General features: G+C 35.0%; 4 protein-coding genes across 4 annotated transcripts; 2 read left to right on the forward strand and 2 right to left on the reverse strand.

Moving 5' to 3' along the window:
- Positions 1-7,847: 7,847 nt before the first annotated feature.
- Positions 7,848-12,399, reverse strand: LOC137744061 (probable glutamate carboxypeptidase AMP1). The gene is made up of 10 exons (XM_068483921.1): positions 11,434-12,399; positions 10,290-10,536; positions 9,977-10,125; positions 9,784-9,852; positions 9,605-9,692; positions 9,428-9,511; positions 9,218-9,306; positions 8,774-8,887; positions 8,440-8,574; positions 7,848-8,274 (listed from the first exon to the last, which is right to left on the reverse strand). Exons 1-10 carry the CDS (start codon positions 12,397-12,399, stop codon positions 8,092-8,094), a joined length of 2,124 nt encoding a protein of 707 aa, XP_068340022.1. The 3' UTR covers positions 7,848-8,091.
- Positions 12,400-20,621: 8,222 nt separating this feature from the next.
- On the reverse strand, positions 20,622-23,902 carry LOC137745341 (amino acid transporter ANT1). The gene is made up of 3 exons (XM_068485285.1): positions 23,478-23,902; positions 21,949-22,596; positions 20,622-21,167 (listed from the first exon to the last, which is right to left on the reverse strand). Exons 1-3 carry the CDS (start codon positions 23,688-23,690, stop codon positions 20,760-20,762), a joined length of 1,269 nt encoding a protein of 422 aa, XP_068341386.1. The 5' UTR covers positions 23,691-23,902; the 3' UTR covers positions 20,622-20,759.
- A 3,782-nt stretch (positions 23,903-27,684) lies between these two features.
- LOC137744082 (probable E3 ubiquitin-protein ligase BAH1-like) lies at positions 27,685-30,925 on the forward strand. Its single transcript, XM_068483944.1, has 6 exons — positions 27,685-28,041; positions 28,936-29,180; positions 29,290-29,538; positions 29,620-29,757; positions 30,360-30,418; positions 30,499-30,925. The coding sequence occupies exons 1-6, from the start codon at positions 27,834-27,836 to the stop codon at positions 30,599-30,601; spliced, it is 1,002 nt and encodes a 333-aa protein (XP_068340045.1). The 5' UTR covers positions 27,685-27,833; the 3' UTR covers positions 30,602-30,925.
- Positions 30,926-41,781: 10,856 nt separating this feature from the next.
- LOC137745812 (D-lactate dehydrogenase [cytochrome], mitochondrial-like) lies at positions 41,782-50,191 on the forward strand. The gene is made up of 18 exons (XM_068485824.1): positions 41,782-42,124; positions 42,220-42,295; positions 42,431-42,531; positions 42,726-42,774; positions 43,100-43,192; positions 43,604-43,718; positions 44,913-44,973; positions 45,982-46,018; positions 46,093-46,154; positions 46,259-46,355; positions 46,549-46,623; positions 46,701-46,809; positions 47,630-47,739; positions 48,171-48,233; positions 48,573-48,652; positions 48,794-48,924; positions 49,211-49,254; positions 49,785-50,191. Exons 1-18 carry the CDS (start codon positions 41,868-41,870, stop codon positions 49,902-49,904), a joined length of 1,680 nt encoding a protein of 559 aa, XP_068341925.1. The 5' UTR covers positions 41,782-41,867; the 3' UTR covers positions 49,905-50,191.
- The last annotated feature ends 3,224 nt before the right edge of the window (positions 50,192-53,415 follow it).

The following is a 53,415-nucleotide window of genomic DNA, read 5'->3' on the forward strand; positions in this document are numbered from 1 at the left end:
GATATCACACTTATTTATTTTGTATGAACAACATATATTATTGTCCTTGTAGACCTTGTCAACCACAACCACCAGGTAATTATTATCCCAAACACCCAACTATAAATAACATAAAGAGAAGATTAACATATATATCCAAAAGAATTAGCAGGACTTTGAAGAAGCAGGAGTTTTATCTTGGTTATCTTGAATATCCTTCATTTATTCGTAAATATAATAATACTGAAGTGCAACACAAAGTTTTAGCAGCAAAAAGAGCAACAAATCAAACTTTAGAGACCCTGAGAGAAGAAATTAGTGAACCTCAAAAAAGAAAAATAACCTTAGACCTAAATAGTTTAGGTTGTTATTTTCCATTGAGAAAGCATAATCATATTTTGCATAGTGAAGAAAATCCACAAGCCAATAGTATTGTAGATCTTATTATTAGTCAAGCAAAAAATATAAAATTAGAAAATAATAAGCATAATCATTTGTTAAACCAATTGTTAGAGCATTTTCAGAAAAATTCCATAAAAACAATTAGACAAAATTTAGATTATATTACATCTCAGTTAGAAGACAATAATAAAAATATTCAAAGGTTTCATAGCAAAAGAGAGATAAAAGAGCTTGTTAACGTCATAGATAGTAAGCCTAAGCAAGTAGAACTTAAATCACTAGAAATAGTTGAGCAATTAAAATTAAAAGTTAAAAAAATTCAATTAGTGCAAAAAGAGTTGAGTAAACAAGTACATACGTTACATAATGAAATAGATAAATTATTAGTTTAATGACCGATTCTAGAACTAGCAGAAAATATATCCAAGCTTTGAAAGAAATTAGTTAGATAAAGAACCAGTTGGTTTAACAGATTTTTCAACACAAATAGCCAGTAGTAATATTCTCATTAGGCAAAATAATTTAATTATTCAATTAGTTTTAAGTTTGGCTAAAAAAAATAGACCAAGTTGAAGAACAAATAGCATAAATAAACCAAGTTTTACATAACGCATCTTCATCACTTCCACCATCTTTGCTAGATAAATTAGAAAATTTAACTTTAAGTGAAAATAATAATATTAGAAGACCTAAGCTAAATCCTTTTGATAATAGAAAATTGAACTCTTTAGGAAAAAGGAAAAAAAGCAGTTAGAGCTGAAGATATTTATCCAAATGAAGAAGAAGCACAAGAATTTATTCGAATAGGTTTTGAGAAAACACAGAAAATAAATATAATTTGTATTAATTAGGTTTATTTGAAAATAGAAGCAGAATTGTAAGTAACATCAGTCAACATGAAGTTAGCTGTATTAATAAAGAAGTTACACTTAATTTAATTAGTAAAGAAACAGTTACTCATATGAGAAAATCACATTTTAGTCAAATTCATATAGGAACAATATTAATTGGAATAGCAGGATTAACCAGAGCACAAGTAGGCACAAAAGCATTAGTATACGTATATGATATTAGATGGGATAATCACCAACAAGCAGCAATAGCAACAGTTGAAGTAGATTTAAGTTCAAACTTAGCAATCATAGGTTGTATTCCAAATTATGTTATGACAATTAATAAATTTAGTAAATATACTAAAGTAAGCATAAGAACAAAAAATTATAATATGAAAGGAGAATATAAAAATTTATGTATTACCTTAATGTATATTGGTAAAGTGTCTAATAAATATAATCATAAGTTTAATATAGAATTTCAAAATTTAGTTCAAACATTTGGTAGTAAACATTTAAATATGATAGAAGCAAAACCCGTAGATAATAGCTTTTTAGAAAGAACTCAGTGGACATTACCTAATTTACAAGTAGCAAGCAATAGACAACCATATAAAGTACAAATATATGAAACTAGTACAGGTCAAGCAACAATTAGGTTTAGTAATTACAAGCAACTAGAAAAAATAGAAGAGGATGAAAGTGAAATAAAAAATGAGAGTATACATATGGCTTTTGATAATTTATATATTAATTTAGTTTAGCAAAATTTTGATCATTTAAATGAAGAACAATATATAGAAAAATATAATACATATATTTTAGGACTACACAGAATTTCAGATGAAGAGATAAAAAATTTAATCATAGAAATAGGAGTAGAACATATTTTAGGATCAAAAGAATATATTAATTTATTAGAATTAAAAGTAGAATGTAATCCAGCAGAAGAAAGTAGTACATCAAGAGCAGAAAATTCAGGACACGCAAAAATAGAACTAACCAACAATTTTTGAGACCAACAAATGAACAATATAATGAAAAACCAAAAGTAGATTACATAGAAGAAAGTATGATAAAACCACCTAGAAAAAATAGGATTCCATATTTGAGAGGGTTAGAACAAATTAATATAGATGGTAATATATTAAATTTAGATAATATAGATCCACATGATTGGGAAAGAACGATTGAGAGATGGGAAAATGGTTGTGTACATGCAGCATTAATGTTAGATTTTAGTAATTCACAAAATATGTTAGATTACTTTGAGCATACTTTGGATGGTTTAGTTTTTTATTATTTCCAGTCATGGAAAGTCCAAAATCCAGAATAGTATCAGGCAGCTAAAACACATTTTAATATAGATGGTTTTGTTACTTTGATTAAACAAGAATTTTTAGATCATAATAGGTTAGATGGCAGAAGTGAACAAGAACAAATAAGGGCAATTAGAAATTTAGAATAATTACAAATTTGTGATTTACAGTATGTAGCTGAGTATACAACAGATTTCTTTAAATATTTAGGAAGAACATGTAGAATTAGTGATATTAATTTATTAGATAATTATATGACAAAAATAAAAGGACCAATAGGAGAAAATATTTGGAATGAATGGTAAAAGCATGCAAAGAAAAATGATATTGCAATAGGAACTAGAATTCAACATGTATGTGATATACTTAGACAAAAGTGTAGCCAAATAAAAGTTAAGAGACAAAATTAGAAAACAATTTTACATGAGTTGTAAAAATATAGACTTACTACAACAGTATAGTTATCATAAGAAGAATAAACATAAGAAAATATACAAAAAGAAATAGAAGTCATACAAACTGTACAAACAGTATAAGAATTTCAGCAGAAGACCTTCAAGAACATATAGGAAAAGAAAATATATTCCAAAACAATTTAGGAAAACAAGTGGCAGACCTTGGATTAGAAAATATAAAGCATCAAAAGATAAGAGTAGTTGTAAATGTTATTCATGTGGAAAAGTTGGACATATTAGACATAAATGTCCAAAATTAGGTAAACATCCGAGAGAAAGAGTACATTTAATGGAGTTGTTTAAGTTAGAAGAAGATAAAGATATACAATCAATATATAGCTTAGATGATTTAAGTGATAATGAAAGTATTTATAGTATAGAAAGTATAAATATGATAGATTCAGACTCGAAGATTCAAGTAGCACAAATAGTGATTTAGAAGAGTATATATGTGCATTCATAGAAGAGCAACATGAAGAAGAATATAAATACATTAATTTAGGTTGGCCAAAAAAATTTCATAAGTGTAGTAAGTTAGTTGCAAGTAAGTATTATAATACATATTCAATATTGTCCGAAAAGTGTTATAATAATAAGTTATTAGAAATTAATTTAGCAGAATCACAAGAAAATACTGAAATATTAGGTAATATTGTTTATAGTATAGAAAAGCCAAAAAATAGTTCTTTAATTAGAACATAAGATACAAACAACAGCTATGATAGATACAGTGCGTACAAAGAGTGTCATAAGAGAAGAGTTAGTACCAAAAAAATATACACACAAATTAGTAAAACCTATGAGAATAACACAATTTGATGAGTGACCAGTTTACTTAACACATAACATTAATAATGAGTCTATTAAAGTAGAAAAACAACAATTTAATTTACCATTAACATTTGTTTCACCAATAGGATCATATTCATTCATTTTAGGTTTAAATTTTTTGAAAAGTTTACCAAGGTTTTTTATTTATGAATCCTAGCATAACATTTTTCAAAAGAGGTATTACAATAACTAACCAAAGTAATGTTGTAGAAGCATACAAAAGCATAAGTATAGAAGAGTCGAGTGGCCAAGATAATTATTATTTAGAAAACTCAAAAAAAAAAATGATAAGCATAATAACATAAAAGAGTTTGATGAAGAAATATTTGAACATGAATATCCAATTATAGAAGAAGGAAATCGTATAGAAATATTACAGTTAAACAAACCAAAGAGTTTAGAAGAATTGTTACAATTAGTAGAACAAACTAGAATTATAGGAGAAGACCCACAGTTACATTGGAATAAAAATAAAATATTAGCAAAATTAGATATAATTAATCCATATTTAATCATTAAGACAGCTGATATACCTTGTAGTTTAATAGATAAACAAAAATTTGGACAGCAAATAAAATAGCTGTTAAATTTAAAAGTAATTAGACCCTCTAAGTCTAGACATAGATCAGCAGCATTTATAGTGAGAAAACATTCAGAACTAAAGAGAAATAAGGCTAGAATAGTTTATAATTACAAGAAATTAAATGATAACATATATGAAGATAGTTATAGGTTACAAAATAAAGATGAGCTTATAAATAAAATTCAAGAGAGTAAATATTTTAGTAAATTTGATTGTAAATCATGATTTTGGAAAATACGATTAGCAAAAGAATCAATTGAGTTGACAGCTTTTACTTGTCTAGAAGGACATTTTGAGTGGCTTGTTATGCCATTCGAACTTAAAAATGCTCCGTCGATCTTTCAAAGAAAGAAGGATCAAATTTTCAAGAAATATGATAATTATTGTAGTGTTTATGTAGATGATATTTTAGTACATAGTAAAAATAGAAATGAACATATAAAGCACTTAGAGATAGTTTTACAAGAATTTATCAATAATGGAATTGTGATTAGCAAAAATAAAATAGCATCCCCTCTCAGAGAAAACCATTAGAAAAGCAAGATATAGAATTTTTAGGAATGTATATTAAGTCAGGTACAATACAGTTACAAGAACATATAGCTAAAAAGGTCTTAGAATTTTAAGATAAGTTAGAAGATAAGAAACAGTTACAAGCATTTTTAGGATTGTTAAATTATGCAAGAAATTTTATCCCTGATTTAGGAAGAAAAATAGCAGTATTACATAGCAAAACTAGCAAAACATGACAAAAGTATTTTAATAGTGAAGATATTAAATTAGTTCAAAATATAAAGGAAGAAATTACTCAACTTAAGCCATTAACATTACCATTAGATGATAGTTACAAAATAGTTAAAACATATGTTTCATCATTAAAATGGGCAGGCATACTATACCAGAAAAAACATAAGGAGTTCCAAAGTCTGACGAACAAGTTTGTAGATATTCATCAAGAAAATTTGTACAGTCAAGATTACCATAAACAGATTTAGAAATTTTAGAAATAATTAACTCACTTGAAGCATTCTCTTTATTTTTACATAATGAAATATCTACGATTAGAACAGATTGTCAAAATATAGTTTCTCATTATAACAAGATACATGCTAATATACAAGCAGCCCGAAGATGGATTAATTTTGTTGATTCAATTACAGGAAATGATTTTAAACCAATTTTTGAACATATAAAAGGTAATGACAATACATTAGGTGATATCTTATCAAGATTAATTTGTTGAACATGAATGAAATATCGTGGACCATCATCCTTAAATGGCACAAGACCACAAGGCAGAAAAGCACACTTCAATAGCATAATGATTTACCATGGAACTCCACCATTCAATGGATTCCAAAATAGTATAAGCAAACTAGCATCACCACCAGTACCAACTTTCAACTTTAATGGCAATATTGTTGAAGGAATCAGAAATCCAACTATGAAGTATAGGTTAAGAGTACTAGGGCTTTCTGATAGGCAGCAAGTTCTCCAAGATAATTTTTGGAATATCCAAATCAAACAGCCAAACATGAGGTTAGGTCATGAAAAACTAATTAGAGCCTTAGAATAAGAGTTTGATAGTTTTAATTTTAGTATCCATCAAAGCCATCATCATATTCATTCTCTTGAGCACAAAAAAACAAAAAAAAAAAAAAAAAAAAAAAAAAAAAAAAAGAACCAAGAACTTCAATCTCTTAAAATGCAGCAGAAGGCAAGTGACACCCTAAAAAGAGAATTGAAAATAGGTTTGGAAACTGATCAGCATAAGAATAAAGAAAAAGAGGTTATTGAACCCATAGAATAAGAGGCTAATGAGCCCATAGAAGATATTAAGATTGAGCTCTTAGAAAACGACATTGAAATGGAGTAGCATTAAAATAATGAGCAGCATCATCATCTGAGTGACAAAGAAAAACAAAAAAGATATGAAAGCTTTCTTAGGAATATATTTTTAGACTTAATAATAGATAATATCCTATTAGAAAAAATTTCAAAAGCAAAATTAAGAATAATGTCACCAGATATGCAAAATGAGATCCTAAGCGGATCATCAAAGTCCATGAAAGAGTTACAATTACAATTACAATGTGCTTTGTATCAGTCCATCTTTGATCCAAAACCAAGGATGGATATTATTACAAATATGTATCTGACATGTCTTTGTGATAGTACAGAGAATTGTATTTGTAAACCAGAGGTTAGCATAGTTGTGGCCATGATTAACATGAGTGATTATAGACCATGGCATTTTAGTTATGAGCATCAAGAAAAACATAATGTAGTAGAAGTTACCTCAGCCTTACTATTAGAGTTTAGCTATCTTGATAAAATATTCATCAACCACGTCTCCCAACTAAAATTATTTCCTGAAAAGCTTTTAAAAGTAGCAGAAAATTATCTAGAAAGATGGAAAGAAATTTGCATAAGTTTTATTAGTAGTCCTCCAGATTGGTATGTACATATGCATAAGGAGAAAGCTAGACATATAGCCATGATCAATGAAGAGTCCTTTAGACTATCCCCTATCTCTTCACATAGGTGGACTCTTTCATACAAAAATATTCTAAAATTTCGAGGGATCCAAATGCTAGCCTTAGATGAGTTTGAAGATTTTAGGTATGATATGGTATTAGTAGCAGAAGAAGAAGAAATGTATATTTATATTAAGACAAGAATCAATCATTAGCCCTATTGGAAGCCTCAAAATTTCAAAGAAGAAACAGCATAAATGTATTACAAAGTGAAAGAAAATAGAGAAAGAGATGCAGAGTTAGTAGAAGACAATGAACAATACTGGAACAATTTAACAGAAGAAGAGCTGCATAACATTGACAACATGATGGAAGTATGAAGAGCTGGCAGCAAATTAGCATAAGTTGAATAGCATCGTGTATTTTCAGACAGAAATGTCAATATCATTGTGAACTCCACTACAATAATAAAAATGGCATAAGAGTAAATAAAGAAAAGAGCTTGATCCATTAAGAACTTTTCATACACAAAATATCCTTTTGATTAAGAATGAATAATATCAGGCCATTTTCGTTAAAACTCCCTTTTATTTATAATTCTATTACTTGTCTCCGTTGTTGATTTGTATGTCCAAATTATATAAGAATTGTTAAGTGGTTTCTGAGTCAGCCACCATCAAATTTTGCAGAAAACACTTCATCACTTGTCTAAAAAGCTAAATATACATTTTAGAAGTTTTTTTGAAAGTTGATTTGTATGTCCAGATATAAGAATTGTTTTTCAGTTTCAGTTTGATCTTAGGTCCCATTTTTTTTGGTTTTCGATTTTTTGAACCCAACCCTAACCTGAAGTGCATTTTAGAAGCACTAATTATGTGTTTTTTTGCAGAAAACACTTCATCACTCATCTAAAACGCTAAATATAGTTTTTGATAAGGAAGGTACATCAAAATCTTCCCTCGGTGAAAGTTGTGAGTTTAAAGGGAATAACTAAGTTACTATTTATAAAAACTGTGAGTTTATATTACAAGGCAAAAAAGTTGCATAATCTTCTACTCAATGCTCATAAATACACGCCAGCACCAGAATGTTTCCGAGGTTTCTTCTTTTTCTTCACACTCCCTGCCTCCCAAAGGCGCCTAAACTGCGGGCCAGATGCAGCAGAGTGACGGCCTGGGAGCAGATCCCCCACCGGCTCTGTGTACATGAATATCAGAAAACGTCTCCTCTCAGGGAATTTGCAGCCCTCTGTATGGCTCTGGCAACTCTCCAGATCTCATGCTGAATTTTGGCCTGCCCTTCTCTCCTGCTTATTCTCTTTGCTCGAAACATTGCATCGCCTACTCCGGGAAAGAAGGATAGTTTGCTTCCATGCTCACCAGGAGGCCCATACACCTACAAGAAGACGGGAAATGATCATGCAATGCGTTTGTATGAACACTTCGTCTCTTTTTCTTTGTTTCCACTCCCTCTCTCTCTCTTTTTGTTTGAACTACCATAATAAATATCTAATAATTTTCAATCAGCTTTAGGAAATAAAGGAAAAGGAAAATTACTAACAAGATGCTTGAACCACTGTCTTCCTTGAAGTCCACCTGAATCCAGGAAGCCTCTTTCTGCAAGCATCAGCCGATCATTCAGTGCCCGTTTCTTCAAAATTACAAGCTCACTTGTATTTTCTTGCTCCCTCAGCTTCTGCACTCCATAAAATAAGAAGGATAAATTTCACAGAATTTCCCAGAACGTTTATGCTTCTTCCGCTTCAGAACAAGGAGAGAAAATAAATCAATGCAGTGCTGTATGCATGATCAAAATTGACATGTTGACCCTTGACATTATTTAACTAATAGACGGCAACAAAGAGTGTTAATATGTCTATTTTTGAAGATTTTACCTGTGCTTCATCTTCAGCTTCTTTGGCGGCATAGGCAAACTCCTGAATAGCTGTTGTGAGGGGATGTAGAGATACACCCCCGTCCAACAAGTTGCTCAAAACATCTTTATAATGCTGCCCAAAATTAGTAAAGGTGTAGGTTTAGCATTTAGTTTAAAAAGGACCAACCATATGCACGAAAAAGCCAAGACTACCCCTTTTTTTACCCACAAGTATAGTATTCTTGACAAATTCATTAACTGATGACGGCGAATGCCTTTAAATAATTTTCGTATTACATCATTTCATTCTATCTATTATAAAAATTAAATGCTTGCATTCCGTTTGTCTCTCAATTTTAATTGATTATACTAAAACAAAAGCCATAAGTAAAAATGGTAACTGTCAGTATTTCACCAAAAATAATTTAAGAAGTTAATAACAAAATTCGGAGAAGATTCACACCTTTAACTGATCCGCATAAGAGAGGAAATTGAAAGGTATAATTGAATCGTCAGCCAGGTGGAGGGCTACAAGTCCCCATATTCCAGCAACTGAGATAACCACAGGAGAAGTTACATCGAAGTTTTAACAGTAAGGCAACAGTCTTCAAATCTATTAACGAAACTAGGCAACAAATAGTTTTGTAGATAAGTCTGTAAAAAGTATGCGTACCAGCCACATGTCTTTGAAACAAAGGATCTCCAAAGTTTGTCATCCACTCATAGGCGTCAAATGCAGTGTGATAAACAGGAAAATCTGAACAAGAATGAATATTCATCACACTACCGCATTATTAATATAAAACTCAATTTTTCTATCCGACTTACTAAAAGGAAATAAGAGGTGTACCAATTCCATAGTACATATCCGTGGAAGGAATCCCTGCATGTTGCAAAAATGGGGCAAAATCAGAATCCACAGCACTGAGTCTTTGGATCTGCAAATCCATTACAGAACATGTGACCAAAACTGTCATAGTAGGATACCACATGAAAGTATGGAGCAAGAATGGGAAAATCATCACATACATCAATACTTCTATTTTCTGTCATCCATTTCTCATATACAGTGGCACCGACAGAGTCGGGATCTTTAACCTGAAGTCAGATTAAATAGCAGTCAATGTTAGACAATACCAGGCGCCAACAGTGACTCATATTGAAATAAACTGACCTTAACTTTTTTAGAAGTGCGGTTAATGTTTATGATTAATTTATTTACCATCTTTGTAACCTCAAGGATGAGATTGTCCAGCTGAGGAGTTGCTCGAACAAAAAACCCTGGTCCTTGAACCGCACAATCTACATTGAGGTAGGCAACAGTTTTGGAACCCAGATTAGCAATGTTCTGTTCAACCCACTCAGTAGATCCTACCTGAGAGCACCGAACATAATGAATTTTACCTTGAGAGATCAATAAATTCAAGTATTCTGATTAATCAACCTAACTATTATGTAATAAAAGTCACTTAACCATCTGATGCAAAACGACTGACTGCCCAGACTCTTTTTTAGTAATGAAAATGGAGAATCACCTACCATTCCAAACTCTTCTGCGTCCCAACTACAGAGAATAATTGTCCTCCTAGGATTCCAACCCGAACGCAACAAAAGAGAATATCTACGAGCAATGTCAAGTAATGCTGCAGTTCCACTATTGGGGTCAACGGCCCCAAACGTCCACGCATCTCTATGGTTGCCAAGCAGCACATAGCGGTCGGGCTCTTCTGAACCTCTTATGACAGCAAAAACATTGTGAATCTTCACCACCTTTTTCTCCCCCTAAAATTAAGACACAGAAAGTATAAGTTATATACAAGGAGAGAGGGAGCAAGTAAGGATATTATCCCAGGCAGGCGTAAATATAATTCCTCTTGTTTTTTCAGAAAATCTAATAGGTAAGTGAACAAAATATTCAAATCAAAAGATGAGTATTTAAAAGATTGTGGAGGGGTATTTCTATAAACAAGACACCGATGGTAGACGAAGCAACACAAAGCGACAGAACAATAGATTTCTAACAGAGAGACTAAAAGAAAAGCTCTCGGAAACAATACAAGAGACATACGTACTCATAAAACAGGAGAATGGAATTCAACAATAAATATGAAAATTATGGCGCTCCAAATTGGCACTATTGTATAGTTATGGAAATGTCACCAATCTCATATACAAAAATCAATTGGCATTTCTTACTCAACATTCCTTCTCTTTAAAGCTAATGCCCGAAAAACTCGTATTGGCTTCATTTCCTGAAAATATATGCAAGTAATGGAAACCCACAACTGGTATTTGTCCCAGTAAATATCTGATTCTCAGCTAACGGTTGCAAATTGAGATATATACCAACCAAACCAAGCAAATATTTCCAAATTCGATTAAAATTTCACCCCAAGTCAGCAACTCTCCTAAAATTGGCAAAAATCTCAAAGCTTTTTCACAAAATTATATGTTTCTAGCAAAAATCCCAAACGCAGAGCTGAATTTATAACCCACATCCAAATTTGACCAAACTTTACACAACCACCAGTCTGTATAACATAACAGAAATAACAGAAAACACCAAAGTCAAAAAAACCACACATTGCCACAAGCAGAAGTTTCCAAGCCACCACCTTTCACACAACATTTGACTAAAATCCATGCAACAAAGAAAAATGGGCACCAACAAAGCCAAACCTGGTAAGTGAAATTCACCACTGTCGGTCCTGGCCCGACACCGCCCACTGCGGCGGGCAGCGATTCCCGCCACGCTGGCGGCACGGGAGCCCCTCCGAGCCACCCCAGAAGGGTCTCGGCGGCCTCTGCGGACAGCGGCATGGATGGAATTTTCGGAAACTTCTTCAAAACCTCAGGGTCATCCAGGTCCAGCCTCTCGGCTCCATCGACCCCGGCCCACCCGGGACTCAATGGGTCCCCCACGCCGTTCATCACAAACCCTCTCTCAAAACCCTTCTTAAACCCCCCACTTGCATCACCATCGCCCCCCTCGGTGTACAATAGCACAGCCAGCGCACCGTTTTGCTCGGCCTTCCGGACCACTTCACCTCTGGACACGTCATCGCCTCTCCTAACAATCACCACGCACCCGCTGACGCTCACCCCGAGCTCCCCCAGCGCACGATAGTCCTCGTCCGTGCCGTGGTTGGCGAAGGCCAGCTTAGCGTGCGCCGATCCGGAGGGGGAGTAGGCGTGGTACGGCGGAACGACGCCGTCGAGGTCATTGTTAAGGCCGGGCTCGGTTAACGGGATGTCCACGCGGGAGCCGTTGCTAAAATGCGCGGAGAGTGCCGAGTGGAGTGGGTAGGAGAGGAGGGCGTTGTAGTGGGCCGAGCGGGTGTTGAGTCTCAGACCCAGGAAGTGGGCCCGGACAAAGTTGGCGGTGTCGAGGGAGGGCGGGGTGCCGGCGAGGTGGGGGTGGAGGGTGAGGGCGCGAAGGTAGGAGGAGAGGGTGGCGTTGGTGGCGTGGGAGAGGAAAATCTGGCGGAATAGGAAGGCAGAGTGGGAATTTGAGGAGACTGCAGGCTGGGGGGAATGCAGGGTATAAAAACCCAGAATGCAGACGATGAGGAGGGAGAAGAAGGTGCATGTGGGTGAGGGCTTTGAAGTGAAGAGGGTGGTGGAGTTGGGGAAGGGTTGACCCATTTTGACTTTTTACAGTCTAGGCTGGTTGTGGAAAGGAGAGAGAGAGAGTTGGGTTTTAGAGAGAGAGAGAAAGAGAGATGGGGGAGGAGGAGAGATAGAGGTGTGGGTGGTGGTTTCAATGGGGGTTTTTTGGGACTTTTGGGCTGCTGGCCTAACACTAGTTGTGGGAGTTTCGGTGGGAGATACTATTTCATATTAAAATTGAATAGTATCCTTTTTATAATATAGGAATTGTTATTGGTACTTAAAAATTTTCATTTTACACTCTAAACTTTCTATATTTGAAAAGAAAAATACACTTGTGAGGAGTATAGAATGAAATTTTTGAAGTATCAATAACACTTTCTTATAATATTGCTAATATTTACTTATAAAGTAATAAATTGATAAAAATCAACTAAAGTTTAGTGAAGTGATATTTTTAGCACGGGTAATGTAAGAGAGATCACATTTTTATCGGAATGTGTTGTGTAGTGCTCACCAATATTAGTCCTACCTTATTAGAGTGTCGAGAGTATGAGTCGCTCTTGAAAAAGAGTGAACATGCATATGCATATAAATAATTAGATTACTCTTTATATTGTAATTGATTTTATGGTGGAACCTTATCTTTCTTCATGGTATTAGAGTAGGTGGTTCCTCCTGTGAACCTCCATGTCACCCGATTTGTATTGTCTACGTATTAGGCTTAAAAATTTGTTACACAAGCATATTGAGATATCAATCTCAAATAGTGGAAAAAAAAGAACCTTGTATGTGCTCACAAATAATTATGTTACTCCTCGTATTTTCAATTAATTTTATAGTAAAACTTCAATTTCTTCGTAAAAAAGTGATACAACGTGATCAAATATTATCTCCTTAGCATTTTCGTTCTAACACAGAAATATTAACAAAAAAATTATGTTAATTTGTTAGTGACTTTCCATGCACAATTCATTGGTTGACATAAGAATCTTTTTACATACAAGAAAAAAGTGGATTAGCATAATTTAATTTTTTAATAATCATTAAGTCAAATGGTATCTCTTCTCTAACAAATATAAACGGAGAACAGATTCTCATTTCAACCATCTATTTTTTTTTTAACACCCTCACATCACATATATATATATATATATATATATATATATATATTCTGCTGTATTTAAAATTTATATTCTTAGCCTGCTAATTGTCTTGGGACTACATATATTTTAATTAAATAGCAGGCCAATATTAATATAAAGCCTCACTAAGTCTACAATACGTTACAAAAATATTTTTAACTTGTATATAACTGAAATTTTCCACTTCATGACATATTACCAACGTGAGTAGTCGGTTGATTAACTGTATTTTGTTCAATATATGACTGTTTAAAGCTTGTAATATCTTGCAAGGTTTATTTTGATGGAAGAAAATCTCATGTATAATATGAATAAAATGAAAACATAAAAAGGAGTTAAGTGCGTTTTATCATTACGATTTTTGGAATCAATTTCACGATAGGTCATGCGATTTCAAATTTTTCATATTGTAGTCCAACACTTTGACATTCAAACAATTTACAATTTTGTTAGGCTAATCTAGTTAATTATTGGCGTGGAAGTGCATAACTTACCCAAAAGAAGAAAAAATCTTGATTTGTATTTTCTAGTGTGGTTAGTTAGTGTGCGAGTCGTGCTACAACACATGAAAAGTTAATGGTTGACCAATCAAAACATAATAAAAGGCGTAAATTAGACAAATATCAAAAAATTAGAAGATAATGCTAAAAATTAGAAATTGTTTACTCATTTGGGGAATAAAAAACTTGCATGATGAGAAATGTAATTAACCTAATAATAAATTTAATTTGAAAATCTATAAACCAAATTATTTGATGACTCTTTATCATAATTATGAAAATGAGTTTTGTCTTTACACTTTCACATGCGTTCAAATTTAATTAACTTCCTAATTTAACAAATTTATCGTTTAAAAAAGAATAAAAAAATAAAAGGACAGCTGAACACAAGCAAAAGACCGAAGGGTTATCCGTCGACAAATGGCTTGGAGATGTCCAAATCAACAAATCAAGGAGAGACGCCGTCAAGGCGATTGAGGTGTGATGTTGGGCCCACCGAACCTTTTAATATATTTTGGGTTTCATGGCCCACCGGATTTTTCATAGTATAAGACAGGTGTATGTGCATGATTGCACCCATCTTTCTCTTGGGCAATAGAAGGGAGTGTGTATACATACACTGCACAGTGGCACAGTGTGCATGATGTGAACAGTTCAAAAGATCTAACCGTTAAAAGTCATTCAGTACTACAGTTTAATGATATTTATTTTCATTTATAAGTGTTAAATTCGATTCTCGCGGCAAATTCTAACTAAATTGTTTGGTTAATCCATTATGATACTCAGCTTACTTATTCACTCTTTACTGTAGATAATATCGTGTGTATTCTAATTATAAAAATCTAACTGTTAAAAAGTATAGAGCATTTAATACTCTAAAATACTAAAGTAAATTCATACATGTAAATCGTAATAGTGTAAACTTGGATGCTTCGTGTCTAATTGCATTAGGGTGTTTGGAGAAGAAACTAGCTAGTTTACCTGCAATCTAGGTTTTGACTTTTAAGTTCAAGTATGAAATTCGAGGTTTATATGTATATGATTGCGAGTTGTTTTTTACTTTTAGAGTTCAAGGTACGCGTATGAGTATAAAAGTTGAGTGCAAGGTACGAGGCCTCGTATTTTATTAAGGTGATTGTTTATAACAATTCTAGTGTGTCTCAAACACATACGAGCACCTCTAATAGAAGGTGCAAAATACCGAGAAATGAGCATTTTATATTTTTTATTGGCTGAAAAATTCTCTACTAAAAAAGATATAAAACACCCATCTTAACTGGTAGATGTAAATAAAAATGAAACTTTACATCTTACATTTTTGGAAGTGGACCACACTATTCAAACGAAAAAAAAAAGATTGCATCTCAAACTTGCATCTCTTCATTTGACATGCTAGCATGTATGGTACCTTGTTTCACATTTACTAAGTAGGGGCAAAGGAAATAATGATGCTTCTATACCATCATCCATGCTCCATGTTGAATTATGAATAGTCACCATCACTAATATTTGTACCAAAAGTGCATGGGGGAATGACTCAAATAGCTAAAAGTACAAAACAAACGAGTGACGAATTTCTCAAAAGAACATTGTTTAGCTTATTACATAAAGAAATTTACTTATAAATCGCAATTGGATACCTGGTTACATATAAAGTTAGCGGAAAAAAAAAAAAACAGAACTGATTTTCATACTTTTTTTAACCTCACACACTCTTTTTACTTTTGTTTCTTAAATTGAATAAATCACACAAAAATAATTGTGAAAGGAAAAAAGTATACTTATCATTCCCCAAATGAATAAAACCACTTCTATTCTATTCCTCTCAAAAAAAGTTTATGCAAAACTATCAATTCCAAACCTTTCCACCTCAACAAAAAAGAGTTTGCACCAAGCCAGCTAGACTGCATACTTTTAATAATTGGGTTTTAAAGAGATGAGAAGACATGAAAAAGTGGACTACTTTCCTTGTCAATGATGTTAGGAGGGGTGGGGTGAGTCACATACTCAATATTCATTTGCTAAAAATTAAAAATTAAAAATTAAATTCCCCAATAGAAATGGCACATCAGACTAACCTAGTGGCTATTGCTCCCTCCCTACATGAATATCTTTTGTTCTGAGTGGTATATCTTTAATGAGATACTAAGAATAATCGGATTGAAATTCTCTTGAATAAAATATATTTTTTTAATAATTATGAGTGATATTACTATTTTAAGATCTTTCATAGTGATTTAGGTGGGTTTAATTCTTATACATAGGGATTAAACACCTTGAATGTGATTTATGTAACCCAATTGTTACAGCAGTGTAAATTTGATAGAGGTTAGTTTTATCTATTAATTGTGAAATTCATCTAATTTCTACTCTACTATTGGTTTTTTTTTTTTTTCCTTCTCAAGCAGTTAGTCATTTATTGTGCTTGAATCAAACTTATGAGTTCAATCTATTAGACTCAAAAATTGGAATCACTCTCATAAAACGCAAGTTTTCTAGTTCGTTGTAAGAGTTTGATTGCTTTAAATTGTGTTAACGCAGGGTTCTTTCTGACCCTCAAAGGCCCAAAGTAACACATGCCTAAATGAAGAAAAGGCCAGGGCTAGACAAGATTGGGAAGGACAATCCCAAGCACTGCAAATGACTGCTAGGCAGTTTGAAGTGTTCGTCAGCAATAAAGCCAAACGTTTCCCTATAAAGTACTTTTCGATTGCTAGAGGCAAGTTGGGGTACTGACAACTTTATAACATGAAGTCTCAGGTGCACAGGGGCATGGCTACTTAAACATCAACTCTGGGCCATGTGGCGGCTGTTAAAGAGAACATGATGCTCTGAATGGACGTAAAGACTGACAAATTAAGCGCTCGATGCTGGCGTGAGTCAAATAATTGAATAAGAATGTAATTGTGTTTCCTAGTTTGGGTATGACTCTTATTTTATAATGTCTTTAATATTCCTTGTAATACAAGGATTGAGTATGTATATATATGTGTTGCCTCCTATGAGAGAAGAATAAAGAAGAATATTTGAAACCTTAGAATTAGTTTTATCTTGGTATTAGAGCCAGGGGATGGACTCGTACAACCATGTGATTGGGTGGGTCCTCTTTGGCCCCACGCAATGAGTGAGTCCCGACATGACTCCACGTACGCCAAGAGTGCCACATGATCAGATGGGTCCCCTTGACCCTGCATAATAAGCGAGTCCCGATTTGGCTCCACGTAAGTGTTGATATGTGGATCTCCATGTGTGACCACAAAAATGGGGTCTCACGTACGGGGGCATGTTGGCTATGCCACATCGGTGAGGGAAAGAATAAATAATGAGTTTAAATAGGATTACCCAACTCTAAATATCTCTCGATCCAGCTTGTAGTGACTACTTTTCTTCCTAGGAAATACCGGAGGAATTCTCTATACACGGCGGAGAGATTCGCCTTAAACTCTAACAGGCGAAGATCGAAGAGCTCATTGCTCAGGACCCCTGTCCCCTTTCTAGCTTTTTCCCTATCAACAGTAATGCTTGCCTGCTTGTAGCCTACCTTTCAGAAGAATAAAGATAGAGACCAGCGGTGACTTGACTCTTTGGGGTTAGCATGAACAGAGCCTTTGAGAAAGAGAGTCTTGCCCCCCCCCTTATTACTCCATAGGGCAGCGAGGAGTTAGAGCTCTCTTCAACCTGCCCTACCTAACAAGGAGATGTCCCTGAAATAGAGGATCGAGGTATTTTGTGATAAAATCTCACACCTGTCGGATTGGGCAAGTTGTAATTACTAAGTTGGGGACATTATTGGTGTTGTTGGAGTGAGCCCCTTGGCCCGTTGACCTGAAAAATTTTAACACTTAGGTTTGGATTCCCACCAACACTAGGGTTGATCAAGGCACGCTCGATATGCGTTGTCCCAGAAAAGCATGCAGGTGGACCTGAACGAATGTCACTTTGATGCCACGTGTCAGTTAAAGAACGGGAATAGATAGATAGCAAGTCAAGCCTATGTATTCAACTCATTAAATGCAAAAGCAGTGGAGGATCTCGAGCTCAGGGACTTGGGGCTCATGGAGGGCCTATATAAGGAGGATGGGTACTCCTTAGAAGGGGTCAGATAACTTAAGAGAAAAAAAAGACTGTGTGAAATACGAGTGCTATTTATAATACTTTGTTCAATATATACAAGAGACTCGGTGGATGGATTCTAGTTTTGAGGGGTGAACCACCTAAATATTGTTGTTTTATTGTTGTTATTCTAAACTCTAAGCCCACTAAATGTCGACACACGGCCATTCTGATCTTTTTTAACCTCACCAATTTTGAGCGTTAACAAATTGGAATCAAACTCAATTTTCCGCTCTACCGTGTAAAGCCTAAGCTAGACTAAGAAGACGTGAGAAGGTTTGAACTTGTGACGTAATGAGTCGAAAATGAATACCTTATTTATCGAGATAATCCATCACCTACGCAAAAAAAAACATTTTGAAAATCGAAACGTTTGCCATGTAGCTTGGATCTTTACAATGAAAAAGAATGAGAATCTAAGTGTCTATTTTGTTTTTCCCCTTTCACTTTCGTTTCCCACTTTGTAATCTCGTGCCAAAAGCACTGTTGAGTGTTCATGCCAAGCCAAGTTGACCTAGGTGGTGGCCACAGCATTTGAGCTTTGAGGCACCGAAATCTGTTTGTCAACTGAACGTCATACTCCAACCATGAGTGAAATCATTGTTTATACTACCCAACTTTTGTAGATGAAGATATGTCCTATTTTCGGTCCACTTGGTTATTCTTGGATATTTCAAAAATTAAACCAAACTTTGTTTTTTTTTTTTCATTTTAATATTAATCATTAAAATGTTTTACAAATGACTTGTAGCTGAGTTGATTAACGATTCAGGTCACCTAATTGGTATCAATGTGGTATTGGGCGACCACTCTTCAATGCCTAAATCAAATATTTTAAAACAAATATCTAACGGTAAAAACACCTAACATATGGGTCTGTTTGGTATCCTGTTAACAAAAAATTCATCATTTCTCAAAACATTTCTTAATAACATCTTTTGGAAACAATTTTCTTTAAGACTAAAAAACTTATTTGGTATGAGATGTAAAATTATTTTTAATCTTAAAACTTAAACTGAACAAAGAGATTCAAAGAGAGGAAGAAAGAGGAAAGTGAAGGAAGGAAAGAAAGAGAGGATCGGAGGAGAGAAAAAGAAGAAGATGATCGAAGAAGATAGAGAGAATGAAGGGAGCGGAATGGAGGAGAGAGAAGGAGAGAGAAGAAGAGAGAGAGAGAGAGATGGATTCGGAGTGAGAGGGGAGGAGAGAGAAAAATAGAAAGAAGTGGTTTAAGTTTTGAAACTCTAAAAACTCATTTTTAGTGTTTTTAGATATTAGGTTTTTTTTTATAAAAAAAAATTAGTCTTGAGTTCAAATTTTAAAAATAATCTTACCAAATAAGTTTTTAAAGCTTAAAACTTGAAAAGTGTTTTTTAGCTTAAAAAGTTGAAGTTAAATAGAGTACCAAACAGGTCGTAACTACTCTGGTGAACTGTAAAAATTCTCATCCAATACTGAAAATGAATAAAAAGTAAAAACTTACAAGAGATGAGTTAAGTTAAATGAGGAAGAGATCCCCTCTGGATCTCTCCCACCAAGTTCTAGGGATTCGGAGATCTGGATCCTTGAAATTTGATCTAATGGCTACAAACAGGGGGCCCCTAAAAAAGTGATAATAATTGTAGCCGTTTGATCAAATTTTAAAGATCCGGGTCCCTAAAAAGTGATGGGTGAGATATGGAAAGGATCTCTTCGAGGATGAAAGTACAAAAAGGTTGACAAACGGGTGAAGTTTATTTATCTTTTTGTGTCCTCTGTTAAGTTGGTATTATTTTGATCTGTTGGGCTCGGATGCGCGGCTAAGCGGCGTTATTACTTGCAAACTTGGGAGGAGGTGCATTCTGCACTCAACAAATATCCACAAGGGCCCGTTTAAATTTTCGCCTCGGACCTTAGAACCGACACTGATGTTTCGTAACAAGATTGAAGTTACATACAGAGATTTGGGTGTTGACTACCTGAGTCCACATTTAAGTTATACATTTGAACAAAAGCCATAGGATTCTGTTAAATTAAATGATATAACGATTCTTATTCAAATGTGTAACTTAAATGTGCGTTGGAGAAAACCTAGTTGACTGCCGAAGCAATCGGCAATTATGCTACAGAGGTCAGGTGTGCCCCCATCTGTTTACTGGATGGGCCTTAGAATCAAGCAACAGTGATCCATTCTTTGTGGTTAATGCGAGGACTTATTCTGCTGGAACTTGTTGCTTGATCTATAATTCCATTTTCGTTATCAGATTTTGATCAATAACGCAAAGAGTTTGCATCTCAGTTGGTTACGGGTATTTATCCTTGCACCCGAGATTCAGAATTTGAATCCCCTCTTTCCAACTACCTCGCGTGAGAAAAGAAAGAAAAAAATTAGCGTCAATGACAGCAGATACAGATTACAGTTATTCTGCTTACGGGTATTTATCCTTACACCCGAGATTCAGAGTTTGATTACGGGTATTTATCCTTGCACCCGAGGTTCAGATTTCGGATTTCTGCATCATTGGACTGAAGAATTTTATACACTGGTGGTACATCGAATGTTGGAATCCAGATACAGATTACAGTTCTTCTGCTTCCCCATTGTACAGTTTGTATTCATATATCTCTTACTTGTAAAGTACTAATTACAACAAGCGATTCAAACGCCAACTACGGCATTGTAAACGCCGTATGCGGCAAAAAGCATTCCGCAGAATAATATGCAACAATCCAAGGTTCTTTGCCACAATTTTAGGGAAGAACCCAACAATGCCAAGTGAAATGAAGCCGGTAGAACAAATGAGATCAGTGCACATACGGTACTTCCCACGAGTGACGCAAATACTGCAAACCCTGGAACGCACGAGGCCAAGACCGCCAATACGATCACCACTATTGCTCGACTCACGTATACTGCATACCTTCCTAGCGGCGTCGTCGAATAATCGTCATTGTCATCATGAGCTTTCTGAAACCATTTTCCTTTTACTAACTTTCCTTCTATGATCTCGTTTATTGGGTGTAGCATGATTGGGAAGGTAAATATTAGCCCCAAGCACAAACCAATCTGTTGTCAGTCAGCACAATGATCAGCGAATATATCCTTCTACAGTTTTTCGAGGTATAACTGAAAGGAAAGACATTCCTGCATCGATCTAGTCATATGTCATGATTACTAGTTAAACGCCCATACATCTTATCAAGAGAAACTCAATACATTGGAAGTTATAACCCATCAAGCAACCATGAAACCGTATTTTCCACCAAGGATTCGACACGATATATAGTCAAAGTACATTGTCACCAAGTCTCAATTCAGCTATTAGGTCTCATATATGATTTCTAAATCACGATATTATTGCTTACTTATTAGAGAAAGAAAACAAAAGGACTCCACAACCTCTCATATCAGATTACATAACAAGTACTTCCCTTGTACTTAAAGATACATCCTACATGTATTAATTTATTTTTATTTCAATATCAAATACTTTTTAGAATGGAAATTATAAGCAAACGAAAAGACCGTGATGAAAATGAAGTATTGAACCCAAGTGTGGGACGAATACAACGATATATAGCTTGGCAGTGAAACTATTAATTAAGCTTCTAGGAAGCAAACAAGTGATTTGTTGTCATCATATTTATTAACAATAGCAAGGACTTTTCTAGAGTTAGTTTAAGTTCATCTTCTTGCCAAAAACATTTATGAGCGAATCAAATGATAAGTTTGTTCCTTTTCATTTTTGTATCGAAAATTCAAGACAATGAAAGTAAGCAAGTGCATGTAAAAGTTGAAAGAATGATAAGCGTTGACTAGTATAACATGGAAGGTTGGAGTACATTACCTGAACCACCATGGCAGACCAATTGTGAGGGAGATTGAGAGTGACAATTTCGAGGGTTTGATCACCATAAGCCATGTAACCGGCGAATCCGAATAAACAATAGACAAGGGTTATCCCTGTGAAAGCCTGAGCAAGCAACCTTGGGAATGTACTTTTATCCCGCATAGAACCTTCCAGTGCTAATGTCATTCCAAACCCCTCAAAACAGAACACCGCCATGCCTCCTGCAAATGGCAACCCTCCTATACTTGATGTGATCGCTGTCCTATCCCTAAAAGAAAACTCGCCCTCCACTGCCTGCTGTATGTCTTCTTTCACCACAAACGCCATAGCCAACACATTGCATACTGACGCAAAGACACTGAAGGGTGCTAAAGCTGATAGACTGCCTATCCAAGACAACCCAATTTCAACTGGAACTAATAAAAATATACAGGAAGCAACTGAGAAACCGTGGCCATTCAACATCGACGAAAGGTTTTGTCCAATAAATACAAGGTACGCCACGGAACCTCCACATTGGGCAATCAGAATCAAGGATTCGGTTATATAACGACCTGTTCTTCCCATGCATCCATGCCCCAAATCACCATAAGTTTTTTTACCTGATGAATTTTCTTCTGATGCCAACTTATCCCTACATTGCACCTATTCATTTTCACGACATCACAACATAAGAGTTTAAATTCAAACTTTGCCTCATCCCCAACATTAAAATAACCAAAAATCAAATTACGGCATCATAGAGATGTGAATCAAGAAAAGAAAAAAGAATTCTACTTTACTCTAAGGAATCGTTCAATTCCGTTACAATTAGCAGGTTACATTGCAATTTGAACGATTGATCAGGTGATGATTGTTCAAATGTGTGGTTCAAAAGAATAATGTTGTACTCTAGCAGCATAACATGTCACATCTAACAACATAGCACGTCGCATAGTCTAAAGTAATGTCCAAATGAACTAGTTAATAGCACGGATAAAACACTGTCGAACAACATAACATATCGAATCGTCAAACGCTTGTTTGGGATTGCTTCTTGAAGAGCTAAAAGCACTTTTTGGCAATCAGAAGTGCTTCTAACTGCGGTTAACATATAAGTTCAGAAGTGTTTATGGATCTTAGAAGTGCCTTGTGAAAAATGCTTCTTCAAGGAGGAGCACTTGGATTTTTAATATAGACTTGAATGTCTCTAATGAAAGTGCTTGTAGCAGAAACGCTTATAAACATAAGTGCTTCCTATGGAAGCTGTTCTAAATTAATGTTAAAACAATCTAACAATAAACGATCACGCAATATAACATGTTAAACGATCATCTAACAACATAACATGCCATGTAGTCGAGCAAAATACCATATTGATTAGTGTAACATAGCAAATAATCACACAAACATAACATTGCACACGTATTAACTAAAACCAAACGAATATCTTGAGTCAGGATTTGTATAAGTATACTTTATAATTATATAATTTCTTATAAATTCTAAAAAACGGAGGGAAGAGAAGGGAATTGAGGAAAACTGACAAGGAGGAGCATGCAGTAGTAGGTGGAGAGGCCAGCAACCATGACCCCAAGAGAGCCAGCGAGCCAACCGGCGATTCTCAAAGCGAAGGGGAGGCCCAAAACGCCAGTGCCGACAACCGAAACAATAATATTTCCGAGCGTCTGCGCCGTCGAAGCCCCAGCCGGCCTGTCCAGCAGAGGAACCCCCTTGCTTTCTACCCCTCCACCTTCCATTGTTTCTCACTGTGAGCGCGAGAGAGAGGGGGGGACTAATAATTATGGAAGAGTAGATATTAATAAAATTGGGATTGGTGATAAGGGATGAACGGTATTAAACAGGATCTTCTCCGGATCTTTTGACGAGGATTTTGAAGATCGGTAAATCTGGTGCTTGTCAAAGTAATTTTTTATTTAATTTTAAATAAAAATACTTAAAATAATTTATGATATTACGATATACAATAAACAAACAGAAATAATGAATCTTCAAGATCCTCGCAAAAAGAATGCAACGAAGATCCGAATTCGAACAATAGGGGATCTGGTTGCCTTTGTTTGGTCAATTTTCCATTTGATGGGGTTCTTCTTCTTCTTCTTCTTCGCTTGTCTTAAGTTTGAAAGCACAATCTGGAAGTGGGGATGGGTGTGAATCCAATCGGAAGTGCACTCAAAGCTCTCCAATGGCTCTCCTGAGACACAGACGTATGTGGGTGGGAGATTCTGTAATATGTACGTGTGTCGGATTCTTTGGCATGCCACGTGCTTGTCTTCCCTGTCACGTCATACAGCTAGATTTTTGTAGCTGATTTGTTTGTTTCTTTGAGTAAAAGATTCCAACCTCTAGAGTTGTTTTACACATACTTTATGAGAAATATAATTTTTATTAATATTGTAACCCAAATTTTTTTATGGAAGAAGTTATTTGTTTTGACGGAATTGGCAGACAGCTGAAAAACAAAAGTTGACAGTAAGGAAGGAGAAGGAAAGAGGGAAAATAACTTTAGAGGGCAGTGATAAAATGACATGACTAAGAAATTCAGAAGAAAAAAATTTGTTCGTGTAAAATTATTTATTAATATGTAATATAGATAATGATTTCTTTCATAGGACAAAAATATATTTATTTTTATGTGTTTGAAATAAAAATGATCAATTTTCAAATTTAGTTATTGAATCGTCAAGATCTAATCAGTTATTGAGTTTCTTTCTTATGTATTCAGTATCTATTATTTGAATATTGACGATAAATATTTTATTGATATATCGTTGATATTTAATTTCAATTCTTCAACAATAATAAAGTATTATCTTATTAAACGGGGTTTGTTATACGACTTGTCGAAAGTTACTGTGCTCGATTTTGCGCCAAATCCGACAATTAAAATTTTGATTTTTAATCTTTTCCTTTTCTCAACATAAGCAATGTGGGTGAAGAAAGTAAGTTGGGTGTAGAAAAATATTAGATGAGTTCAAATAAAATTTCCCTTGTTTATATAGTTTCTTTTTTCATTTATACAACAATATTGGAGAGTCTAGATTTTAACTAAGTCGTACAATGTGTTAGTTATAATTAGATATCTAAATACCACTCTAACATAAAAGTAAACAACATGCTACCCATCACCGTCAAATCGTGAGCATCGCCACCACATTATGTTCTCGCACAAAAAATATCGTCATTGAATGATAAGAAACATACGATTTGATAGATCCACCAATGTCTATAATCTAAGAGCAAGTCCACCTTTAAAAAAATAAGCAAGCACCCAGCCTATTTAATTCACTCAGTGAATAATGATAGACCTCAATGAATAGTAATAGGCCAAATGCATCACCCCTCTTAACAAAAAATAGCTTAGTCAATTTTATTAAAATATTATTATTTTTTATTATAAAATAATAAAACAAAAATTTATTTTTAATGTTTTTTTTGGTAAATTTTACTTTTAATGTTCATCACCGGATTCCCAACTCTACCATCAAAATTCCACCACCATACACACACTTCCCAAAATCTAAACCCAGTTGAATTCAACCCCAAATTTCCCAAACCCCTCTCCAAGTTTTCATTTTTTTCACCCAAAAATCCATGTTTCGATCCTAATTTTCCCTCGTTTTGCTTTCATTTTCCCGAAAAATTCCTCACGTCCCCAATGGTCGCGACGCTCAGATCGAAGCCCTCCAATGACCACAAGATACGCTGCTATTTTTCCGATGTGGGACAATCGGGTCCTAACATTTCTCCGTTGAAAAACTCTAAAACATGATAATATATCAGAATTCAGAAGCAAAGTGTAGGGAGACATTATGATTATTGAGCTAGTATTGAATAATGGATGCAAAATTTAAACTTTTGGTGCAGAATTGAAATTAAGCATCCCAAAAAACCAAACCAAATCTACTTTACACTATAGTTTGGATTTGGATTAGGATTAGTTTCTACCGCTTAACTCCTAATTGCTGAAATGATCAGTTTTTGGCTATGTCTTCCTATTCTCATCGCTACGTTGTCAATCTTTGATCGCTATGTCATCCATATTCCGTCCATATCTCGTCGATATTTAATTTTGATCGATTCAGCAATTGGGATTTGACGATTTCTGATCGTTTTCGCCAATTTCCCTTCAGTTTCAAGTAAATCCATGAATCCCCAGAACCCAAGCATTCCCAGAAGCTAATGAAGCAAAGAATCACACTTGCACAAGCAAAGATTATAACGTGAAGAAAAGAGGGAAATTCAGAAACGGAACAAGAAAACCCAAATGAGGAAATTTACCAGTGGAGAAAGCCGGAGGAGGAGGAGGCGTGATGGGTCTGATGGGTCGGCGGTTGTTGCTTTGCTTCTCGGCGGTGGATCTCTGAATCTTAGATCGAACCGGGTTTGGGTCGGGTCGGGTCGGGTCGGGTAGGCTGGGCGGGTGGGTCTGAGTTTCCGTGGGGTTCGCAGCTGCTGAAGCCTGAATCTTTTAGTTTAGGGGAATAGAGTCTGTGGATCCTCCGCCGACCGCCGTCGAGTTGATTGGAGCAGGACTGATCATGTGCCCAAAAACCAAGCGCGCACGGACGAACTTCAATTGTCAATTCAACAGTAATTTAAAATTTACCCCACATATATCTTTTTGGTTAAAATTTACCCCAAATATTTTATTCCTCTTCCTCGATTGAGTCAAAATTCTAAAGTATAACTTTTCTGTTTTTCAGAAAAGTGGGTCGAAAAAGGGTTAATCACAAACTTACCCCAGGATTCCATGAACTTCATGGGTTGCACCACTATAGTTTTTGTTTTTTCACTGGGGTCGCAAATTGGTTTATTGGGTACTGCCCGAATATGGCCAATTTAAAACCAGTCCAAAACGGCACGACACGGATTTTAGTGTGCGGATGAATCTTAATAAGCTACATTTTAAAGTATGTTAGAAATTTACAGCGACATTTTAAAGTTCTGCACTTTGAAATTAGTTATATATTTATTTTTTTTACTAATATGTCATAAAATTGTATGTCTCTACTTGTATTATAAGACGTGAATTAATATAATATTTTTAAAAGAAATTAATACACCATTTAAAAAGTATTTCGGATATACTTAAAAAGATCTTCAAAGAAATTATTTGGTGGTTTTGTCGTGACCAAAGTAACTTAGTAAATATGCAAAAGTTGACCCCAAAAAAATGCAAGCAACATTTAGGGAGGTTGAATTTCTTCAAACCATCAGATGACTAGTGCTATTCACACACTCTTGATATCCACACATTTCATTTTACTTCTCACACATCTTTTTAATTTTTGATTGTCAGATATGATGAATTGAAGAAGATCAACGGACATAAATTATCAAGAGTGTGTGAGAAGTAAAATGGGATGTGTGGATAGCACACCCCTTCGGATTTGAATCCTCTCCTGAGCTAATGGAGAGGATACTCCTGACCCATCATCGTGGACTGTTGGATTTTTATCCAACAGCTACAATTATTATAACTTTAAAAGGACCTTTTATTTGTAACCGTTGGATAAAAATTTAACGACCTATGATGATAGATCAGGAAGATATCTCGATTAGCTCAGGAGGATCCCATCCCTTCTAAATAATCCCCTAAAAAAGCGCGGGTCTTTTCCGGTTTAAACTCGCTTCGACTTCCGCGTGCTTCGTCGCCACCACTCAATTTCCTTTATAAACCGCCGTTCGTTTCCCGAGAAAATTGAGAAGGAAAAGAGAATCGAGCCTTCGGAGCTCGGTTCGGAAAACCTTCTCCCGCCACCACCTCCTCCTTCTCCTCACTCTCACCTCACGCCAAATCGTTCAAATTTTCATTTTCCTCCGTCTAATTGTAGGGTTTCAGAAGCCGGACTGATTTTAATTTGATTAATTGGGAAAATATGAAATTTGGAGACACTTACACCGAGTTTTTGCACAAGGAAAATATACGATTGTTGGAGAATTGCTCGCATGTCGAGTACAAGCGGCTGAAGAATGTCCTCAAGACTTGTCAGAATTGTAAGGCCTTGCACGAATCTTCAGCTACGGAAGGACAAGAAGGTGCTTCTAACCAAAATCAGCAATTGTGCCAATGCCAATCTTGCCCTTGTAAGAATTGATTACCCAATAATTTGATTTCATTTATAGGAAAACTAATGAAAATAGTTTGAAAACTTTTAGTTTTAATTAAAGGGGCAAAAATGTGTTGTAAGTGAATAATGCATGAGTAATTGTTAGAGGAAAAATGTCATTTTCGTTAGAAGTGAACAGGGAGTGTTTTGTTAAAACTCGCTTAATTTAGTTTGCCTATTTTCATTTGGGTTTCTGGTTCTTTTTGAATTAAGCTCGTTAGCAATTGGGTTTTTGTTTAATTACTGTATGGTTCGATTAGGGAGTTTTTGCAAATTTAGAACTATTTGGTTGTGTTTAAATCCTGCTAGGGAAACATGGGTTTTGATTTTCGAATCGTCAAGGTTGCAGGGTTTAATATTGAGATTTACCCAATTGCTTTTGTCCAGGTATCTACATTCTGCTCAAAGGATTTGAAAAAATCATGGGCATAAACCATGTTGTTTTAGTATTTTAGCCCTTTTCAGGTATATTTAAATAACGAAAGGACCTTTTTAGAACTTTCTTAACGAATATGAGATGTTGCCACAACTGTGCTTTCCTACTTTTCTTGTTTCTTAAAAAGGATGTCGATATTTGGGAATTTTTAAAGTAGTGAGATATCATGACTAACATGTTTCTGTGGAATAAGTTTTCTTTATAAATGGTTCACATAGCTGCAAACAATGAGCATTACAATTTGGTGGTTATCTAGGATTTAAAAGTTCGTTTGTTTGGATTCTTTTAGAGTGACAATTAATCAGTAGTTAGACGTTTGAGGCCTATTTTGTAAGAGATTTGTTATTTTTTTTTCGGTGTTAGTATTGTTGCTTACTTTTTAAGTTCATAACTAATGTTCGTAGTCTCATCAACTCTCATTTTTCTATATTGTAGTGTGCGACCAGGCATTTTTCACGGAATTAATGAAGGAGGTTTCAGAAATAGATCTATGCTTTAGTTTGAGAGTCAGACATCTCCTTCATCTCCATGTTGCTACCGGAGTGCAGAGATGCTTTCTGCGGTTCCGTCAGTGTTTCATGAATGATCAACAAGCCATGGTAGAAAAAGGGCGGATGTTGATTGAGTATGTTACGATGAACGCAATTGCTATCAGAAAAATCCTTAAGAAATATGATAAAGTTATGCACGACTGGTCAATTTTATTTTATTTTATTTTTTTAATTTGCTAACTTGGTTCATGGTGTTGTGTACCTAACAGTGTTCCTTTGTTTTAATCTTATACTACAGATACATAGCTCCGAAAATGGCAAGCTTTTCAAATCCAAGATGCGGGCAGAACATATTGAGATTTTGCAATCACCTTGGCTTATAGAATTGGGTGCATTTTATTTGAATCTTGATGTATTGGATGGTGACGAGCTTAATAATGTTTCTGGTCGCTTTTCCTGTGATCTCTCGGCGACACCACCTACAATGACATTGATGCTTCCTGACTCCTTAAAGATGGAATATGATCTAACTTGTGCTGTATGCCTGGTAAGGTCCTTTCACTTGCATTCTGAAAGAGAAATTGGCATTTGTACATAAATGTTCTGATGTGTATTTGATGATTTGCAGGAATCTGTTTTCAATCCCTATGCTTTGAGCTGCGGCCACCTGTTCTGCAAGTCTTGTGCGTGCGCAGCTGCTTCTGTGTTTATCTTCCAAGGCCCTAAATCTGCAGCCCCGGATGCAAAGTGCCCGATATGCAGAGAGGTAGATACCTAGTTTTTGAAGAAAATGGTTATAATCATTTGTAGTCCAACAACCTTTAACTTGTTAATTTTCCGAACCATACAATACAACTTACAAGTGCTATTGAGCGAAAAGTATGAATCATATTCAGAAATGTGATCACAATGCTGGCAAGATCTAGTGGCCCTAGTCCTTGAATAGTGTTCATCTTGATCATCAAATTCTTTTCTGATGTCGTAGTCTCCACTTAGTAGTATATCTTTAGTAAAGGGTGCTTTTAAAAACATGGTTTATAACATAATGCTAAGACTATTGAAGTTCTATCAAATTATATTTTCCAACTTGGCATTTGGGAGGGAACTCTGTCCTTCGGATTCTCATCTTTCACTGGCAGAATCCACTCCAGCCCTAGGGATTATATGTGTGTGAAATTTTTAATAAGTACCAGATGACTTTGATTGCGTTGGACGGGATTCTCACTTAATTTTGATGTTTGGCTTTTCTTCAACTGTAGTTCTCGTTTCCCAAACTTCATCCTCTGCTTATTTAAAATTTGAAAGAAAAGATTGACATTTCGTATCATATATTGTTTGATCTTAAGTTCGTATCCTCCTCGAATGCAGGCTGGAGTGTATGCAAAAGCAGTGCACATGTTGGAACTAGACCTGCTCCTGAAAACAAGGTGAGAAATTTGAAAACCTTCAATAGTTCTTAACTTTTGATGAAAGAGCTACCCTTTTCTGACTCCTAAAACCCTACCAGGTGCACCAACCATTGGAAAAAGAGGTATAACGCAGAACGCGCAGAGATACTGAAGCAAACTAAGGAGTTCTGGGATACGCAAGCAAAATATGCAGGGTTTTGATTGATCAATTGAGGGGGCACAGGGTCCATATCTATAATCACGTGAGGGAGACGGTGATATATCGCCGGGGACAGCCAAGAACCTCCTGTGATCTAGCAAATAAAGCGTTTAATGCTGCAAATTCATCGCATTGGAAAGATCATTGTTTGAAGCTGGTATATTTATATGTATTTGTGTTTGTATACCGGCATTTTTCTTTACTTTATTCATTGACACTTAGGCAAATTAGGTATTAATTATCGTACATAAACATTGTTTTTCCAATTAAAATTGTATGGCTCGTGAGCCTCCTTTTTTTTTTTGGTAAATTTTACATTCTTGATTTCTGCAGAACTTTTTTTTTTGGGTAAAGTTTAAGAGTGTATATGTAAAAGAAAGCGAAAAAAAGGTTACATTCTGTTTGATGAGTTAACATTAGTTTGGTGATGTATGAGACTATTTGGTGTCTCACGCAAGAAATTCCATTAAAATAAAATAACAATAATATTAAGCAAAAAAAAAAAATAAATAAAAGAACTAATTTAACATTTAAAATGCTTTTTTTATTACAAATTATATTCAATTTTGATGTGTAAAAACCACATTTACATATCATTTTTATTAGGACATTATAGTTATTAATAAAAATGTAAGTAATTCTTGAAAAAGCAGTTGAAGTGCTTCCTCAAAGAAGTACACGATTAGAGTTTCTTACAACCTATAAGCACTAATTGGAGTTTCTTCAATATCTGGTATTGAAATTTTTATTATAGGGAGAGAAAGAAAAAAAAAAGTGAGAGAGGAGGGTATTTGTCTTTACTTTCTACGTGAGATAAATTTCAAAAATTTCGTTTGCCAAAAAAAAAAAAATTCAAAAATTTCTTAAAAATGAAGAATGCATAAGTTCCAATGTCTCGATTTCACACTTTCCTAATATTGCCTGTATTATATATATATGTATGTATGTATGTATGTATGTATGTATGTATATATGCATATCTATATGTATGTGTGTGTGTGTGTGTGTATGCATATCTATATGTATGTATATATAAGCTTATATAATAATTCTTTCTGTTTTCATAGAAGCTTATATAATAATTCTTTCTGTTTTCGAATTATGTTATTTGTTGTACTAGTAATTCCTTTTGTTAACTCTATTAACTTTTCCGTTAAGTTAAGGAATAAAATAGAAGTTTCATTAAAAAAATAAGAAAATGATTTTTTTTTTTTTAAAGAAAGACTTGACTCCTCAAAATTGACGAGGAACTCCTTCTTCAAATACCTCGTGATCTATTTATAGAATTTCGTACTTATATTCGAAGTTTTTCAAGGATTGACTAAAGGATCTTAGTTTTAATTAAATTTTTGTAGAGATGATCTTTACATAATGAATTATAATATGAACGGTTCCGATTCTAACCACGAAATTCTATGAACAGGTCTCTCCTTAACCTTAAAGAGCCAAGCTCTTCTTTTTTTATTTTTTTATAAATAAATCCGATTTTTTTGTATGAATAGACCACTATACCCTTATATTTAATGGAAAATATAGATTTGACGAAATGAGCACTCATGCAACGCATAATTAATTTAAAGGACACAAGAAAGTAATATAAGAGTTTAGGAACGAAAACTAAATATGATATAAAGTTCACGAACCTTCGCTATTACACATCAAAAAAAAAAAAAAAAAAAGATTTTTACACAATTTTCACGTACTCTTGTTATAATTTCTAACCATAGATGAAATATAATCTTTATATATAAATCCAACAACCTCTTTTAGGATCACAAGCTTCACCAAATTTTTTGGGAAAAAAAATGCTCCCAAAACAAAATATTTCAAAAGCAGCCCAACATAATGCACCAAATCATGTAAGGGTTTTTTCATCATTTCAATAATGTTTTTTTTAATAATTAATTTTTTTTTATAATTTTTTTTTCTTTTTTTTAATTAGTACCTCATAATAGGCTAACAATAATGTGATTCAATCATTTATTCATTAAATATTATTTTCTCTATTTTTAAACACGTTCAAAACATCTTAAAAGCCGTATAATGCCGGTTATGAAAAAGATCTTTCGCACGAGCATAATAATGTGATTAAACTAGTTGTCAAATGATTATTTTTTTTTTTTTAACAAATGATATTATCAACACTAGGACCCCGAATCGAGCCGTGTTGGCCGTGTTGGCACCCCGACCTGGAATGTCCACTAGGACATCGAATCGAGCCACCCTGACCTGGAATGTCCACTAGGACCCTGAATCGAGCTGTGTTGGCCGACACTTGGAAGGTGACGAAGCCATAAGTGCGATAATGTATAAAATGTGAATAAATTGAAATCTAAAAGTGGTTAAGTACACGAGTGTGCGGTAAGCGGGTCTGGACCCATTTCACGCGTGATATAGAGCATAAGTATAGTACAGTGAGGTAAGATAATTATTATACCATCATAAGAAGACATCTGTACTGAAAAGTGCCACGAATCCTCGTCGATATGGAACTCTGTTGCTAGAACCTGGATGGGTACAAAAATAGAAAAATGTGAGTGAGTGAAACAAAACTTTTCAAACCAACTTCAATTACCAAGGGCAGTAACCCCTCGCCGTAACACATGTATATTTCCCAGAAAATAGAATACATATCTATCTCAATCCCATACACGGCATAACATAGTCCACATGAATATCATGCCATAGATCTCAATAAACATATATATCTCATCAACATGTTAGCCGGAGTTACCTCACGTGGCTTGTACAGCTGAGTCAATATCTCATCAATCAATGCTAGCATATAAGTCGAAGTCACCTATAGTGACCTGTACGACTTATCCATATTTCATCACATATCTCATCAATCATTGCTAGCATATAAGTCGGAGTCACCTATAATAACATGTACGACTTAATTCATATCTCATCATATATCTCATTAATCATTGTTAGCATATAAGTCGGAGTCACCTATAGTGACATGTACGACTTATTCACATCTCATCACATATCCAAGTAACATGTCAGCCGGATCCATCTCTTGTGGCTTGTACGACTGAACCCATAGCTCATCACATATCCCTGCACACGAGTCAGAACCACTTATAGTGGTTTGTATGACAGGACTGGGTGTAAATAAATACGCTCAAGTGCTACGATCACGTGAAGACTGTGCGAATAATCGCGGGTCACCTACGAGTCGGAACCACCTATAGTGGTCTGTATGACATGACTGTGCACCTACCTTGGATCCAAGGTACAGGAAGTGAACATCACGTGAAGGACTGTGCCTTGGCCATGGGCGGAAGCACTAACACCGGGGTGCAAGGTTATAAGATCTAACTACATCTATTGTAACATATACAACTCATGGGCAACCTGTACGACAGTGTCGGAGTTACCTATTATTGGAACTTGTATGACAAGGTCGGAGTTGCCTAAAACTTACATGTAGTCATGCCATAACTCCATCATTTCAATTAATACCATAAACTCACCTGAACTTACCTGTGCGTCTTGCGTTCACCTTTACACTTTAGAGCGTTCACTTTTAATTATGTGCAAGTAGCATACATATGGATATATCAGAATGTAAATATGAAATTCAACCATATCATAATATTTCCAAATATATAAACATATATACAAATGGCATAATATGCGTAAGCTATAACACCCCACTCCCAAACTATTTACCTTCGGAAATAATTATCGGTGATAAGCCCAACTAAACACTGATTAAATTAACTATCCTTCCTAACTATTTTTCACTTCAATATTACGATTCTTCACATAACCAACATTTAACCACCAATAAATAAGGTTAAATCTCACATTTTCCATCAATCTCCTTCACATTGCTCAATTCCCCAAACAAGGCTATTGTCTTAATTATTTAGTCTTATTTATTGTATGGCTGCATCTAACATCTCGTTAGACTGCCTACGTACCCTAAACAGGGATCAAGCCATTCGTAGTTCACAATATCAACAATAACATAAGTAATCACTAGATGCATATTCTAAAACATAAAGCATATATACTTGTATAGAAAACCAAAAACCCACTCACTTGGAGTCCACGATATGATTCTCTAGCACATACATCGAGGTGTCCCGAATGATTGGCGCATGTGACCAATTATTGAATCACATCTCAGAACTCTTATCAATAGAATACGTAATTTCTTACAAAACACATCCTCAAGGGCATTCTAATATAGTTTGAGACTAACTGACCACAAGTCAACTGTCGATTAAAGATCGACAGTAGGGTCTACAACCCTGTATAACTCGATCTGGAAGATCTGCATATCATATTTCCAAATCCGCAACTTCCAAAGATCCACATTTTGCTTCTAGAATAACATATTAAAATTTCATTACGATCCAACAGTCCGATCTCTGCCAATTGCCCAAAACCAAGTGGCGGTTAACATTTATGTTCCAATTCGGGAAGATCTGTACATTGGATTCCCAATCCGTAAGTTTCTATGGTCTTCAAATATTACATACTATAACGTAACAAAGTTTGGTGACGATCCAATGGTCGGATCTTCGATTCGTATAAATACCTATTAACGTATCGTAATGAATTTAGGTCCAAACGATCAACCTACGTTATACAATCACCAAAATTGAACTCAAGGCATCTAATTTAGTTTAAGAATAACATCGACGGTCCTGTGGCCATGCGCCGCTGTATGCACCGCCGCGAGTGGTGTTCAGCCGCCTTGACTTGCCGGAAAATCCAACTATTTCCAAAAATTACCAAAATTTACAGGAATGAAGATCTTAATTAGTAGAGTAACTTTCATACTTGTGACCAAGGCCAATTAGGCTAGGAAAAGCTTCAATTTTGTTAAAACCCGTCGCCTATACTTGGGTGTGTTCGATTCGACCTCCGAACTTGCTTCGACGCCTTAACCACTATCTGGGCTTTGTTCCTGGGTTCTAGGGAAGTGTTTTGGTAGTGGTAATTGAAGGAGATTGATTCACAATTAGTGAATCCCGAGCAATGTTTCACAGCACCCACTGCCGGTTTTTAGAACAAGTTACCACCAAATTCCTACTAATTTTGGGTGAAAATGGAAGAAGGGGGCCAATGGATGATTTACAGGTGAAGAATGGGTGAATTTCGTCAGATTACTTGGGGGAAATTACCCGGAATTAGAACCGAGTCAAAATCGATTTTGGTCGTGGGCGTGGGTGTGGCTAACGGGAAGAGGGAAATCCCCTCTCTTGATTGGTTGTCCACCTTTTCCTGTAATTGGTCATTTCCCCTTTTGTCTGATTGGCCCACTCATTCCTCCCTAATTTTCTAATTGGCTACACTTCCCACATGGTGGAATTTAATTTTCCTTTAAATCTAAAGTTTAGTGAAACACTTTCTAATGTCTATAATTATACCATTATAATCCGGACTCGCAAACGGATTTCGCATATGCGTCCGTAGCTTCGAAATCTAATCGAAAACATTAATTGTGACTTCGAACGGTCAACGAAAGTCAAACATCCTCACCTCAAAGGGTATTTTCGTAAAATCGCGTATTAAAATTATAAATTCATCATTTTTAGGGACGGGATGTTACAGAGAGGGTGTGTCACGCCCCCGGCCCAAAAATATTAATTTCGGGAAATGATATTGGTGACAGCCCAAAAACTTTGCTTTATTTTGTAGAATTTTAAATTACGATTCTTTATTTAAATTCCTTAACTACCTCTCAATAAATATAAACATAAACATAATTAATTTATAAGGCATGTGCCTAGGTCTTTCTATTAAGTCAAAATTTACTTCTAATAACTCAACTTCTTAACATAAATTAATTCTTGATTATTTAATCTTACTTGTTTTATGGCTGCATCTAACATCTCGTTAGGACTGCCTACATACCCTAAACAGGGATCAAGCCATTCGTAGTTCACAATTCATTATTTACCAATTTCCAAATGTATTCTAGTAACCACCATATTCAACACTAACCTTCATAATCCAATTCATATCAAATGGTTGGTTACCAAATATAGATTTAGAATATCAAAATTTACATGAAAAATGGCAATGTTGGCTCCCTGACCGTGCACCGCCGCACCTGCCGTCGCCAGTGGCAGCCAGCCGTCCCGACTTGCCGGAAGATTCAACTATTTTTAAAAATTACAGAAATGAAAATCTCAAAGAGTAGAGCAAACTTTATACATGTGGCCAAGTCCAATTTGGCCTGGAAAGGTTCCAATTTGCCCCGAACCAGCCGGAACCCTTATAAATGAGTGGCCTCGAATTGTCACCTCTGGTGCTCCGCCGCCCCTACAGTTTGTTTGGGCTTTGTTTTAGGTCTCAAGGCAAGTCTATTCATGATGGTAATTGGAGGAAAACATTTCACAATTGATGGATTTCAGCCAAGGATACCCGCGGCACCCATGGTGGGTTTTCCACCAAATTTCAACTAAACTTTTCCTAATTTTGGGTGAATAGGGTAGAGGAGAGGTTAGGTAGGTATTTCCAAGTGAGGGATGGTAGAAATTCCGTCGTGGAACGTCGCAATTTGGTGCGCGGATTGCTGTCACGGGTCGGGTTGGGAATAACTCCCGTTTCCCCCCTTTTTACTACGAATGACTTGATCTCTGTTCAGGGTACGTAGGCAGTTTAAGGAGATGTTAGATGCAGCCATAAAATAAGTAAGATTAAATAATCAAGAATAATTTCTGTTAAGAAGTTGAGTTATTAGAAGTAAATTTTGACTTAATAGAAAGCCTAAGCACATGCCTTATAAATTAATTATGTTTATGTTTATGTTTATTGAGAGGGAGTTAAGGAATTTAAATAAAGAATCGTGATTTGAAATTCTGCGAAATAAAGCAAAGTTTTTGGGCCGTTACCAATATCATTTCCCGAAATTAATATTTTCGGCCTGGGGCGTGACAGGGTGGGCTTAACCTCATATTGGGCTAGCAATAATGTGATTCAAATTAGTTGTTTATTAAATATAAATTCAATAGAATGTAGATGAAAATTGAAAGACCGATTTAATTATGTGAATTTAGCTGCTTTGATTTGTGACATCCTACATCGCCTAGGGGAATGATCCTTATATGTATATTCTCATCCCTACTTAGCACGAGGTTTTTTGGGAGCTCACTGGCTTCGGGTTCCATTAGAACTCCGAAGTTAAGCGAGTAGCGCATGAGAGCAATCTCATGATGGGTGACCCACTGGGAAGTTCTCGTTTGAGTTCCCAGAAACAAAACCGTGAGGGCGTGGTCGGCGCCCAAAACGGACAATATTGTGCTACGGTGGTGGAGCAGGCCCGGGAAGTGGTCCCCCCTGGGCTGGGATGTGACAATGTGGTATCAGAGCCTAACCCTGGTCGCGTGTGTGCCGACAAAGACGTCGGGCCCCTAAGGGGGGTGGATTGTGACATCCCACATCGCCTAAGGGAGTGATCCTTATATGTATATTCTCATCCCTACCTAGCACGAGGCCTTTTGGGAGCTCACTGGCTTTGGGTTCCATCAGAACTCCAAAGTTAAGCGAGTAGTGCACGAGAGCAATCCCATGATGGGTGACCCACTAGGAAGTTCTCGTCTGAGTTCCCAAAAACAAAACCATGAGGGTGTGGTCGGGGTCCAAAGCGGACAATATCGTGCTATGGTGGTGGAACGGGCTCGGGAAGTGGTCCCCCCGAGCCGGGATGTGACAATTGATTGGTATGTGAGGGGTTTTTTTTAGCATGATCTAAGATTATTCATTTACTTCAAATATTTGACTTTTCTTTTGTCAATTCACATATATAAGTACATTTAAAATGTGTAAGTCGAGCGTAGCACACCGTGATTTAAAAATGCACAAAAATGTCCTCAAAACAAAAAATTCCAAAAGCAGCCCAAAATAATGCAAGGGTATTTTCATCACTTTAATAGTGTTTTTTAATAACTAATTCTTTTTGTACAGTTTTTTTTTAGTAGTATCTCACAATAAACTAGTAATAATGTGATTCAATTAGTTGTTCATTAAATATTAATTTTTCTATTTTTAAACATGTTCAAAATATCTTAAGAGGCGTATAATGCCGATTATAAAGAAAATCTTTCGCATGAGCATAATAATGTGATTAAATTGGTTGTCAAATAATTTTTTTTTTTAAACAAACGATATTATCTATACTGAGGGTGAGAGATGTGAGTTTAGCTTCATAATGAGTTAGCAATAATGTGATTCAATTAGTTGTTTATTAAATATTATTTTCTAAATTCTTGATGTAAATTCAATAGAATGTAGATGGAAATTGAAAGACCGATTTTAGTATGTGAATTCAGTTGCTTTGATTGGTTTGTGAGAGGTTTTTTCTAGCATAATAGCAGCCCAAAATAATGCAAGGGTATTTTCGTCATTTTAACCGTGTTTTTTAAATAATTAATTCTTTTTGTACAGTTTGTATTTTATTTTTATTTTTAGTACCTCACAATAGGCTAGCAATAATGTGATTCAATCAATTATTCATTAAATATTATTTTGTCTATTTTTAAGCACGTTCAAAATATTTTAAGAGGCGTGTAATGCCGGTTATAAAAAAGGTTTTTTGCACGTGCATAATAATGTGATTAACTTAGTTGTCAAATAATTGTTTTTTTTTAACAGACAATATTATCTACACTAAGGGGGAGAGGGAAGGGGGTGGGCTTAGGCTCACAATGTGCTAGCAATAATATGATTAAATCAATTGTCTATTAAATATTATTTTCTCTATTCTTAATGTAAATTCAATAAAATATAGATGGAAATTGAAAGTTCGAATTTATTATGTGAATTTAGCTGCTTTGGTTGGTTTCTAGGATGATCTAAGATTATTCATTTACTTAAAATATTTGACTTTCCTTTTATCAATTCATGCATATAGATACATTTAAAATGTGTAAGTCACGCGTAGCACGATGTGATTCCAAAAATCCTCCAAAATATATATATATATATATATATATATATATATATATATATCAAAAGAAGCCCAAAATAATGCAAGGGTATTTTCATCATTTTAATAGTATTTGTTTAATAATTATTTCTTTTTGTGCATTTTTTTAATTAGTACCTCACAATAGGTTGGCAATAATGTGATTCAATCAGTTATTAATTAAATATTATTTTATCTATTTTTAAACACTTTTAAAACATCTTAAGATGCGTGTAATGCCGGTTATAAAAAAGGTATTTCGCACACACATAATAATGTGATTAAATTATTTGTCAAATGATTGTTTTTTTATTTTTATTTTTTTGAACAAACGGTATTATCTACATTAAAGGAGAGAGGGGTATGCTTAGACTCACAATAAGTTAGCAATAATATGATTCAATTAGTTGTTTATTAAATATTATTTTCTCTATTCTTAATGTAAATTCAATAGAATGTAGATGAAAATTGAATGATTGATTTTATTATGTAAATTCAACTGTTTTGATTGGTTTGTGAGGTGTTTTTTCTAGCATGATCTAAGATTACTCATTTACTTCAAATATTTGACTTTTTTTTTTTTTTTATCAATTCATACATATAAATATATTTAAAACATGTAAGTCGCGCGTAACAAGCTGTGATTCAAAAAAGAGTAGTCATAGAATTTAGGAGGTAGATTGTGTGCCCTCCAGTTACCATACCCTTCCCATCCCTTCCTATTTGTGCGGTCATGGCTAAGACACGTCAACATTTTATATTGATTTTTTAATAAAGATAATAAGACAAAAACCAATAGGAATATCAAATAGGGGTAACTTGAAATATGTCCAATTTTATAGCCTAACATTAAGATTAGTCCAATTTTTAGTTATTTTCTGATTAAGTTGATTTGTTTGCGTTGTGATTACTATTTTACCCTCCTATTTTTCCATGTTCTTTATTTGTATCATCAATCAAATTTTGTATATATTCATCTTTAATTATCCATAAAAAAAAATTCATTCTTCCGTTTCGGTCATCTTCTGCTGTAGGATATCTTGATAATAATTTTTGAATTTGGATTACTGATATCCTTTTTGTTTTATGTTCTTCAAGCTCATGTTGTCTTCTCTGATAATCAATGAGATACAAAGGGCTAATATTGCTTTTAATCACCAATGCACTGCTAAAAAAAATTGTAATTTTCTAGGTGTCTGAAATTTTCCATTTTTATTTGCTGTTTTCATTCCACCCATGTAGGTAGACAACAACAAATCAGTTATAAAAACTCAATTCCTAAATCAAAGAAAAAACACAAAACCCATTCAGGTACGTAAAAATATAGAAAAAATTCAATTCACACACGTAGTTTACTTTCATTCCACCTTATAGGTAGACAACAACTAAGACACAACAAACAAAAGGTGCTATTAAGCTACTTGTTCCACAAAACCCACCAACCCAATTAACGTGTATTTAAAAACTCAAGGCTCAAACTTCTATTGATCCTGGTTTAAAAATCTTTAGCCCGGATCAGTATTATAAACCCAATTTCACCTTAAAAAATGTCTCAAATCAAGTGCATATATAATCTATACCTCCACCCTAATAGGAAAATTATGGTTTCCTTCCACTCATATAGGTAGACAACAAAAGCAACCAACAACAAAGGATGAAAAGATAAAACAGGTGCATATTACCATACCAGTTCGCCAGGTATGAATATCCTTCAAAACCCAAACTCCTGCTTGCATTGATTGTTTGCAGGAATCATATTTATCCATCTCATAATTCGAATTTAAATTATACAAGCAGGAATAAGGAAGATTTTTTTTTCAAAATCATTGGAATCGACGAGATAAACTCAGCGCCCCCAAAATCGTTGGATTCTGGCAAATTCATTTCAAAAAATACACAGTGGCAAGTGCTGTAATTCGTTTGAAAATTATGGACATCTAAATAACTAATGTAGAGATATATTATAGGCCCCACCTTGGACGATGTAATACTAGTGGACTCCTTTCAAAATAGCCTTATAAAATTAGACCCATATTGACCCATATTAAAAAATCTTTATAAAATATTAACATAACTTAATTGTAATCATACGAATAAAAGAGGATGGGCAGGTAACGGTAGCATGAGGGTAGACAATCTGCTTCCTAAAATTTAATGGCTTGTGAAAAGTCAAAAAGACAAATTTTCAGAGCATGAAATAAAAAGTTGACATTTTGATTTGAGCTCAGTGGTCAGATAACACTAGAATCACCAAGCATATGATCTAATCAAACACCCAAATTTCGTTCATTTCTGCATTTCATCAACAAAATCTCTGTACCTCCTAAACCGCCATGGCCATGGCGTCGTGGTTCTCTCGCCTCCGCCGTTCCTCACAGCGCTTCTTCTTCACCTCCTCCGCCCTCCGAACCTCCATGTCCACCAAGCTGGCGAGAACCCAAAATACAACGAACTCCGAGAGCCCCAAAACCCCATTTCTCTTCTGGTCGAGCTCGCTGATTCCGGTCGCACTCGCAGTGTCAGCCGGATCGCTTGCCCTCCGCCCCCAATCGGACCCATCACTTTGTGAAGCCCCCAGTGCAAATTCTCGGTAAATTTCATTCATTTCAATCAAATTTGAAAGCTTTTTCTTGTTTCTTGTTGGTATTGATTGGTTATAGGCTCTCTCTCTCTGATCGCACACAGCAACGAGTTTGTTGTTAAAGGGCTGCGCAAGGAAGTCCCACAAGAGCTTGTTGATGAATTGAAGGATGTTTGTCAAGTATTGCATTCACCCAATTTGGCAATCTGTTCAATTCATTGTTCTCTTTCTTTGATTTGAAAATTCTTGTTAGTTTTTTAACTGAGTTTATGTTGATCGTGGTAAATTGATAGTGGTATTTGGTGATTTTTATAGGATAACATGACAATGGATTATGAGGAGAGGTATAACCATGGAAAACCGCAGAACAGCTTTCACAAAGCGGTTAATATTCCCGACATCGTTGTGTTTCCGAGGTGAGAAGCTTGCTTCATTTGCTTCAATGCCACCTGCATATTGCGTTTTCCTTTATGCTTCACGACTGCCAACTTTAGATTGAAAACTCTTCAACATGTGATGATAGTTTCCGTACAAAGATATGCCCTTCAAGTAATATTATGTACTTAATTCTGATTTTCTCCACAAAATGTGTTTGGATTCATGATTTCAGGTCTGAAGAGCAAGTTTCTAAGATAGTCAAGTCATGCGACAAGCATAAGGTCTGAATTTCTTTTTCCTTCAATAAAGGATTAAAGGTTTTTTTTTTTCTACATTTTCTGTTAATTTGTGCTACAGCTCATGCTTTTCTATGTTTACAACTTCATATTTCCATTGGATTGTTCTTTATTTGAAGTTTATAATTTGGATTATGATCCCAATAATATAGTGAATATAATTTCTCACATGAACTTCCAGATTGGTAACAACATATGATTAAGCCCACATCTTATCTTGTGTATATTGTTTCTTAGATTCACAGGTTTCGGGATGATTAAATTCCCCTTTAGAAGTAACGAACTGGTTTTGCTTTTGTTTGTAAAACAGGTTCCAATTGTACCATATGGCGGGGCTACATCCATTGAGGGTCACACCTTGTCTCCCAATGGAGGTGTTTGCATTGACATGTCATTAATGAATGTATGTATATGCACACAGTGCTGTTTAGTATCAGAATATTATTGAAATTTCTTTTTCTGTTTCAAGATATCACTTTGTTCTTCTGCTGATTGGTCTAGTGTCGGTCCTTAATTTTTGTAATAAGTAAACCTCATAATAGTAATCACATTTATGCAACTAACTAAGGTTGTAGAATGATTACTCGTAAATTTCTTAGTAAAGCTCCAAATTGTCTTCAGTTGTGAACATATACCCGGAGCAGATACTTTCTGTTTAACCTATATCACCTTTTCCCTCGGACAAATTCACACCAGAAAAGAAAAGTTTCTAGGCTAGATTATACTATGAGTGTGTCTAATTCATATCCCTCTGTGTACATTTCCCTTTTCTACTGTCATCCTGATATTCCCCCCATTTTGTTTCAAATTTTAGCATGTTAAAGCATTACATATTGAGGACATGGATGTTGTTGTTGAGCCTGGGATTGGATGGATGGAGCTGAATGAATACCTGGCTCCTTATGGTCTATTTTTTCCCCTGGATCCAGGTAAATTTCTTTTATGTTTTCTTTTTGCGCATAGGTTGTCAGACAATGTAATATATCCCTGGATATATAAGTTGTTTCGAGTTTTATTCGCTGTACTGTTTTGAATAATTTTTCAAATAATTCATAGCAGTGGTGCATTGTGAATGAAAAACTCTATCTGTAGCTGTATATAGGCAATGCATGTGTTAAAGAATTCTCTGATAATACTACTTTAGCTTGTCTTAATGCATATGTAAATTTGGTTCTCTCTTGCTTCACAACCTATAGGATAAATTTTTTACCTTTTAATATTGTGGGTTAAAATGTATTGGACAATTTCAAGATCAGTTTGACATGGCAAGGTTTCATCTTACATATTCAAGATTTTTGAATAGGAGATTGGAATCTTTATGTGCCTTAATCTCTCTACCTATTATTTCTGTTAGAAGTGATACTTAATACATTGTCAAGTTGGAGTTTTGCATTTGTGAAAATCTTGTCTAATATCGATCCAATTGAGCTCTAGTGTTTTCTGTCCATGCTTACATGCTGGTATGGAATTGTAGATCAGTTCAATACATGGGTAGAGATTTTCTTCACATGCAATGTTCATATGGAAGAGACCATTTCTTCTAACCCTCAGATTCCCAAAGAAGATTATAGGTTTGTGTTTTCTGGGTGGAGTTAATGATTTTTGGTGGTTGTTATATGTAGGAATTAGAAACACTGTTTAAAACTTTACATTTGCTTAACTGCTTAAAAGTTAATCTGACCCTAGTACCTTATATTTCTACAGCCAGGCTGGAAACAAACCACAAGAATGGATAATTTAGAATATAGTTCTGTTTACTAAATATATTGTTGCTAATCAAAAACCTCACTTGGATAATATTGTTTTATTTCAGTCCTCATGATATGTGTTTATCACCAGTTTACTGTTTAATGTGCATTTTCTATGATCTTTAAAATTTTTGTTTGTAAGTGTTATCCTTTGGTGTTGCCATGTAGCCTTGAGTACATGGATGATAAATTGATAATTGAAGGCATGCTCCTTAAGTTAATGTAATTGTTCGTTTTTATCTTTTGTTGTATTAGTATCACTTAATACGCCGAGAGTAACAACATACTTGTTTTGATGTGTTTCTTTCCACCACAATTTGTCCTCGTTCTCTCCTATGTCAAAGTTTTATGTATTTCCTATTTGTACACATGCAGGGCCTGGTGCAACAATCGGAGGAATGTGTGCGACACGTTGCTCTGGTTCCTTAGCTGTTAGGTAGTTGCTCTGCTGTTTTAACTTTTAAATATTTTATGGATACAATGACATAAACACATTACATTTGATTACCTACTGGTGTACCTGCAAATTTAACTGAATAATGGAGTTTGGCTCTCTAAGTAGTGCTAATTAACCTTGTTTACTAGGCTTTAAACCATAGCCTTTACTTTTGACGCAAGAAAATCTTTAATCACCTACTCAAGTGTGTCTTGTTGAAGTTATTGGTCTAAGCACATATGATGGTGTCACCCTAGTTTTACCCATTTTTTAATGTCGTGATATCCTGAATCTTGGGATGTCCAAAATAAACAAATAGGAGATTTAATATATATACACAATATGTAAGATATATCTCAGAATATTAATCAATGAGACCTGGAAAGTTGCAATGATGAATGAAAGATTTTTTCACATTAGTCTTCCGGACTTTCTTGATCCTGCTGTCCACTTAGTTTTGATCACGTTAAGATCTCTCTCTCTCTCCTCCTCTGTCTCTCACTCCCTATCTCTTGTCACCAAATAGTAGCCCCATCGATCTTCGTCATAACCAAACTTCATATCTCGAACCAAGCCTGAGGAGACTGCTTGAGACCATATATCGCCTTTTTCACCTGAAAACTTTCCTTTCCTTCCCCTGAGCTTGAAAACCTTGTGGAGGTCTCCACGAAGAAAGACCCTTTTGACGTCGAGCTGACGCAGTGGCCAAGATCTGTTAGCTGCAACTGACAGAATGAATTGTATGGAATTGAGTTTAGGTTGTCCACAAGAGCAAATGTCTCGAGATAATCGATGCTATTGGAATTGAATGATTCCTTCTTTGTATTAAGCATTGACAGATACCATTGAGTAACAGATGCCTTTGATTTTAAACTTTATACAATTAATCTGTGATTATCTTATCATTTTGCACTATTGTTTTTTTATTCTATCAATGATTCCATGTAAAATTTAGTTTCATAGGTCTAGTTTAATATTGATTTTAATGATTTTGTTTTTAGCATGTAGGTATGGAACCATGCGTGATAATGTCATTAGTCTCAAGGTTTGTCAATTATCTTGACTGATGCTTGACTCAAATTTGTAATGTTTGTATTTCTTATGTTGTTTATCTTCCAGGTAGTTCTTGCAAATGGAGATATCGTTAAGACTGCATCTCGTGCTAGAAAGAGTGCTGCAGGGTTTGTTTTCTATTCTATTTTATTTTATAACTATGTGGTTGATCTTTGAGTAGTTCTCCCCAACTCAGGCATGTTGTGAACATTAAAATTTTTGCACATCATAGGTATGATTTGACCCGCCTGGTGATTGGAAGTGAAGGAACACTTGGTGTAATAACGGAAGTCACTCTACGCCTTCAGAAAATTCCACAATACTCAGTAGTAAGTTGATAGGTCTATTACTATAACTGATAAGCTTCATTTATTTGAACATCATGACCTCGTTGGACTGTTGTATGATTTTTGTCTTTCAGTTGATTACTTCGAGCCGTTTACATTATCTCGAATTACAGTTACGTTTGCAGGGTATACTTGTGTAATTTCATTCTGTTATTAATATAAATTTAAATTGTAGGTTGCTATGTGTAATTTCCCTTCAATTAAGGATGCAGCAGATGTTGCTATTGCTACTATGCTGTCGGGCATTCAGGTAGAGTTTTAGGCGCATATTACGTATCTGAATTCATGGTTCAGTTTCTTGACAGAGTTCTTCTTTATAACCATTAGGTTTCACGGGTTGAACTACTAGATGAGGTTCAAGTGAGGGCAATCAACATTGCGAATGGGAAGAATTTTCTTGAAACTCCAACCTTAATGTTCGAATTTATAGGCACAGGTAAAATGAGGTCTCTTATTTTTCATCTTGACTGTCATTTATTTTTGATTTTTGATTTTTTTTTTTTGGCTAAATACATTTCCAGAAAGGAGAACATCTTAATCATTGAGATAACTGCACCGCATATAAAAAACATATCTTTGTTTAAATCTTATCTATTGATGGTTTGACACAACAAGGAAAATGAGGAGCAATCTGGCAGTTCATGATCGTTTATGAGTCCTGACTGAAGTAATTAAATTGTTTAGGTGTAGGATCACAGCTTATTTATGATAAGTACATAATGGTGGTTTACTGGTTTGTCTTCTAAAGGTTTGTGTTTGCCTCATGTTTTGGCCACTGCGGGTTTTGTGATTGGACAGGGCTATACCAGCACCTAGTCATCATTATTTGCTGAAATAAATGGGGATAAGAAGAAAAGAAAAATGAGGGAAACAAGAGAATATGTCCAAGAGGATACCAAAATGCTGTGATTGATTGCCTTCTTCCATATTAATAATTGGAAATGGGCTAGATATTTCATATACTGTTTAGTAGAATGCTTTTTTTTTTTTTTTTTTTTTTTTAATTTTTATGCTCTTTAGATTTTCCAAGCATTGTGAAAGGAAACTATTTATGGATAATTTTCTCAAAGGTCTTGCCAGATTTTTCTTATCAGTCCTAGTTGAATATGCTGAGCAGGGAATAATTAGTTTTCAATGCAAAGAACTAGTATTTTCCATGGGACAAAAGGCTTTAGTTTGTTGACTCCCTACCATTTAGTGCCCACTGCCTTCTTTCTACTGTTGTAATTCGTGATTAATTTTCTTTCTGTTTTTAGAGGCATATTCCCGTGAGCAAACCCATATAGTTCAACAGATTGTTTCTGAACACAATGGCTCAGACTTTGTTTTTGCGGAAGACCCTGAAGCTAAAATGGAACTCTGGAAGGTAGTGAATACATAATTGGTGTATGATAAATAAATGGAAAAGATGTATGATAAATAAATGGAAGTCCTTTCTTGTATTAGTTGGTAAATTATCTCCTGCTATCCTCTATAGGCACTTACAATTTTCTTTTGTTTCACTTGTACTTAATACAAAGTCGCACCATTTGCAATTAGTACTTGTATCACTTAATTGGGCAAAATTAATTCTGCATCATAAATATGTGGCTGCTAGTCACTTCCATTAATGGAACTCTGTTCCTAGCTGCAGTGATTGTTCACTCTTACAGCTTAAATTGCTACTCGATTTCAAATTGTTGTAATACCTTACTTCCAACAAAGATGGTTGAGTTCTTTGATAGATTGAAGCCAGAGGCTTGATCCAACTCATCCTTGTTTTCATTTTCCCTATTTAATTCTCTCTTTTACATGTAGATAAGGAAGGAGGCACTCTGGGCATGCTTTGCAATGGAGCCTAATTTTGAGGCAATGATTTCGGTAAGTTGATATCAATGAATCTGAAAAAAATTCTAGACTTTTAGCATTTGTTCACACAGTTGCATAATATTTTTTTAATAGTTAAAAACTTGTTGAACATGCTTGTTTGCTCCTACAACAATCACTTTTAGGAATCCTACATTCTAAAAAATTGTCAAGTTTTTCATTCGAGTTCCTGATAGTTTCAACCATTTTCTTGCCTACTAATTCTCATCATTTGTAAGAATGGAAGTACTATAAATTCAAAGAATTAGTTAATGGGTTACTAGAATGACATTTTTCTGGCTGTTTTGTTAAGTTCAAATGGTTCTTTTTAATTTTTACTTTTCATATATGCAGGATGTATGTGTTCCTTTATCATGTCTTGCAGAATTGATATCAAGGTCCAAAGAACAGCTGGATGCATCAGAACTTGTTTGGTAATGTCTGATCAAATGACTGTACCCCTATTATTCAGTAGAGAGGCGATGATGAAATATGTCGTGGTTCGCAAATAGCATGGAGGATTAAATTGGCTGACTATTGTTGTGCTTTTTTTAAAAACTTTTTCCGAACAACAGCACAGTTATTGCTCATGCTGGTGACGGGAACTTCCATACAGTGATTCTCTTTGACCCTAGCAACGAAGAACATCGACGGGAAGCAGAGAGACTGAACCATTTTATGGTCCATACAGCCCTGTCAATGGAAGGTATGGACTATCCTGGAATTCTTTAGAATTTCTCTACTCTCCAAGTCAATGCGTTGTTGAAGTAATATGCAATGTGGCTGTTATTGGTTATCCTTTTTGGATTCTTTCTATATTGTGGTTTATTAATTCCATTAAGTTTGTTAATCTAGTATCTTTACATGTAATAGACAACAGTTGATCTATCTCAAGTTAGTTAATTCTTTTTATATTTCGCTAGTCATGTATTATTATAACACAATGGTCGACGGGTTAGGGTGCTAAAAGTTGGTATTTGAAAACTGAGCAGGAACATGTACGGGTGAACATGGCGTTGGTACAGGAAAAATGAAGGTACTTGGTCTTCTGTTGACTTGTTAGCCGTTTAATTTAAAATAGGCATGCCTATATGCTTTGGAATCTGGAATCTATACATAAATATATTAGCCAAATGAATATTATGCTTGGTAACTGCCGTTTCTGGCCAATGTTGTGGGAGGTGTTAACCTACAGAAAATGTAGTGAGAGAAAGAAGATAGTCGAGAGATTCTAGAGAGAGAAGTAGAAAACAAAAACTTTCAGTATATTGATTTTCTTCTTAGCTAAGTAATCTCATACAACAGTATTTATACACTTCTCAAAGATCCTAACAAACTCTCTAATATGAATACAAGTGGCAGTATCTCAGCCACACAATATATGTCTATCAGGAGGCATATGTCGGCACAGATGGTTAAATCAGAAGCATAAATACTATATAGTGAAAGTTATGAATAAACTAGACGGACTTTGGGCGCTACGAGTAACAGAGTTGGTATATCATTAAATATAGGTTGAAGACGGAGTATTCTTTATTCTAAATGGATTCTCGTTTTTGGTTTCAGTATCTTGAGCAAGAACTGGGAGTGGAGGCTTTGAAGGCAATGAAAAGAATAAAAGCAGCATTAGATCCCAACAACACCATGAATCCAGGAAAGCTAATTCCTGCTCATGTTTGTTTTTAAGAGCTTTACTCCCTATGCCTACCATCTTCCTTCCCGTCGCTGTCGGAATTGAGAAATCAAGCTGAAATCATTTCGTATGATTCTCTTACGTTCTTATAATCTTAAATGGTACCCCATGCATAAAAGGATTGAGGTGAAAACATGTCTGCTAATCTTATTAATATTAAATTTTTCTCTTTTTTTTTTGCTTGTTTTCCTTGGAGAAAACGATTTGAAAACCAATAACATGCATTGGAATAACAAGTGCTGTGTGTTTTAATGACATCGGAATTTGTTAAGTCAGTTTAGATTAAGATGAGAGTCTTTTAGGAAATTGTAACGTTTATGCTTTCCTTATCTTTACTTAGAGAGATTTTTTTTCAATGTGCTCGGAATACGGGACGGTCCCGTATATATCATATGTTATTATACAAGTGGAGATAAGTTTTTTTTTTTTTTGTTTTCAAGTATCTCTCCACTTATTATATAACATATGACATATGTGCCCATGTTCTGAGCACACTGAAAAATCTCTCTTTATTTCCTTTAAATTATGATGTAATACAAGCATTTGGCAAACTTGATTGAATTGAAAATATATTTGCCTTGTGCAATTAAAGCGAGTGTTTCTCCTAAAATCAACCGTTTGGGTTGGTGTGAAGCCACGATTAGCGACGTGAGTGATTATGTTGTTCTTGGTTGAGTGATTCCCAGATATTTATCCTTGTTCTTTCGATGTACCCTTGGTTTGTCCTGTGTCAAGCATTGACGTGAGTTAAGAGTGCAAAAACCTCTAGTAACTGGTATCTAGTTCAAAGAGAAATGTAAACGATGTTTGTTTGAGTCGAATGTAAACGAGCGCTGGTAGTAAAGAAAATTTGGATGGGATGTGAAGTCCAAACTTTATGTTGTTTCCTGAAATTTCATTCTTCTATTTCCATTTCTTCCTCTCTCTAATGTCTTTCCATTAAATTATTTATCCCATGTTTTAACTTTTGCTTTTCTTATGCGATTGATATTTGGGGGAGAGGAACTTGAACACAGAATCTTGGGCGCAAAGACAAACAATCTTTAACTGCTTTAGTTATAAGCAAGGTTCTAAAATACGCTAGACGCTAGTTGGGAGGCGGGTTGGGGCCTAATGCCTAGGCGGCTAGACGGATTTAAGTAAATCTATTGTATTTCGTGTAAATAAGTGTCTATTTATACTTAAAATATATATAATTTTGTCATAAACTAGAAAATAGAATGACATATATATTATGAAGTATTGAAACATAATGAAAACATGGGAAGCAAACATATAATGTGTGTTTATTTAAGTGTTCAATAAGTCTCTTACAATTTATTGGAAACAATAAAATGCAGAAGGAAGGTTATCTACTTTCTATCTAAGTGAGTTGCAACCTAGGCAGGCGTCTAGACGGGTCTGGGCGGGCTAGGCGGTCTAGGCGGGCGTCTTAGCAGGTCTAGGTGCCCTTTCTTAATTTTCAAACGTCTAGGCATTAATTGGGACGGTGGCCAGCCGCTTAACGCCTAGGTGGGGATTTTTAGAACATTGAACACAAAGTACGGCTGTGTCATGAAAATTAACTGAGTCATGGATAAATCAATGGCTGTGATTCACCATGATTCGCCAACCTGTTACTCCTGTTATATAGATGAAATTACCAAAATGTGTATAAATATTGAAGAAACATTAAACAGCGATTTTTTTGCCATATTTCTTTAGGGAAAAGTTCATAAAAGAAGAAATGAGTTAAAAATATATACTCGATGACTTTGTCTCTTTTACGCTGACAACTAAAGACCTCAAAAGCAATACGAGTGCAAACAGGCGAAAACTGAAACGTTTTAAGCGAACAATTATGCATGTACATAAAATAGCACAACTAAAAACCCCAAATGACATTAGCAACAAGTGAATTAAGAGAATGTTTCCAGCAACAATGACATGTTTAGGCAAATACTGATGCATTCATTTGAGTAAAAAAAAATAAAAACCTAAGAAGCCATAGGCATTTATCAACCAGAGTGACTAGAGAGTTCACCACGTTCAAATCCTTTTAAAATCTATCATTTGATTATTCTGATGCTCCTTCATTGCTGAGACAAGAAAGCAATAAATAGGAACATACATGCTTCAATCACAAAATGCAGGAATATAATAGGTTGCTGATACGAATATATGTGGAACTTCGATGATTTGTTTACGGACATGCTTGTTTCCCGGCTCAAATGTTCTGATTCTTATGTTCTTAAGCAGCAACAGAGGTATGTTTAGTGAAGCCCAAATTGTTGAAATAAATTGTTTTGACGGGAGCTTCTCACTAACTTGTATGGTTTGCCCTGCCTGCAGATAACACACATGTGATCCAGCAGCACTTTGGTTTAATCAAACCTTCCCCTCCACAATTAGTCCACGCTCATGCATCAAAATTACATATAAAAGATAAGATTACAGGGACTATTCTCGTTGAAAAACTTAAAACTAGAAACTAAATAGATTATTGAACTGATAACTTGTTCCTCCCATATCAACTGGAATTATAAGTTCGTATTGTTTGTTCAAGTAAACAACGACGTCTACTGAAGTTTCGAAACACCTCTGTTGCTGCTTAAGAACATTAAGAAGCAGACCATTTGAGCCGGCAAACAAGCATGTCCGTAAACAAATCATCGAAGCTCCACATATATTCGTATCAGCAAGCTAAACTAAGTAACATGAAGCTCCACAAATACATTTATGATAAATTCAGTAAAACAAATCAATGAAGCTCCTCCACAAATATTCGTATCAGCAACCTAAACTAAGAAACATGAAGTAATTGCTTATGAAGAAGACAAGTTTACGTCCTTCGATTATTGCAGAGTGTCAACCTGTACCCAATAGGGTGTTGAATACGTTCATCTGGTATCAAAGTATGACCAATCATTACATTTTCAACAAGATCTGCCCCAGAATTCATTTTATAACACTTATAACAAGTCTAAAAAATTATCCTATACTAACATTAGTCAAAATACAAAGAATGCACATGACAGTCGCATGCAAATTTAAAGAAAAATAGGTCCAGAAATAAAACAGATGTAAAGAAATAACTTGCCTTTAAGATTCTTTCGGCAGACGTCCTTTCCCTGGTTCAGATAGAGTTGCTAGTATTCATCCAAAAAGGAAAAGTTATAGACCAATAACATTAAAAATGTACTCGGCTAAAATTTCAGAAGTACAACTTACAAGTATCTTTGCATAAAGAGTCGAACGGTAGACTTGTTAATTATGAAGTCGAAGTCAATCTCCAGACTTGTCAATCTAATTTTATGAAAGAATTGGCCAATGGAATAGATGTCCCATGGCTCCATTAGGGTAGGCTAACATGGCTCAAAACATTTGATAGATGTAGGGTTGTGATGAAGGAATTACTAGATAAGATTGAGTTGTTAAGGTTGTTAGAAGGTAGCTTAAGGAGTAAGCTAGGAAATTACTATAAATAGCAACAGTTGTAATAATTGAGGGTTGTTGATGATGTAA

Source organism: Pyrus communis, chromosome 9, assembly GCF_963583255.1.
Source record: "Pyrus communis chromosome 9, drPyrComm1.1, whole genome shotgun sequence".
Taxonomy (NCBI): Eukaryota; Viridiplantae; Streptophyta; class Magnoliopsida; order Rosales; family Rosaceae; genus Pyrus; species Pyrus communis.

What these genes read in the sequence shown, in the direction of transcription:
- LOC137744061 (XM_068483921.1), bottom strand. Translation starts at nt 12,399, where the DNA reads ATGGGTCAACCCTTCCCCAACTCCACCACCCTCTTCACTTCAAAGCCC. An exon ending in TCCTTGAGGTTACAAAGATG is followed by an intron (nt 9,853 to 9,976) that starts GTAAATAAATTA and finishes ATCTGACTTCAG; the next exon opens with GTTAAAGATCCCGACTCTGT. An exon ending in CTTATGCGGATCAGTTAAAG is followed by an intron (nt 8,888 to 9,217) that starts GTGTGAATCTTC and finishes AATTTTGGGCAG; the next exon opens with CATTATAAAGATGTTTTGAG.
- LOC137745341 (XM_068485285.1), bottom strand. Translation starts at nt 23,690, where the DNA reads ATGGAAGGTGGAGGGGTAGAAAGCAAGGGGGTTCCTCTGCTGGACAGG. An exon ending in ACTACTGCATGCTCCTCCTT is followed by an intron (nt 22,597 to 23,477) that starts GTCAGTTTTCCT and finishes GAAAATGAATAG; the next exon opens with GTGCAATGTAGGGATAAGTT. An exon ending in GGTCTGCCATGGTGGTTCAG is followed by an intron (nt 21,168 to 21,948) that starts GTAATGTACTCC and finishes GACTGACAACAG; the next exon opens with ATTGGTTTGTGCTTGGGGCT.
- LOC137744082 (XM_068483944.1), top strand. Translation starts at nt 27,834, where the DNA reads ATGAAATTTGGAGACACTTACACCGAGTTTTTGCACAAGGAAAATATA. An exon ending in TAACTTGTGCTGTATGCCTG is followed by an intron (nt 29,539 to 29,619) that starts GTAAGGTCCTTT and finishes GATGATTTGCAG; the next exon opens with GAATCTGTTTTCAATCCCTA. An exon ending in AGTGCCCGATATGCAGAGAG is followed by an intron (nt 29,758 to 30,359) that starts GTAGATACCTAG and finishes CCTCGAATGCAG; the next exon opens with GCTGGAGTGTATGCAAAAGC.
- LOC137745812 (XM_068485824.1), top strand. Translation starts at nt 41,868, where the DNA reads ATGGCCATGGCGTCGTGGTTCTCTCGCCTCCGCCGTTCCTCACAGCGC. An exon ending in GCCCCCAGTGCAAATTCTCG is followed by an intron (nt 42,125 to 42,219) that starts GTAAATTTCATT and finishes GATCGCACACAG; the next exon opens with CAACGAGTTTGTTGTTAAAG. An exon ending in GATGCATCAGAACTTGTTTG is followed by an intron (nt 48,653 to 48,793) that starts GTAATGTCTGAT and finishes TCCGAACAACAG; the next exon opens with CACAGTTATTGCTCATGCTG.